The sequence below is a fragment of the Maylandia zebra genome, linkage group LG3 (genome assembly GCF_041146795.1).
Source record: "Maylandia zebra isolate NMK-2024a linkage group LG3, Mzebra_GT3a, whole genome shotgun sequence".
Lineage (NCBI taxonomy): Eukaryota > Metazoa > Chordata > Actinopteri > Cichliformes > Cichlidae > Maylandia > Maylandia zebra.
In genome coordinates this window covers 22,084,601-22,155,704 of record NC_135169.1, presented here as the reverse complement: position 1 = coordinate 22,155,704, position 71,104 = coordinate 22,084,601, and the positions used below count along the sequence as shown (strand labels likewise).

Below are 71,104 nucleotides of genomic sequence, written 5' to 3'. Positions count from 1 at the left end.
CATGAAAACTGATCAGTGATCAGCTGATCGGCTCTCTTGTTTGTTTATCGCTCACTTTGCGCCGAAAGAGGAAACCAGCCGATGTCGCGCTAAACAACAGCAGCACGTTTAAGCTTGATCAGCTGTTGTTAGAATTTATTTAATATAAATTTCTAGTATCAGCTGATGTTTGCTGGAGCCACAGCTGCAAAAAAGCTGCTGGTCATGATATGGTTTGGTTAACTGGTGAGAGGGAAACATGAAGATGATACCAGGAGATGTCCTTACTGGATCATCAGAGCTGAACAGGTGATGGAGAAACAGGTTTACCTTTTAGGTGACATGAATGAGTTGAAGGGAAGTTATGAACTGTTTCTGAGAGACAAATAACCCCAGGATCCTTTTCTAAGTAGCTGACAGCTGGTAACTGTGCAGGGGCGGGTCTAGCAAAGTGTTGCCAGGGGTCCATGTAGGGCATTAACAGGGAAAGGGGGGCACAAAGAAATACTTTTCTTTCTTATTCTCATTTAAAATGTCTAGCTTTTAAAAAATAATTATCTGAATCTTACAACAAACGATTGATAGATTGATACATATATACCATCAAGACAGTGTACATCACTGTCACAACAGCGTTTGTTTTCATTCAAAGGCTTTATGATTTTTCCTATAATAGTGGGCGGTCTCTAGTCAAAATGCCCGGGACGATTTATTTGTCCCAGTCCAGCCCTGTATGCAGCTCATCTGCAGTCTGGTGTTACCTACATCTTCCTATTCAGAAGGCAGAATTTCAGAGTTCTGAGTACAATCGAAAGCACCACGACTGCAGTTTTTGTGTTGGATGTAAAAGGCGCACATGACGCTGTGACGTAGGCTAGAATCATGGCAGCAGTCAATGACGGTCCAGGCGTGGGATTTCTCTCGTGGAAATATGCACATTATCTTTTCCTTTCTATTGGTAGGTGCCACAGTGCTCTTGTGGCAAGTAAGCAAGCTAGAAGACTGGCAAAGTTATGGAAGCAACACATTAACAAGAGAATTCTGAGTAAAACCAAAGTTACTTTCCTTAGTAACTAGTTACTTTGAAAGTAATGAGTAACTTGAAGTAACTGAGTTACTTTTGAGAGAAGTAACTAGTAATGTAACTATCAATCAATCAATCAATCAAAGCTTTATTCGTCACATGCAGGTTGCCCTGCAGTGAAATAGGACCCCCCCCGACCTTACACATATAGCACAAACATTACATGGGGATACAGGTCAGAGATTGGTAGAATCAGAAAAAAACATTGAAATGTACACTACACTGGGGAAAGTACAAGAGGAAAAAAAGAGACCCCTACTCATGCTATGCTTCCATGGTAGGACAGCATGAGAACAGGAAACAAAAACAAAAAACAAAAAAAAAAAAAAACTCCTCTGCACAAGAAGCACATAAATGTCCACAGCACAACATTGTGAAGACATGACAAGCCACAGGGGTGGGTGGGGGTTGAGGAGTAATCCGAAGCGAACACAGCAGCCACCCTGCACAGCGCTACCATTCCAGCGCGGCACACAGACCGTGCTGCCCCTTCAGGAAACAAGCATCGAAGGCGTTTGGAAGGGAGGGGGGATGAGTGTGTGCTTATCAGTGTAAGTGTATGTGTGTGCGTGTCCAGAGTTCAGCGGAGACAGTGTCCTTCGCTCTATCAGGCTAAGTAAACAGTCTGCCAGCCAACCCAGGTGGCCTTCATGGGACGGGAAGAATAGTCATCACACAGTCGTTATCAGGGAGTTGTTTTGGTGGGCTCCAGCCTTGGGCCTGCAGCTGGCGCCGTGGTGTCCGAATGTTGAATATTGTTAATTTCTGTTTTGTGAGCAGCTCGAATTTTAGCACTCTGAGACAGGTCCCTCAACTTCGCGTTGAAGAGCTGCGAGCCTCCCCATGATGGTATCAAACTTCTGTTCCGTGGTGTTGTCAGTCTTTTGATTCTGAGACTTCACAACTGCAGTGATCCGTTCCGCGATGTTTTCCAACTGTCACTCAAGGGTGTCATTTTGAGCAGGCCTTTCTCTGATGTTTCCCCTCATACGCTCAATGGTGTTGTTTTGAGCCTTCACAGCAGCAGTAAGCGTCTCCAAGGTGTTGACCATATTACGTTCGTTGTGAGAGGTCGCACCTCGTCCCCGCGCTTCGAATCCAGCGGGCAGCCATGTGGGGGTTTGAACAGCCGGTTCCGCTCTCTTATTTCTCCGATAAAGCAGGGCTAGGCCAACGCCGATCAGCATGAACCCTGTTATCATGGTTCCGAATAGGTAGATATCTTCAGCGTCCTCGATCGACAGTCCCGCCAGGCACACGGTCCTCCAGTTCTGCCACCCGTCCATCGTGTAACCGGCAGGGAAAGTCCCTCCAGGGCACTCAGGCTCTCCCGAGCCCCGACTTCTCGTTGAGAAAAGGGTGTCAATAGCACTCAGGGACCAGTTGATCAAATCCATAATTCTCTTTTAGGTTTAGAGAACGACAGTGAGAGGCTGTTCCAGGGAAAGTAATGCACGCAAGACAGGACAAGGACATAGAGGCTAAGCAGGGAAGATAAGGGTGAGGAGGAGAGGAGAAAGTGCGACCGCCTTCGCTGAGAGCTGAGAGAGTTACTAAGAGAGTTGGGTAAGTTACTATTTTAAAGTAACTTACCCAACACTGCAGATAACACAGATCATGAACGGTGACAAACTGAAGCGTTCATCTTTTACTACTGGAGGATGTTGCGTTAGACTGCTATATTTTTGTGTTCTTTATGCTGTAGATTTTCACGTCTTTGGCAGTAATAAGGATGATTTTCTGTTAAATAATATTGATATGACCTGTGAATTAGATTTGTAGATGACCTTTATTAGTTTGATGCTGCCGACACTTTCATGTGACCCAGCTGGGAAACTCTGTGTTAACTCTGTGTTAACTCGGAGAGCTGAAGATGTCGTGGATATGCTGACCTCGCTCCATGGTGTACAGGACCGTTTACCCTCATGATTAATATTCATGATAAAAATATTAGCTGAACATCATGAAGACTGTATTTTTTTTTTCATAGTGTATAACAAGCTTGGTACAGTTAAACCTAACAGGTACTACATGATAGAAGCACCAACATTATCTATTTTAATAAAGTTTATGGGTTTATGCACAGGTCACGCTTATTATTGAACAAAAACCCCAAATATCAGATGTTAATTGGTATTATTTGCGCTCTCTCCTCAAACATGTTTTTAATATTAGTAATAATTCAGAATTGGCGACTAAAACATGTATGACACATACAAACATCAAGAAATAAAGACCTGATAGATATAACCTCATAAAGTCAGTGTACAGTCAGCGGGGGTTATGACAGTTCTGTACCCGGATGTGAGTTTTGTCTGCGGTTTAACTGCTCGATTGCTTGCGAGGCAAGTGGGTCTATCACACGCTTTGCCGTGAGACTGGGCTGGGCAGACATCTCCAAAATCATCGAAGCACTTTTGCAAAGATGCTCTATCTTGACAAACCGACCAGATATCTGAAGATTAAACCACTACATTCTCAAGTAAAAAATATTAAGTGTATTTGGTGACACACAAACAGGGTTTTTTAAAGTACAGTTCAGTTAGCTTCCACATGCCGGTTGTTGGTGTGCAGAAACGCCTTCTAAAAACAATGGCCACAAGGCCAAAGCAATGGTTTTGACTCGATCAGCGTTAACCCCGCCCCCTGAGTTTGATGGGTGAGGCTGACAGATTAAATTATTTCAGGACGAGAGCTGAAGGAGTAAACTCTGCCAAAATGAATTAATTAAATAGACCATTAAATAATTAAATGTGTCAAAAATGAATTAAGATGTGAAATAAATAATCAATTAATTAAATGTGTCATAAATATCTATTTAATTATTTCCAATTTTTAATTAATTACTTTTTAATTAGTACTTTTAATTAATTACTGCCACATTTTAATTTATTATTTAATGGTGTATTTAACTCAATATGTCAGTTCTTGCATTCCATAGAAGTTACCAATCCATCCAAAAGTGCAATTACAAACTGTGGAGGCCAATGACTGAGACTGTGTAACGTTGGAAGCCACCTGGGGGGACCGAGGAATTATGGTGGCATGGCTAAAGTCTGACATTGGTGGTGATGACTTACTGGCTCGGATGGAGCAGGACCGGGTAGTTCAGAAAACTCTGGCTGCTGAGTCACACCATAGAGTGTGACTCGCACTACTCCACGGTCTGCCGCCGCAGACCCTGAAACATAGTATTCCTGGGAACTTTCGGAAAGATCAGGTGGTGGAGTTTTAGCAGATGAAGGTTCAAAGGATCCTGTGTGGAAAGTTGAAGTGAAATAGTTGGCGAAAAAGAATAAGCTCCAGCTCGTGATTTTGTGCCCTGACCAGTCAATAATTGATTGATGTGTTTGTCTTCTAGAGTAAATTACAACTCTATGTTCAGAAATGCTGATGAAAAGTGTGGTTTAAACACTCTGGCTAAGTGAGTTTATGTAATGATTGAATTAATGTTTTCTATGCCACTGCTTCCGTTTATTGCAAGCAGATACACGGGCATCCCTTTTTTTTTTTTTTTTTTTTTTTTTTTTTTTTTTTGGATGAATTGTGCTATCACTTCCTTTCTTGATAAAGCTGTTCCACTGTTGCTGGTTAAAGAATTGATTAAATGGTTAAACGTAGACATTCTACACCTGCTGCCTGCACAAGCTCTCAAAATTGAACATTACTGATGTTCATCAGATTTTCAGGGTGATGACAACTCCAGCAAGGAAATTGGATAAAGGATTTAAATTATATGCTGCATAATTTAGCAGGTAAAGTAAGTACTGCCAATAGAACAAGTCCTATTGGCATGTAATTCAAATTCTCACCAGATGTTGGTAATAACTCATCCAATCCACATACAAAAAATCCAATCATAAATGATGTATAATAAAATGGAATGATACAGGGCAAGTTTTCAACACCCTTACTGAAATTTATTTAATACTTTTTTTTTCTCTCTCATTAGAGTTCAAGCATCACTGTGATCTGTCAATATCCAAATATTTTAAACCTTTTAGATAAACTCATTCAAATGAGTGTTCTGAGGAACTCTTCATACTCTCTGTGAGTTAGCATGAAGACAGGAAGTGACGTAAAGGATTTTTTAAATTTTTTTTTTATGTGAAAATTGAAACTTGTTTTTATCGTGAACATGAACTAGCCTTGTTGTTTTAGTTACACTGCATTCTTTTAGTTTCATAACAAAGTCGACTATTATGGCAACAAACTGTCATGGTCCCTGTGTCTGCCCAGCCGGCCCTGCAAGGCTACGTGTGTGTGTGTGTGTGTGTTTTGATTTTGATTTTGATTTTTTTTTTTTTTTTTTTTTTTTCCCTCTCTCTCATCGCTTTGCCTGTGCGGAGCTCACTGCGAACTTCCGCTTTTGGCCCATGCACCTATTTCCAATCACACATCATGTTCCTATGCCACTTCTTAAGGCCGGGGTTCTGAGTTTCTCATCACTGGATGATTGTGCCACACACATTCCCCAGACCCGTCCTCAAACCCTGAGCATGAGTTGTTTGCCATGGCTGTGTGAGGATTACCCCCCCGAGAGCAGCGGGCGAGTGTGGAAGAAGCGTGTGTGGAAGAGAAGTACTCCATCGTCATCGTCAGACTTGCAATTCTCTCTAGGTGACGCTCCGTCTGGACCCGCAGCTCGCCCAGCTGGCAGTACACCTCCGCCACCTGCTACCGCTGGATGGGCGCCATGTTGGCCGCAATCTGGGCCAGCTCCTTCCTTTCATGGCCCTGTTGTGGACCCACCAGGCCGCGTCCTGGTATTCGGCACCAGTGTGGTGCGAATGAGACACGGCAAGTCCACGGATCAAGGTTGTTTATTTTATGTTGTGGTTTTTGTTTTTTATTCTTCATTTTATTGTTCTTCATTTTGTCATTGTTCTATTATGCATTTTATTCTATTTTAGTGACCAGATAGACCAGACTAGTGTCTTTAGGTGTCTTGAAAGGTGCTTTTAAATAAAATTTATTATTATTATTATTAGTTATGTTGTTGTATCATCGCCACCATCATCACCATCTTCATCACACACATCGCATGGACTGGAGATTTCCAACTGCTGTGTTTGTCTTCATTTCAAAAGAGTGTCCCCTCTTGGCAGGGCCACAAAACAACAACACAGAATATTACTTAAACCAAAAACAACCAGTGCAAAACCATAAACAGTGGGTCACATAGCCCAGACCTTGACATCATTTAAAATGAATAAAAAGGCCTATCTCCCCTCACCACACTCCCTGCCAGTAACTGATGCCCTCAGGGGTCGGTGAGTTTGTGGTTCTTGGTGTCCGGGGCTGGGCGCTCAGGTATGTCCCAGCTCACTCCCGGTGACTACTTGGCGGGGCCTGGTGCCTGTTGCTCGGTCAGGCCTCTTCCAGGATGAGCCGGCAGCCACGCCACTGCAGCCCCCTCTGGTTTCTGCTCCGTGGCTACTGGGTGACCCCTCATGTGGGGCTCTCCTCAGCTCTTCCCGGGAGGGTGGCACGGATGCCCCTCCGGTGGTCCTCCTTGGGCTCTCGCACTCTGAGGCCTCTGGATGTCTGGGGCCTGGATCTCCTCCATGCCGGCTTCATGCCCTGGGGGACAGGGATATGGCTCTCTACACCCTCTAGCAGACCATTACATGGGAAAACCTTTTGAATACAAGCGGGCTGATCCACACAGGTGTTCACTGTTCATAGACATAAACTACACCTCTATCGGCTGCTATTTCCAAACACATTCCTATCCCAGTCATGTCTGTCCCGTCTGTAACAACTGAAAATAAAATAAAATAAATGATAACAACAAAGGTCGATCAAATGGACCAATATGGCAAGGACGTGATGATCCATTTGGCAAAGTAAATCCATTGGGTATCCTTGTTGGTCTTCAGACAACAATTCTGACGGCTAAAGAACCAAATGGGACAGGCAAAAAAAAAAGAATAAAATCACGTTTTCAATTTTAGAGTAGAATACAAATGATTATAAGCTTAAAATAAATTGTAAGTAAAAATGAAAATGAAATTATTTCCAGCAATTTTGAAATGTGATAACACATCCAAAGCTTTCAAATTACATGAAAACATTTCCTATTGCTTCTTATAACAAAATTTAACACCACGTTGATTTAATATAGCTGAACTGATGACACTGAAAACATTCTGCAGTTTTTTTTTCACTTGCAGTAGAGAAGAGAAGCAAACTTGTCTTTCTGACACTCAGTGAGATATCTTTAAACTGACACATGGGAATGAACCATGTACATCTACAGGTCGGACAGTTTGGTCGATCTGCTGTGTGCAGCAGGCAGTAACAGCACTTGGTGCCTGCTTACTAGTGATGGGCAAAGTGAGGCTTCGTGAAACACTGAAGCATTTGTGCAGGAATTATATTGAAGTGTCAAAACAATCTGAAACCATCTCCACAGTGACACCTGCTGGCCTCTGGCTATGAATACATCTTGATGACACTTTTCTGTGATACAATGACAAAGACAAGTCCTGCACAACTCCAAACAAAACTACTTTTTATACCAGACTGTCAGTAATCATGATCATCGCATGATTTGGGGAAATTCGCACACAGACAAGAAAAGAAAAACACTGAGACTGTTAAAGACAACAAGCTGTGACTGTAATGATCAGTGTGCCAAAACAAAATTTGCCCCCTGTTCACATTTGTGTTGCTCACAATAAATCACTTTATGAAAAAATAAATAAATAAAGAGAAAAGACCGCTGTGTTTACTGTAATAACTACACAGGGTTGCAGCTGATTTTGGGCTCAGTTGGATTCGTGTTTTTTACTCCCAGCCTCAAAATTTGGATGTGTTTGGCTGACTTTAACTTTTCATCAGGTTTGTACACACTGTCAAACTAAGCTAGAAGCTGGCACAGCAATAGGTTTTATTTTTTATTAATTTTAAATATATCTACATACAAATGAAAACAATTAATCAAATGTAATCTTTATAAAAGATCAAATTTTCCACTGGTGTGGGGTTTGTATCCTGTAACACTGACATGATGTTTTACTGCGTCTGGAGTTTGGGTGAACCTGCTGCCTGTTGTTTATGAGATATTCACACCTGAAGCATCAGTGAGAATAAAAAAGGGAAAAGAAAAAAACTCATCAAAACCCAGATGTGTTTTTCTATCATTTCTTTTAATAGCGGTGCAGTATTAGAGCAGCAGGTTACAGAGATGTTAATATCACCTGATGCTGCAAATCACATTTTCGTTTGAAAGTAGAAAAATTACAAAACAGAGGAACTCTGAGCTAAAAAACTCCTCGAGGTTTACTTCCTCCTTGCTTGCCAAAGTGTGTTAAAATATCTTGATGCATCATTTAAAATGACCACCTTATCATGACCGGATGCCATATCTCTATATCACTATCATAGTTAACCGTACACTGAATGTCCCTTATACATTTTATTTTTATATTTGTTTGTTGTTGTTTGTTTGTTTTTTGTTGTTTTGTAGGGGTTTCTTTGGTTTGTTTGTTTGTTTTCCTTCTCTATTTTTGTTATGTTTTGGGGTATTGTAAATACTGAACAGCAAACTACTGTATGTTCAATGTTTTGTTGTTAACATGCTGCTGTGACTGAAAATAAAATTTTTATATAAAAAAATTGTCTTGATGCATGCTCAATCATCCAGGTATTAAATCTTCAAAAGTTGATTCTGTTCATCTTTATGTAGCGATTAACTCTCTGTGAATGGTACTCATGGCCATTGATCAATGGGTTTTGATCAGTGGTCCTGAGAATTTGAATAATCATGATGGAGTAATTAACCTCCCAGCCCATTGTTCTTTCAGTCGGCTGGTTTCAGTCATTATGCAAATGTACTGTTTATAAGACTGGGGAAACCTGCAGTCAGCTGAGACTGAAGAAGTCACCTGGATGAGTGAAGAAACCTTTCTCCCACAAAACGCTACGTCCAGATGAACAGAATCAACTTTTGGAGGTTCCTTGGGGGTTTTTATTGAGACATTTTAAGGAGGTCACAGCTCAGTGTGCAGCTCTAACTCTACTGATATGAGTGAAAGGAGCGCATCCACCAGCCTGTGTCTCTCCCTTTCTCTCATTAGATATTAATATATGATTTACATATTTATATCACATTTATTTAATTACACTTTAGGTTCCTGTCATGGTCCTGAGTCTGCCGACTAAGTGTTTTGTGTTTCTTTATGCTTTTGTTTATTCTGAGTATGTATTCTGTTATGATTTGCCATTTGTTAGGTTTCTGTTCTGTGCCTGCCCTGCTCCCACTTCTGTGTTCTGTCTGTCTATGGTGTCACACTGTCTGTTTGTGAATATGTCTGTTTAGTTCAGTGTCTTGTGTGGTTCTCTGTGTCTGAGTTTCCTGTTTTATTCTGAAGGTCCCCGTCTCATGTGAGACGTTTACATTTCCCCTGTCCCGTCAGCTCTGATTTCTCCCAGCTGTGTTGCCCTCCTGTCTCTCATCCCCTGATTACTGCTGTGTGTATTTAAGCCCTGTGTGTTCTCCTGCCTGTTGCTAGCTTGTCTGTGTTCCAGGCTGCTGTTTGCATCTCTCACGCACCCCGCTTCTTATTATTTTAGGTTTGTCATTTAGTTTTCCCACTTTAGGTTTTCCTGTCATTTCCTCACTGCCTCTTCTGTAAATAAATGTCACTCTCATCACCAGTCAGCTGCCTGCATTTTGGGTCCTTTTCCTCCTTCACCACACGGCTCGCCCCGGCAGCCTTGACAGTTCCAGTGTTTAAGTGACTGGATAGTGTAGAGTGGTCTACATCATGATGATGATGCTGATAATACTGAGTGAGGTTTTCGTAAATAGAAACGGTATAAGCTAAAATGATTTCTCCTTTATCGCACAAACATGTGGTCATAAGTATAAGGATGTTGAGTAGATGATGCAGAAAGCTGCATCTGGTATGACAGAAAAATACATCAGCTTAGAAGAGTGGATTTGCAGCACTTTAAGAGGTTTTTACGTCCTCTTTCTGCAACTTAAATCACTGAACTGCATTATGTGGTTTTTTTTGTTTGTTTTGTTTTTAAAAAAAAAAAAGCAATGAAGGGTTAAAGGAAACACACATATATCCAGTAAATGTATAAATCCATGAAGCCTATACAAACACACAGTTACAGGGAGCTTTGAAGTCTCCAGTTCTGTTAAATAATGGAGATCTAGACTGTCAACTTCTGCTTCAAAGATTCAGAGCAGCATGAATATAAAGCTGCAGACATCCAATCTGTCACGGCTGCGGCAGCAGTCGTGTGGTGTTGTGAAGAAGGGCCCAAAATGCTGGCACTGGCTGTGATGTGAGTGAGTTTTATTGCAGAATTTGAACACAACATAAGCGAGGGCAGAGCTAAAACATAACCCAAACTTGGGAAACACTAAAGAACAAACCTGAAACCATACAAACACGGGATGAAGAGCAGATATGGCACAGCTGAACTCAATTAGACACAAGAGACACAGACCTTCAAAGTAAAACAGGAAATTCACAAACACAAACTCAGGGACATGAACAGAGCACTGGGGGAGGACACAGGTAGGTATAACAACATTAAGTTTATCAGGAGTTTATCACTGATGAAGAGTTCACAGAGGATGTTGAGAGTTTTGTTGGATCTGTCAGCTTTGGTGGTGAACGTCCACTCCAGTGTGATGTTGTGGTTCTCCTCTGCCTGATAGGAGGTCTGTGTCACATTGACTACAAATGATCCTGTTGAGGAGACAGAGAGGGAAAGAGAGGAGCAGACACACTGAGAACTGCAACAAATCTGTTGTTGAGCTTTATTTGGAGTTCATAAAGTGAAGCTGTAAACTAACCAGAGACACATGAGGTGAGGATGATGAGCAGCAGGATCCTGCAGATCATCTTCTCCCTGTGAGAGGAGACAGAGGTGAAGAGTCATCAACACATGAGGTCAAAGGTCAGTCCGTACAGCTAGAAGAAGGAAAATCTACAGTCTGACTTCATTCACTCATTACAGCATCTGATCCTGTTTGTGATCCCCACCACAACTACATGAACTACAACCACTACAAGGGAAGCAACCAGAAGAAAAGCCTGCACTTTGATTTACTCTGAAAATATTTTAGATTTTTCAAATTTTTCAAATTTTCAGACAAATTGAAATGTTTTTAATTTGACACAAGGTGGCGCCATGTGTCAAATGATAAGGAAATTATGAATACTTAATTATGAATACTTATGAATACTTAAACATTTTTTTACTGAACTTCTCCTACGAAAAGTAACATGTGTTAATGTTCATGTAAAGAGCATTAGTCCAGGGAAAAGTGAAGTCTGTAATTTGTAAATTTCACTCTCATATAATTTTCACATCTTCAGCAACATTTCAAATGAAGCAGCGTCTCTGACAGATCACTGACAGTAAAACAGAATGAACAGACTGAAAAAGTGCCATTAACTGCTGTCCTTCCCAAAAAGGTGACCTCATGCCTGACATACATGCTGAAGATGTAACACAATTTTTACATTATTTATCACAAAGTCTAAATTTTTATATTCTAAAATTTACAATTGTCTCCCTGTCTGTTTGTTCGTAGTCCAGTGTCCACTGGTATCATTTTCAAATGTTGTGTGATGGCAGAAACCAAGAACAGCTCAGCTGATTTAATTTTGGTGCAAATCAGGTCAAGGTCACCTCAAATATGTAAATCAATAAAACTTTATATTACCCATAATTTTTCAAGAAACTTTAAAACTTTGTTTTAAAGTTTAGAGTAAAATGTCAGTCATAAATATTTCATCTTCTGGGTATTTAAACTGAGCTATTTCTTATATTTTGTAAACTTTGTAACATATTGTGTTACTTAATTTATTTCAGTCTGTTACTGTTTGTATTTCATAACAGCTGTGTGAGGCAGGCACGAATGGACCCAAAATGCAGAATTCAAAGACACTAAAACTAAACCACAAAAGTAGCTTTTTTTTGCTACAATTAAAGATTACAAAATAAAACTGGGAGACACCAGAAACTAAACAGACTGGAAGAACACACAGAAGTGAGGGAGATGCAGACATTAAATACACACAAGAGCAAACGAGGGAACAGACCTCAGGTGGGAACACAGCAGAGCATGATCTAACTAATGAGACGAGCAAACAAAACACAACATGCTGCACACAAGACAAGTGACTATCAAAGTAAAACAGGAAGTACGCAATATGCACACAGAGACGCAGATGGACTCAGTACAGGTAACAGAGGGAGCGAGACAGGTGATAACACAACATGACCGACTAATTCAAAGGACTAATTAACACGGAGACAAGACTGAGGTCAAAGACAGGTCCTACCACAGGAACTAGACACAAGAGGACAGGCAACGAGAAGAGAAAACCTGAGGCTAGATAAAACAAAAGAGACACCAGGAGACAAACAGATCAAAACTATAATGAAATTCCTCAGGCATTAATAAAGTATTGTGATTATAAAAACAGCAGTAATATGGATGAACCTGCTTTTATCAAAGATGTTTTTAACAAACGTGACATAAAAATAAAGAAGACATAAATAAAGCAGCAGGAAGTAGAAATAGAGTCAAATATATGACAAAGCACATACATGATGCTGTTGTCTCCTCTTCTTTAGTTGATGGTTTGTTTTCTTCAGCCAGCTGTTTCATCAGGCCTCTCTCTCTCTCTCTCCTTTGACGTGACATCGGCAGTTTTTTTGTTTTAATAATAAAATATTTTGGAAGAGTTGATCATTCACGATCAGCTCAGCAGACAAAAACCAACACGTTCTCACTCCCAACTCGTCAAATGTGTGAAGCATGGTCAGGCTCCCTCTGCTCCACTTATCGACGCGCAGGGTACCCCTCTCGCTTCGAGAATTGATGTGCAGGGTCCTCTCATTGAATACTATAGAGCTCCCTAAACGTTACTTATTGACGACAAGAGATTGCCGCGGAAGAGCCTGTTGTCCATATATTTATACATTTCTGAAATCACATTGTAGTGACGTATATAGAATACAATAAATTATATAATGTAAACAACTACCCGAGAAACAGCATATACAGCAGATAAATTAATTATAGGCTATTACTTTTGTATCGTTTATTGCATTTATGGAGGGAGTGATGTATGCTGGGTAATGGCACAGCTAGCGACTGGGTGACTTTATTCACCCGCTTCGGATGACTGATAACAGACTCCAGAATCCACTCTGGCTGGAATCCGGTGGATATGCAGTGTGTACAGGTAAGACCATTTAATATAACAGCTTTAAGATGCATTTGTAGATATTATTACGTGTTTTACCGTCTTTATGGTGCTAGCTAAAAGTTGCGGTGTAAAATTATTGAGAAATTTAAAGCAGGCTTAGGCTACAAAAAGATTTCCCAAGCCTTGAACATCCCACGGAGCACTGTTTAAGCAATTATTCAGAAATGGAAGGAGTATGGTACAACTGTAAACCTACCAAGACAAGGCCGTCCACCTAAACTCACAGGCCGAACAAGGAGAGCGCTGACCAGAAATGCAGCTGAGAGGCCCATGGTGACTCAGGACGAGCTGCAGAGATCTACAGCTCAGGTGGGGGAATCTGTCCATAGGACAACTATTAGTCGTGCACTGCACTTAGTTGGCCTTTATGGAAGAGTGGCAAGAAGAAAGTTGTTAACAGAAAACCAAAAGAAGTCCCGTTTGCAGTTTGCCACAAGCCATGTGGGGGACACAGCAAACATGTGGAAGAAGGTGCTCTGGTCAGATGAGACCAACATGGAACTTTTTGGCTGAAATGCAAAAGACTGTGTGGCAGAAAACTAACACTGCACATCACTCTGAACACACCATCCCCACTGTCAAATATGGTGGTAGCAGCATCATTCTCTGGGGGTGCTTCTCTTCAGCAGGGACAGGGAAGCTGGTCAGAGTTGATGGGAAGATGGATGGAGCCAAATACAGGGCAATCTTGGAAGAAAACCTCTTGGAGTCTGCAAAAGATTTGAGGCGGAGGTTCACCTTCCAGCAGGACAATGACCCTAAACATAAAGCCAGGGCAACAGTGGAATGGTTTAAAACAAAACATATCCATGTGTTAGAATGGCCCAGTCAAAGTCCAGATCTAAATCCAATCGAGAATCTGTGGCAAGATCTGAAAACTGCTGTTCACAGACGCTGTCCATCTAATCTGACTGAGCTGGAGCTGTTTTGCAAAGAAGAAGGCAAGGATTTCAGTCTGTAGATGTGCAAAGCTGGTAGAGACATACCCTAAAAGACTGGCAGCTGTAATTGCAGAAAAAGGTGGTTCTACAAAGTATTGACTCAGGGGGCTGAATAATTATGCACACCCCACTTTGCAGTTATTTATTTGTAAAAAATGTTTGGAATCATGTATGATTTTGGTTCCACTTCTCACGTGTACACCACTTTGTATTGGTCTTTCACGTGGAATTCCACTAAAATTGATTCATGTTTGTGGCTGTAATGTGAAAAAATGTGGGAAAATTCAAGGGGGGCGAATACTTTTGCAAGCCACTGTACGTTTCTCTGGTGTTTCTATTATATCATATATCATAATGTTCTGCATGATATTTGAAAACTTAACACTTGCTAAATTTGATAACATGATACAATCTTGCAAAAGTGGTTAGTTGCATGGAAAAAATTTGCAAGATCACATGAGATTTTACATCTGGGGTTATAAGAGAAAGAAAAGCATATACACACCACATGTATGCTATCACTTTTTATTGTGGTGTAACACATCAAGGACAAAAAGTAAAAAAAATTGTGTATTAAGCCTTGCAATCTTGGCTTTCCTACTATTTTAAAAGATAAGCCTTGACAGCTCAGTGGTGCGGTGGTTGGTGCTGTTGCCTCACAGCAAGAAGTTCCTGAGTTTGATTCCATCACATGGCTGGGTCCTTGTTTTGTGGAGTTTTCATGTTCATGTTTGCATGGGTTCTCTTTGGTCCAACCAAAGTTGGAATAACAGAATTGTATAATGATTAATCACCTGGAAATTCTTTCCATCATGTTTTTTTCAGTGCTCATTCAAATGGTTAGGTTTTATAGCGTATATTTGGAGTCTTTCAATTTAAGAGAAAACTGGGTGAACCAAGTACATAAATATTGCTTCACCCTCTTTTGTCATTCAGAATCTGACATGTTTTTTTATGGTGAGTTTCCAAACTTCAAGTGACATAAATGTGTCCTCGAGTCAACAGAAATAGCCAAATAATGGATTTGTGAATAAATTTAGACTGAATTGACTCTTGAATCTCTCCAACACATTTTTATTTGTATTTGAATAGTATTTGAATATATATGTATGTATGTACTCTCATAGTCTGAGAAATTCTGTAAATCACATGATGAATGAAATTAAGATGCTCCTAATCTATAATGAGAAAAAAATGTTAACAGTTTTATTCATTAAAAACCTGAAAAAATGACAGTTTATAAAATCTATACATGATTAATAAGCTGAAGCTGAACAACCCCAACAACATGATGTCCAGCCTGATGTAAGATAGTATATCCATAAGATGGTTATTCCCTGAAATCATGTTGTCCATTCATTTAACCATTTAGTGTTAATAATGGACCTCAGCCTATGACCCTAAACAGTTAAAGTATGAATTAATAATGTAAATGTAAAACAAGCCTAAAGTTCAAACAGACATATGACACAGGTCTGAAGTATGCATTCTACATGTATGGATTTCTATGATATCAAATATTAATATCAAAGGTACTGATAAAATGTTGTAACACATTCCTACTGCCGCACCACTCTAAATATTCCCAGTCCCAGTAGACTTACAAGAACACCAATGGTGAAACCGACCATAACATTTCCCAGATCGGGCTCTCTTTGCATCTCATCAGTGTAGTATTGTCCTCCATTTCTCTGAACCAGCATGTGTATCTTCCTCTGCAACTCTAAGACCTGAGTGAGATCCCCATCATTGTTATTTAAAACATGATATCCTCCATGACACTGATGAATGATAGAACGGAGAGATGGATTTTCACGGATTATTTCTTCAATGGAGCGCTCCTGAGCTTCCAGAACGTCTCCATGGGTGAACAAGAGCAGAGCGTAACGTGCTAGGTTTTCTCCAAATATCTGCCGAATGGTTCTCATCATTCTTCTATCATCTACTGTGAATCTGTTTGGATTGATCACAACCAAGAACACGTGTGGACCCGGAGCAGCAAATGTGATGCAGTTGGTGATGTGCCTCTTCACCTCATCTTGATCTTGATTGGGATGGAGCAGGCCTGGAGTATCAACTAAAGCCAGTGTTTGTCCATAAAACTCTCCTGTTCTCCTCAGAGTTACTGGTGCCGCTACAGCAGGAAGCCTCATAGTTTCAAAAGCTCTTCTCCTTAAGATGGTGTTTCCTGCTGCACTCTTCCCAACTCTCGTTTTCCCAACAAGCACCATCCTGAGCTCAGCTTCATCTGTTGGAGAACATCACAGAGACATTATTCATGTCTGGTCTCATTAAAAAAAAAATAATTCATAACACTGACACTGTGCCCTCTGATTGTAAATTGGATATTAAGAAGATATAGATTTATCCTTCACCAAGAAGAAAATGTAATATGTCTACACTCCTGTATGCTAGATGTAGTAATAAAAGGTACATTCAGGGAATTAAATATAAGAACAACATTTAAAAAACAAAGTAAAACTGGGTTAGGTTCATATTAAAATCGGATTTATCACAGGGAAATGCGTCTGAACATTAAATGAATATAAAAGATGAAAATACTTACTGGCCATGTCTGTCAACAATGAATAAGTTGAAAAGTCGTTACTTATTTGATGCTGCAGAATAATTCCCTTCCCTTATCAGCTTTTTTGTCTCCTCTTTTTCAACACATCACGGTCAGAAAGACATTACATTTATTTGCTGTTGAAAAAGGTGGTGCAGCAGCTTGACGTAGTTTCTGGTTGAATGTTTACAGCCTGACTGAAAGCAGGAAGTATTCCAGTAGGCCTAGAACACCAGAAATGAATTATTTGTAGAGCTCAAGCTCACAGTGACTCCATCAAAGTGACTTCCTCAAACCAACATAAGCCTCTAAATGATGATCATCTAAACAGTGTTGCCAACTCCTCAGTAAGGAAAATCGCTATTGGTTCGTCCTAAAAGTTGCTAGAAGTCAACAAATGACGCAATCGCCTAAATTGCATAATTGATAATGCAAATTAAATGTATTTTAGCAATTTTTCTTTTTTAATGTCACAATTCCAACCCTGCTTCTTTACCGGCTTGGACCGGCAAAAGTGACCCGAAATAGACACTCTGGTGGAGTTACTTTGTGCGTGTGTTTATAAGTAGTTTTAAACTTTGTTATCTACAAAACAGCATAACAGTAAAAAGAATTGAGTAACAGTCAGTGCGGGAGCAGCGGCTTCGCTCATGCGCGATTTATTTGCAGTTTGGACGCATAGGTGTGAACATCTTCTGCCCTGATAGCAGCTGGGGGAGGACTATCCTCCACCCGTGAGCACTTTGGAACGGGCGAGGTGCCCAAGGCAGCACCGCTGCTTATTGAGAGTAAGAGCGATACGCGCTTTCACGTCTAAAAGTCGTCATAAATAAGTCTCCAGTAACACCAAAAAGAGTCGTCAGATTTGTCGCTAGTCGCTTTTTAGAAAAAACGTCGCTAAGGGGGTCTGAAAACTCGCTACATATAGCGACAAAGTCGCTAAGTTGGCCAAATTGCATCTAAACAGCAGCAAAGATAATTTTAAAGGAATGTTACATTTGGTACTGATTGTGCTCATTCAGTCTTGATTGCAACAATATTTCAGGCGGAGAATATGAATTTGTCCCAGACCAATTTAGCTGACAAGTTATCAGACAAATCGTAAGCAAGGTTTTTGTAGGAGACAAAGATTTTGCTTATTACAGAAATCACTCAAAGATATGTAGGAAATCTTTAGGAAAATCTGTTAAAAGTCTTTAACTCTGTGTGTTTTGTCTTTTCTTTTGGCAAATTAATCAGTTAGACTGTAAAAACCCCTCCTTACATAATCCACAACAAGACAATTACTAAGGTCTGTATTTGCTTACATTTCATTTTTAATTTTTGTATTTTTTATTTTAATTATTAATTATATTTTATTTTTGTATTTTTATCACCTGTATTTTGTATGGATTTTGTAGAACTTGTTTCATTGTGCTTGTGTCTTTCTTGTCCTGATGTTTGCTCCTTCAAACATGTCTGTACGGCCCTGGAATCTAATCTCCTTCTACATGTTACTCTCAGACTTTACAGCAGAACCTCTGACTGATAGGTCTGTGTAACCTTCACTGTATGCACTTTGATTTGCTCTTAAAATATTTTACTTTTTAAAGTGAGCTATGTTAAGAAATAAAGAAAATAAAAAATGTTTATGTTAGATTTATATTTCAGGCCCTTAGCTATAACTTCAGTATTCATCAATATTTTGTATAATTTGTTCATATGTTTTTTAAATGAAGGGAAAAGAAAAAAAATATTCGAATAAAAAGAAAATACACACTAATATAAAGGAGCTGTGGACACAAAAATGCCAGTAAAGACTAGTGTATGTAGTGCTGTTTTATCCTCTTCTTTCACTATGTACCTCTGTTCTTTTACACAGGGTTCATCACTGCGACACTATAGTGAGTGCTATAGGACACTGTGGTTTCATTTATTTAATGGTTCATATTCAAATACCATCTTGACTGTGTCTCGATGGGGATGACGCGCACGGATTATTATTAATAAATGTTGCCCGTTTAGCGTCAAGACCCAAACACTTCGAAGGCTGGCGATTGGTTGGAAGAGGCAGTTACTTTAGTAAGACCCGGTGCGCTGATCTCGGCTTCGGAACCAGTGTTACGAGTGATCCGTGGACGGAACCAGGATGAAAGAATGAACAAAGCTGGATAACACTTACGGCACTGAGACGAACAGCGGCTGCAGGTGTCAAGGTGTTGGAGCTCCTGACATGAGGGAAACGATGTCTGGAGGAGAACAGGTTTGTGGGTGGGATGTAAACCCAGTCCTCGTGGTCACATGACCAATACCTGACAGACTGGTTCTCTGCCAAAAGCTTTTGTTTTTTAATTAGCCAGTTTCACTTTCTTTATCCGTTCACCCATTCAGTTCACTTATATGTTTGCTTTTGTTTTCAAAGATCAGATCATGTTCACTTTGTATTTTGCTTATTTTGTTCTGTGGTGTTTGATTCAATGTCTTAAGATAAGTAAAACAGATTCTTATCAGGTAAAAAAAACACAAACTACAGACTATTAAATAAAAATTTCGTTCTCTGTAGAAATACTTTTGTTTTGTCTTTCCAGATCATAAAAAATAACCAAACATTGCAAACATTTACAAATATCTTCCTTTATTGAATGGTCTTTTCTCATTTACTTCCACCTTGACCAGTGTCTGATCTAGAGGTGAATGTACTGTCTTTATGTATTTTAAACTTGTGTTTCAGAGTTAGCTTTCAGAAGTAGTCTATGGTGTCAAAATTCAGATTTACTATTCACCTTTTTTAGATGAAAACTAATTTGATTATAAACCATTTGTTTTATGCTGTGATAAATAAATATGGACTCATCGTGCCTATAGAGTTAGACAGCATCACATTTTCTGCTCCTGCAGCTCAAATTAAATGAATCAAAAGAAGAAAAAAACTATCAAAAACATTTGCTAATCTAAAAGTACCTACTACTAAATAAGTGATGCCAAACTCACTAAAAAACAGAAACAACAGGATAAATGAAGTGAAACCAAAGTAAACACAGAGACACATTGGCTGATGTAAGCTCGCTCCATTCTTAACAGGAAGCCAGGTGGGATAGTTGAGTTTGTTAATGCAACATAAAGAGTTAAACCACACTTAGCTGAGTATAAAAAATTATGAAACCAGAGAGTGAAGGACAGGTATTTTATTTGGTGGTGAAATCGGATAAAGATTTTAGTTAGTGGACATTATCAAGTGAAACTAAAACCAAACTAGCTGATTATAAACTTACCGTAAGTAATAACAGTGACACTCGAAACTCATTTAACCAGTCCAACAACGTAGGTGTGTCACCCAAAGTCACGAGTATGACTATAGTCAAATTATAGTTGTCCAAAAGAAAAACAAGGCAATGAGCTGCAAAGTGAAACACATTCATGGTAGACATTTGGCAAGCTTTAAATTGGTTTCATTATAGAGAATGAATACAATGAATAAGAAGAAGGAACTTTACATGTAGTTGTTCAGTCTTGTCACTTTGTATATTTCAACTCAGTGGTCGCATTTTCCTATTTTACACCCATTTTGCATTTTTTGTGCAAACACTTAAGGTGAGGCTTGGTTTCAAAAATTGTTTTGTTTTGACTGAGAACACCTTTTACCATTTTTAAATCTGAGTATACTTTGATTACTGAGACAGGTAGCAGTATCTGGTTCAGGAGGAAGTACAATAAGATTCTAGAATCATTTTTTTGTCTAAACTTGATGCTATAGAGGAAAAACTGCACCAAGTTGTTTTAGAGCAACATTTATATATTTGATTTTAAGAGCAAGTCTTGCTTATTTTTAAAATGTCAGAACACACTGAGCATATATTAAAACAGTTATAGTATCATGATCCCTGCGTCTTGAGTTTCACTGTGGGTTTGTGATTCCTTTTGTTATGAGAATAATTTGTGTTTAGATTGTGCTCAAAACTGAGTACACTGAACACAGGACAAGATAAAATAAAACAGGAAACATGAGACACATGCTGAGACACAGGGACTGTGTACGAATAGAAATGAGAACATATGACTGGGGAGAAAGAAAGAGAACATAGAAAACGGACACAGCCAATAAACGAACATAAAGAGAAGGATGACTAGAGGTGACACATGGAACACAATGACCCAGAGAGAGAGAGGCAACTGGGAAACAGATGAATAAACATTAAGACAGAACTTAACATGACTACACATGGAATGTGAAAAAAATGGTAGGCAAGGAAACACAAGCATGGAAAGTACTAAATCAAATGATATAAATTAACCCAGAAGACACAAACACTGGCTCACAGACAAAGGAACATGACACAGAAGAGTTTTTATTGAGCTATTTTAATGAATTCGAAGCGCATATGCCGCTCTCTCTGCTGATCTGAGTAAATGGAACTCACCATCCAGCCTCTTTTTCTCACTTTCTATCTGTGTAACAGGTATTATATGTTGAGATGACTATATATTATTGTTACGGCCCTGAGCCTTGGAAGTGAGAAATGCCTTTTAATTTTTATGCAAATCCAAGTGTGCTAGGACTCGTGGCTGATTGGTTAGATCACAATCAGAATTTTTCACTGGACAGCTGGACAGGTATGTTTATACAAAATTAGATTAGGCCAATTGTCCTATAGGGGAGAGTGAGGTAAGATGAGCCAGTGGGTAAGTTGAACCACCCCTTGTATCTAGGTAACTGTGTACATGTTTTGTCATGTGACCATAAATCCAGGAAGTACTCATCATTTCCATCCTGCTATATTAAAGAGGAGCACATTGGAGAAGGGGTAAGTCTGTATTACACAAAAAAATGTTTTTTGCTTGTCAAAGTAAAATTTCTGCATATCAGGTAAATTGACTGTAATATTAAAACAAACGTATCTGTGTCTAAAATGATATATTATACATGTTGGTGGGTTTCTAAAATATAATATCATCTGAAGAAGTTTTCTAAAGATTAGCCTAAATTGCTAAGCTAGCCCGTTTTTTTCAAAATGGTGGCTATGGGGCAAAGTGAGCCAAAGGCTATGGGGTAAATTGATCCAATGGTTCAACCTACCCCACCATAAGGCACTGAAATTTATTTAAGGCTCTGACTTATTAAATAGTATTTTAGTTCAGTATACTGAACCCTTTTGTTGTATTTGTCATATGTTAACTATTATAGAAAAGATATCATGCCAAGGACCTACAGACGGAAGACCAGCTGGGGCTCAACACCCCTGGAGGAGATTGAAAGGGCAGCGAGTGAAGTCAAGGGAGGAAAGTCCATAAGATCAGTGGCTAAAGAAAGACAAATTGACAGGTCAACCCTCAGGAGATATATTAAAAAGAGGGACACATAGGAGGTCAAATCGGTTGGCTATAGTGGAACAGCTTCAGCAAAGAGAGTCTTCTCTGAGGAGGTGGAGAAGGAGCTAGCAGAGCATATCAAGAAGCTTGCAGAGCAGTTCCAGATTTTTACCAGACCCTGTACATGCATGTGGTTCACGAAGTGACCCCAACCATGCTCGATATGTGTCTCCCACTGATATTCTACCCTTACCCAAAAGTCAGCAGCCCAGGAAACAAACAAATCGAAAGCGTGTGAAGACACGAATCCTGACTGATACACCTGAAAAGCAGGCAATTGAGAGAGAGAGCCCATGAAGAAAGGACAAATAAACTGAAAGGCAAAAAAGAAATAATCCACAAAAAGCAAGGAATGTGGAAGAGGAAACAAACCCAGACAAAAATTGCAGTGGAAAGCAGCTCTGAGGAGAGTGATGTTCCCATCCCATTTGAAGACACTTCTGAGTACACTTCTGACACGCTGAGTTCCAGCGATGAAAGAAGTGAACCAGATGTCTCAGACCTGGTAGTTGGTGACTTTGTCATCGTAAGATTTGCATCCAAATCCAGGAGCCACCATTACATTGGCCTGGTTGACAGCTTTGCAGACAATGAAGTGAGTGCCAGATTTCTCAGAAGAATCCGAGGGATCACTAGCAGTAAGAAACCCACGTTTGTGTTCAAGGAAAATGATGAGGCATCTTTCCCACGCAAGGATGTGCTGAAGAAGCTACCTCAACCTCAACAGGCTGGAGGAACTGCAAGGAGGGAGCAACAGTTCATATTCCCCTGCAACCTTGATCATTGGAATATTGAATAGTTCTTTTGAATAAATGGTTTTGAACTGGTGGTTTGTTTAGAAACCACCAGTTTCCAGGTTTGTTCTCACAGGTTTACAACTGTTAAAATGGTTTGTTTTCACAATATGATCAGTTTTACATTTTAAAAACTACATGGTCAGTTTGCCCCAAGATGGCTCAGTTTACCCACTGACTAGGTTCAATTTACCCCTAATCTGGGGCAAGTTGAGCCAAAGGAGCATTTTTTTTTAATAGGTCATTATTTTGGGCAGCGTCATCAGACATAGATTCTGATCATTACATTTGAAAGGAGACATCCTGAAATAAAGGAATATGTTATCATTCTATTTCTGTGTCATTTTTTCTCACATCCAGGGCAACATGAGTAAAAAGTGGCTCATCTTACCTCACTCTCCCCTACATATTTTTGACCTAGGGGTAGGATTGATTGTGAACTAGAAAGGGAAAATGCTTAGGGGGCTGAGTACGGCTGGGTATCGTCACTGATTTGTAGAATCATTTTGATTCGATACAGGATCCGATTCAATTCGATTGGAATCTGGAAAGTTTTGCCTCAGACAGTCAGAATTATTAGTATATATCCATATTTTTGTATCTATTGAAAGAAAGCTGACACTTGTGAGACTTAATCAGAGATGTAAACAGAGAGATAAGAAACCTGCAGCTGCAGAAGCTAGCGAAAAAAAAAAAAGGTAAACACAGCGCGGACCCGCCGACACATCAAAATCTGATTCTTACGCGTCGGGTCCGCGCTACGTGTTTACATTTGTATGCAGAATCCGTAAACCTGCTCCCATTTACTGTTTTAGCTGTTTGGTGTTTGACGAAATTTTGTGAGGTTTAACCTGAGATGCTGGCGTTTCAGGCAAAATAACGTTTTATTTACAAATCGACTCAAGATTTTAATGAATCAATATCACTTTATTCAATTTAGAATCGATTGTAATCAGAAAATCGATAATCAAAACTCACCCCTAATCATGAACTTGCAAAGTAAAAACATGATCTATGTAAGGTAGCCCTTTTGTTATTTTTATTTAAAAAGAGGATTAGTTTTACTGGTCTGTTTCTTTTCCTAGAAATAATTCCTCCTGCCCTAAGAAAATCCTCTTGCATGGAACAGAAGAGGCTGGAGTGCAGAAACTGCACTGCAAGTTGGTAGATATGCAGTATTCCTGCATATCTACCAGGAATACTGGGTCCTGCAGACTATCACCTAAAAACAATAAACAAAATGATTTTCTAAAATGTGCAGCAATGTAATTTACGTATAGTGTCAAATACTTTTTTTTTAGTCTTTATTAGCTTTAATTCACATGGAAGTGTTTCAAAAGTCATATACTGTAATGATATTTACATTATGAAAAGATGATTTTGGACATTTCAAGTTTTTCACTTCTGCAGATAAAATGAATTGAGCAAAATCAACTCAAAGTATTCCCACACGCCAGAACGTCTCTTCCTCGCTGGCTCCATATCTGTCAGTGGAATGATCACCTCTTCGCTATCTGTCACCATCAACACACTCCACAAATCCCGTGAATGATTCACTTCCTTATATCCATTTGAATCAGGTACCGAAGCAGTTACGTGCGTAATGAAGCTTCGGACGTCGCTGGTCACGTGACTTTTGCCAAACGAAGCAAGCCTCGACGCAGTGCTTCTGAACCAGTGTGTTGTTTTTTTCGACACACGCTCCAGAGCGTCAGCTTCAAGCGGGCCATCACTAGCTAAACCTGTTCGCAGTGTTGCACTTTGTTTGTTAAACCTGGTATAAATCTGAACTTAGTTGTATTAGAGTCTTGTGTTGCTGGCTTGCTATAGGTAACCCTTAGTTTTTATTTTCTGACAATAGCTTACCTTAGTTTACCCTTCGCTTTTACTCTTGACTGTTTTTTTTTTTTTTCTTTATCAATTGGTTGCCCGGTGGTCTGTTGAACAGCCCAGTCGGTTTTCTGTTTAAAGTTTGCAATAAAACCTTTTATTTTACTCAGTTTTCGTGTAGTGGGCTTGTGTATGTTACTCTCCTCCTGTCGCCTAGCAGAGGGGGTCGTAGCATTATTCATAATATATAGGCAGCACAGTGGGGCAGCACTGTTGCCTCACAGCAAGAAGGTCCTGATCAGAGTACCTGATTTCGTGTTTTAGTAGACATAATCACTGCTGCAGATACTGACTCTGGATTTAAGGAAGGAAATGTGAGAAATAACTGACAATGATTCAGACTCTGAATATCCTGACAGCTGCACCTGATCAGAACCTGTTTGTTTAAACATCACGGATCATCGGGCAGTCTATCACTGATTAATGATGATGATGGTGATGACGTCAAAATAATTTGTTTTAAAATGAAACAAACTGTTCACCTCAAGTTCATGTCCTCAGTTTCATTTTTGAGGATTTAAAATTCAAATTCCAAATGTACCTTCTAAAACTAAATAGCTGATGGAACTCTCTACCCCCTGATATAAGAAACATTGCTTTTCTCTCCCAGTTTAAATCTTAACTCAAAACCCATCTGTTCATATTTCCATATTCACTGTGAACCCACTGTTTGTTTATTTTATGTTGTGCTTTTTATTTATTTTTATTGTTCTTTATTTTGTCATTGTCCTATTATGCATTTTATTCTATTGTTAATTGTCTTTAGGTGTCTTGAAAGGTGCTTCTAAATAAAATGTATTATTAAAATTATTAATTATGTTGCTGTATCATCGCCACCACCACTATCATCTTCATCATCATCATCACCATCTTCATCATACACATCACATGAACTGGAGATTTCCAACTGCTGTGTTTGTCTTCATTTCAAAAGAGTATCTCCTCTTGGCAGGGCCACAAAACAACAACAACATTGAATACTACTCAAACCAGAAACAACCAGTGCAAACACATGAACAGTGTGTCACATACCCCAGACCTTGACATAATTTAAAATTAATAAACTCGAGTTTTCAAGTTTAGAGTAAAATACAAATAATTATAAGCTTAGAATAAATTGTGAGTAAAAAAAGATAATTAGATTATTTCCAGAAATTCAGAAGTTTGATAACACATCCAAAGCTTTCAAATTACATGAAAACATTTCCTATTGCTTCTTATAACAAAATTTAACACCACATTGATTTAATATAGCTGAACTGATGACACTGAAAACATTCTGCAGTTTTTTTTTTCACTTGCAGTAGAGAAGAGAAGCAAACTTGTCTTTCTGACACTTAGTGAGATATCTTTAAACTGACACATTGGAATGAACCATGTACATCTACAGGTCGGACAGTTTGGTCGATCTGCTGTGTGCAGCAGGCAGTAACAGCACTTGGTGCCTGCTTACTAGTGATGGGCAAAGTGAGGCTTCGTGAAACACTGAAGCATTTGTGCAGGAATTATATTGAAGTGTCAAAACAATCTGAAACCATCTCCACAGTGACACCTGCTGGCCTCTGGCTATGAATACATCTTGATGACACTTTTCTGTGATACAATGACAAAGACAAGTCCTGCACAACTCCAAACAAAACTACTTTTTATACCAGACTGTCAGTAATCATGATCATCGCATGATTTGGGGAAATTCGCACACAAATAAGAAAAGAAAAACACTGAGACTGTTAAAGACAACAAGCTGTGACTGTAATGATCAGTGTGCCAAAACAAAATTTGCCCCCTCTTCAAATTTGTGTTGCTCACAATAAATCACTTTATGAAAAAATAAATAAATAAAGAGAAAAGACCGCTGTGTTTACTGTAATAACTACACAGGGTTGCAGCTGATTTTGGGCTCAGTTGGATTTGTTTTTTTTACTCCCAGCCTCAAAATTTGGATGTGTTTGGCTGACTTTAAGTTTTCATCAGGTTTGTTCTACACACTGTCAAACTAAGCTAGAAGCTGGCACAGCAAAAGGTTTTATTTTTTTTATTAATTTTAAATATATCTATATATAAACAAAAAAACAATTTGATCAAATGTAATCTTTATAAAAAGTTCAAGCTTCTTGTTTTAATTCTGACCAATGATAACATTTAAATCATCCTCTGCAGAGCGACCTTTGAACTATGAATGGACTTTCTTTAACTTTCCACTGCTGTGGAGTTTGTATCCTGTAAGACTGACATGATGTTTTACTGAGTCTGGAGTTTGGGTCATAGTGAACCTGCTGCCTGTTGTTTATGAGATATTCACACCTGAAGCATCAGTGACAATAAAAAAGGGAAAAGAAAAAACTCATCACAACCTGGATGAACATTTCTTTTGACAGTATAACTGTCCGAAAGTCTCCTTATATTTCAGTCGCATAGTTATAACTGCACTGGTAATGTCTGCCGATAAGTTCCACTTTGTTCTTACTGTTTGCTGCGGTGATGACGTCACATGCTTTTACGACGGTCCTGCCGGGGAGCGGCATGTTTTAGTGCAGGGGAATAGCGATCTCCAGCCGTGTGCGTTCCTGCGCAAATGTGAGTCAAAATCCCTCCAGTTCTACGGGTCCATTTCCACTTATAGCACGGGTTGTACTTGTTGACGATAATTACAGGGGTTTAGGCCAGGAGATTTATCGAGATTGGTAGAAACATGTGACTTACCACCGTAGCCTTTGTTGCGGGTTGGATCTGTGCACCGCAGTTGGGTTATTTAGCCACTAGAGGGCACTGAAGACCATGTAATTGTCGACTTTTCCTAATTTTGGGGCATTAGCTTTTCTGTTGCCTGAGATATGCAGGTATTCTTGTTTCCTGCCTGTTCAAATGGGATTGTGGGACTTTCTTATGTCAGAGCATTCACCTCTGAGCATTATCTGTGTTACAGTTCATTATATTGGTGTGATGTTGGGAAGTGATGATTGTTATATTTACATGTGATAATTGTTTCTCCTTGTTTCTTGTTATTCAGAACCACACGTCTGCCCACACTTGTTAAGTATGCCTACTGCTGTACTGTTGAGCTGCTGTTAACTTCCATTAAAGTATATCCGGACATCACTCTCTGTGCCCCACTCTCTGACTGGAGTTTAAGTCCTGAGGGAGCTATCATCCCAGCATCCCAGAGATAACTCTCTAACAATAACTATTTTCTTTATGGCGGTGCAGTATTAGAGCAGCAGGTTACAGATATGTTGACGTCACCTGATGCTGCAAATGACATTTTCCTTTGAAAGTAGAAAAACTACAAAACAGAGGAACTCTGAGCTAAAAACTCCTTGAGGTTTACTTCCTCCTTGAGTTTTTTTTATTGAGACTTTTAAGGAGTTCACAGCTCAGTGTGCCGCTCTCTCTCTCTCTGCTGATATGAGTGAAAGGAGCTCGCTCACCAGTGTGTGTCTCTCCCTTTCTCTCATTAGATATTAATATATTATTTATATCACATTTATTTAATTGCACTTAAGGGTCCAGTGTTCAAGTGACTGGAGAGTCTAGATTGGTCTAGATAATAATAATAATGAGAGAGAAGATTATTTTCTTAAATAGAAGTAGTATAAGCTGAAATGATTTCTCCTTTATCGCACAAACATGTTGTGGTCATATGTATAAGAATGTTGAATAGATGATGCAGAGAGCTGCATCTGGTGTGACAAAAAAAGACATCAGCTTAGAAGAGTGGATTTGTAGCACTTTTTCTTTGAGAGATTTTTACGTCCTCTTTCTGTGACTTAAATTACTGAACTGCACTCCAGTGTCTACATTTGATCCTCCATGTTCAATTCTGTCACCTACTGTGTGTGAAAAAACAAACAAACAATGAAGGGTTAAAGAAAACACACATACTGTATCACAGTAATATGCTGACTTATGAGTGTTTCAGAGGAGCATCACAGCACCAACAGTTTCACCAAATGTACAAAGTAACATTCAAAGAATCTCACAGAAATGCTGCAGTTTGAACATCAACACTCAGCTACAGTTAGAGCTGAAATGAGCCTGTCTGTCCAGATGGTGGCGCTATAAACTCACTTTTTCCTGCTCTGTCACAGACACGATCTTATATTCAGAACGGATTATCTGCAGCTGCGACAGTAAGTGAGAATGGATGCGGAAGAAGCTGCTTGTTAGAAATGAATGACTGATCAGAAACACACCAGGTTAAACCAAAAGATGAACGGCTTTGAGTCACACCTAGTAAAGAGTCAATTCATCTCAAACTTTTTTTTTAGTCTGGAAAAGAAAAAAAATGTTAATAAATGACCGAATCGAGTTTTAAGCGAAAGACTGAAGCGTGCTTGTGAACAGAGGTTGAGAGGAGAAAACTCAACTGAACGAAAGTGTTAGATTTTCAGCGCTGTCTTCAGTGACTGTGCTGCAGATAACTGCGATGTTCTGCTTTATCATTGCAACAACTGCACCCTCGCCTGTCAACATTTTTTTTTCATGTTGGAGACAAAGCAATTCGTTCTCAATTGCTGTTGATTTCAGGAGACTTTCCAAACTGTTTTGGTTCAAAAGAGCTAAAGGAAAATCATCATCAATGTTGGCATAAAAACTAGATGCTTTTATTGTATGTGCACTGATAATGCTTACTGTCCTGTCATTGTCAACCAGTCAACATACGTAAATAACACATTGTGATCATGCTGAAGACCACAGACAGCATTCCAGGCGTCCGGTGGGATAAAGGAGCTGGAAACATCACCTGATTAAGAAAAAACAGACAACAGACTGAATAAATGAAAGAGGGCTTCTTCATTGCACATTTTTCACCAATCACAGGCCTCCTCTTTCACTCTAGACTTTGACCAATCACCGATCAGGATGAATTGCACTACTGTACTGTGCATTAGTGATGGTAAATTTGATTATTTTTACTGAATCGGGTGTTAATGAGTCACTCACCAAAGTGAATCGGATTTTTGAGTCATTTGATTCACTGAGTCAGTTGACCAGAGAGTGCAAAAATTTTACATTTTCACTCAAACTTAATTTGTTTCCCTTTTCATGTGAATCCCACTGCTAAGATGAATGATTAAAAAAACAACAACTATTTTATAGAGGAAAAAAAGAGCAAAAACATTTCTAAAATTAAGCAACTTCCTATCAAAATTGCTTAATAAACATTTATTTTGTTTATTTGTATTTTATTAGTATTTTCCTTAAGTGTGTCAAATATATATTTTCTCATCTAAATGTCCACTGCGCTGTGAGCCAGGGGGCGGTAATGCGCCTTAACATTGGTTGCCAACCAAGAAGAAGAAGAAGCTGCGAGCCAGGAGGGAGGGGGTGAGTGAGTGAGTGAGTGAGTGATTCGTTCGCTCGCTCTTTGATTCAGCACAGGAGGGAGGGGGTGAGTAGCTCAAATGTTAGCATGTTAGCAGCGCGATGCTACTCTGAACCGAGGAGCTATTTTCTTGATGTGAGCTTCTACTCAGGGTTTTTTCTTCCAGTTCAGAGCAGAAATGCTTTTGTTACGAAACTGGCTGTTGTTCCCCCCCCACAATTTTAATTATAAGCTACATATATTTCTACTAATGGAATTAGTTTGCTAACAGCAACAGGGATGAGTCAGTGAGTCAGTTGGGCTTGTGAATCATGATTCACGAGTCAGTAAAGTGATTCTCGAGTATTGAACGATTCGTTCACGAATCGAACATCACTACTGTGCATCCCCCAGGTGCGTGATTTTCTGTCAGACAGGTTTATCTTAGTGATGGGCAGATGAAGCCCCATGAAGCACTGAAGCTTTTCATCCAATTGGTTCACCCCAACGCGAAGCTTCATGAAGCTTCATTTGCTCTAGCAGGACACCTACTGGACGTAAAAATAATAGCTGGCATGAATTTGAAGAGTGTGGCCTTTTGCACACAGCCTGTAAATGTCAACAACAAAAGGAGTGTGTAAAACATCTATATTGTAGTGATGGCAGTATACTGTGTATATTTATAGTGGCAGTATGGGAAATGATTATTTGGAAATGCTTGAAATGGAAATGATCATTTACTGTGAGGTGAGGTGTGGTTGGGGTGTGGACAGTGGTTGTGCTTTTGTAACGTTGAGGTATGGACAGCTACACACTGAGGCTTTGAGCCTCAGTCCTGCCTGTTCACATTTTATTCTGTAAAAACTAAATTTTCACTGCTTTTATGACCTTTTTAGTGGGGAGAACATAGCTAGGATTTAATGATTTAACAAATCTTTTGAATCCTTTGTCCTCCACAATGCTAAATGGCTGGGAGTCCTCAATCACCATGCTGACCAGGTCTTCATCTATTTGAGATTGTTCTCCTGAGGAAAGACAATAAAGATAAAGCACAAATATAAATATCACACACGTAACTTATTACAGTTGTATAATATTGTTATATCATTTAGTAACATTACTGCATCCTATATTATCATGGCATTTGATGGCTCACCTGGTCTTGCTCCACAATCGGTATCCCCCTTATTCTCATGCAAAGCTCTGTAGTGCCTAAGCATGGATGAGGTGTTGTTGTTATATCCCAGCTCCCTGGCACAGAGCAAACACTTCACCTTGTACAAAAGTCAAGACAGCTCAACATAAATTGTATTGCACCATCAGTATTATGAAAATACATCTTCTGTAGAAATTTACATACCTTGTTGGGATGAATAAGATCAAAATGTTCCCACACAGGGGAGGACATCCTCCTCTTCTTAGCTGGCTCCATTCTCTCCTGACTTTCCTCACTCTCATAAACCTCCAAACTGTCTCCAAACTCTCACTAACCGCAACTCTCCATCAAACACCCACATTTTGAATGAAGTCTGAGGGGTTTATATCGCTGTCATATCTCGCGGCAAAGTTCGAACCACTTCATGAACCAGTCACGTGGTACAGCCGGGCAGCGAGGCTTCGGACGTCATCATTTTCAGCTCCTCCCATAAATGAAGCAAGCCTCGATACGCGCTTCGCGGAAACGCCCCCTCCATTACTCGACACACGCTCCGAAGCCTCGATACAGAACGTCCCATCACTAGTTTATCTCCTTGTTCCACTTTTCCCTCTTTCTATCGCTCTCTCTTTCTGCGTCTGTTGTATAAGGACACGCGGGGTTCATTTCCTCATTGATTGCTCCTTCAGCATTTCTGATCGTGGGAATCGGGCGTCAGTGCATTTTTGGGATGAACCAAGCGGTTTTGATCCGACTCTACAAAGTCACAGGTGTGCTTGCCATCCTTTATCCACTTAATTTGTTTAGTAAGTGTTTTAGTGGCTTGTTTGCGGCACTGTTTGCAGACTGCCCGATTCCTTATTTCCAGCTGTTGTGCAGAGGGCAGTTGTATTCCTTCAGGTGGATATAGCTTTCTTTCAATTCTGGGCTAAGCAGCATTTGCGCCATTTTGCCACCAACGGCAAATTACAAAACTAGGAGCTAAAGCTATTTTGTTATTTCTATGACTAGATGGCTGCCATGCAGAACTTCCATTCAGCGGTGAATGTTCAAGTGTATCGGCCCAGCCAGTGGAGGAAAACTGCTGCCTCCGTTTTTGCTCGTCCTTTGAGGATTTGCTCCAGTTGCCACAGAGTGCCGTATGGGCATCTTGTTTTGGAGTGTTTGCTCTATGATAAGTTGTTATAAGGACCATCACCGGCGCATTCACCCGTGCAGTGTATGCATTATGGTTTTATCGTGTCCTTTTAATCTTCTCATGATCCTCAGCCACTGAAGTCCAGCTCAGTATTTCTGTTTACCTAATTTATGGCACTACTACAGCAGGGGCGGAACTAAAGACATCCGATGAAGTGGCAAAGTCAAAGCCATTTCTTTACAAATATGCAGGCTTTATATTTTCTAATATGAATTATTTATAGTTAAAATACAACTAATGCACTAAGTATACACATGTTTTATATAAATATAGTTTATAACTTATTTTGTTAATGGACACATAATTAAACTTTTCAATTACAGAAAACATGTGAATGGCCCTGCAGCATTTAGGAATGTAAAGATAAGCTGGTGGACTTGTTGGGCTTAAAATGGTTAACACTATGAAATGTATTCAGTTTTAGAATTTATATTTAATATAATCTGCGGTTAGCTTCGAAGTGTAAATGCTAGCATATGTTAAACAACTCTTCACCTTTCATCATAACCCCCCTCCCCTCACTGAACTGCTGTTCTCTCAGCTCAGCTCAGTCATGTGTTTGTTAGAGTGTGCAGAATGTGAGTGGGAAGACGAGCAGACACCAGCTGCTGTACTTTATCTCCTCCTTTTCTTCTCTCTCTCTTTAACCCATCGATCATCATTTTTTACAAAGCTAACCACGTGATGATGTGACTTCTAATTTCACTGTAATGTAAGAACTCACACAGGCACATTTTATGAATTACACTCTCAGGGGTGGACAACTCCAGGCCTCATGTTTTAGATGTGTACTTGATCCAACCCATCTGATTTAAATGGCTAAATGACCTCCTCCACATGTCCTGAACTTCTCCAGAGGCCTAACGAACTAATCATGTGATTTAGGTGTGTTGACCCAGAGTGAGATCTAAAACCTGCAGGACGCCGGCCTCCAAAGCCTGGAGTTGCCCACCCCTGCATCCCCAATAAACGGCTTACTCAGCAGAGAAGCAGCATAAAAAAAAAACTTAGAGCCCAGAACTAATCATGAAACTTAACCCAAGTTAATGTCCAACTTTGGAATCTGTCCAGTCTGACTTATAAATATAGAAATCAGATCAAACCAAGAGAAGTCAAATGATTTTGTTTTAATCCGCTTTTATTTGTTCACTCAGCGCACACATTTATTTATAACATGAACACATAAAAATCTACTTTTTTCTCCTGGTGGACAAACTCTGTAACTGCATCACTGCTTCTGACCTTTGACCTCATGTGTTGATGACTCTTCACCTCTGTCTCCTCTTACAGGGAGAAGATGATCTGCAGGATCCTGCTGCTCATCATCCTCACCTCATGTGTCTCTGGTTAGTTTACAGCTTCACTTTATGAACTCCAAATAAAGCTCAACAACAGATTTGTTCCAGTTCTCAGTGTGTCTGCTCCTCTCTTTCCCTCTCTGTCTCCTCAACAGGATCATTTGTAGTCAATGTGACACAGACCTCCTATCAGGCAGAGGAGAACCACAACATCACACTGGAGTGGACGTTCACCACCAAACCTGACAGCTTCATCACTTCACTGAAGATCCGCTGCAGTCGTCCAGAACTCTCAGTCCTGTATCAGGTTCATGAAGGTGTTGAGGTGTCAGAGTCTCAGGATGCAAAGTTTTCAGGACGAGTCCAGAGTGACAAAGACGCCCTCAGAGAAGGACGAATCAGACTTCAACTGTCCGGACTCAGGACTGATGACTCGGGTCTGTACAGATGTGAAGTGAAGACAAATAGTGGCAGCAGCTTTCAAGATTGTAAACTCAGCGTCACTGGTAAGTTGATTGAGTAGAACTTTAAAAATGAGTGTCATATTTTAGTTGAACTTTAGGATAATAAACTTTGATGAATTGATTGAACTTTCAGGATAAAATAATATTTTCTGTCCTTCCAGCAGCTGCTGATGAGCCCAAACATCAAACTCCAACAATGAACCCACAGACAGAGAGTCGAGGAAGGATCGGCCTCTATGCTGCACTCATACTGACAGCAGCTGCTGCAGCTCTGCTCATCACACTGAGTTTAAAAGCAGAGAAAAGAAAATGTAAACATGTAAACAGTCACAGTCTGAGTAGTGTGGTCACCTCGACTTCTTCTTCTTCTGAGTCTCTTCCTGCTTCTTCATCAGAAGCTCCACCCATTAGCTTAATCTGACTGAGGACCTCACCTCCCTGAACTCTTAGAAGCTTACGTTAAAATGGAAGAAAACATTTCCCAAACTGTTAAAATTATTCAATAAGTCATCCAAAGCTTTCAGATTAAATTCATACATTTCCGGTTCCCTCTTATAGCATTCATATAGCAGAACTGATGACACTGGCAACATCCTGCAGGGTGTTGTTCAGTTTGCAGTATTGAACTTTTGTACCTTAACAGTATGGACTCGACTCAGGGAGAGGAATTGGGCAATGCAGTTTGATCGGTGGTCTGAGCCTGATGACTTTGTAGCCACTGCTGTTTCTCTGGCCTACGTTTAATCTGTGGGCTGTTGCTTTGCCTCGTTGTGTCCTCGTTGCTTTTTGACTTGTTTTCTTGTTTGATCCATCTGCAGAACTTAAAAGTATTTTTTTTAATTTAATAAAGTATTCAGAATAAAAATTGTTAGTCTTATTCAGAGGAAGGCCTAAAGAGGAGGTGATTAGGGGCCCCTGGTGGTGGGTATTTATGTGTGCTGTGATTATTTATGAACTATGGTGTGTGCTTGGGACATCATCATTAGTTCCTTGCTCTTTTCCTCATTATTCCTGAGCACCTCATCCTGCCACACAGTCATAGTGGAGAACTTTCAAAGGGTTTATCCGTTAGTCCCTAATACTTCATTTGTAACTGGATCTGAATTTTCGCTGTTATATTATCAATTTACATTTTAACTAGTTAGGAATGAAGATGTGTCATTACAATGATACTCATTGTAGATTTCATTAGTGTCACAACAGTTAGGACCACATGGTTACAGGGTCATGTACTGCTGTTTTCAGTGTGAGTCACCTGTTAGTTAAAAAGTTACTGTTCAACTCCAGCTTTTAGGCAACAGTCAGTGAATAGATTGTTTATAAAAGGTTTATACACATATTCAATGACAGAAATGCAACATTTTAATAGACACGTTTAAAACACAAAACTGTAAATCGCCCTTTGATCAAAACAATAAAATCAGTCTCACATACTTCGAGTTGAGTTTTGGAGCTGATTCTATTTCTTGTTTTATACTTAGGTTATTCAACATTGTTGACTCACGTGAGAAAAATTCAGCTTTCTGTGTGATTTATTGCCTCATAATTTAAGACAGCTGAAAGCCAGAGCCAAGAGTTCTGCAAAATAGTGTTGGGTTCAGTCTGACTGAAATTATCCATTTACAGATAAGTGTTTAAAAACCTCTTCATACATCCATGAATGCATCCTTCACCGTTGTGTCCTGATATGTCTGGGTAGATAAGAAAGCTGCTGTATTGTTGTTATATCAGTTTCTCGTTGGTTCATGCTGCATTCCTTCTAAATTGTTTTTTACTACCTGTTCAACAGGTAGTAAAGCGAGAAGTGCTTTTGATTTAAGAGAAGCACTTTCACGATGTAAACAAATTTCTTTGAGTTTCTTCCTCATTCACAAGCAGATAAAAGAACTCCAAGAACTTACACAGTTTTCTCCATTGCTGACACAAGCAGCTGTCCATCCATCCATCCACTCTCCTCTGCTTATATCGTAGGGTAAGGCCTGTAAAACTGCTCACTCATTCACTCTTAAACTGGAACAAATCTGTTGTTGAGCTTTGGAGTTCATAAAGTGAAGCTGTAAACTAACCAGAGACACATGAGGTGAGGATGATGAGCAGCAGGATCCTGCAGATCATCTTCTCCTTGTGAGAGGAGACAGAGGTGAAGAGTCATCAACACATGAGGTCAAAGGTCAGTCAGTACAGCTAGAAGAAGGACAATCTACAGTCTGACTTCATTCACTCATTAAAATATCTAAAGACAAAATGAAAGACTGCAGAAATATCAAAGCAAAGTTGTATCCAGACAAACAATAGCATCATTATATTTAAGAATAATTAGACTATTAATGTGTGTTTAAGACACTGATATGTTTTACAGTTTACAGTTCAAGAGTATTAATGCAGGAATCCACTAAGTGGAGTCAAAAATAAACTATTTAGTGCTGCTGGCTGTTTTTCACTGACATTCTGCAGCCATGAAGTAACAGTGTACTGTCACGTACCAACTGGCTATGCTCAGCTTTTTAAAGCTCTTCCTTAGTGTGATTGTCATCTTAAACAACCTGCTCATCGACATGCCTGAGGCGTTTATGATTCATACTGGTTGTACTCGTCCCAATAGCCCCTTGGGATATTCCAACAATCAAAGGCATGTGCTGCCTTTGATTTCCTTTCTTCTCTTAAAGAATTTACAACACTTTTTTAATGCAGTTGTTATTAAAATAACTGAGAATAGATTTCACATTTATGAATGTATTTTTAACTGATATCATTAATAAAGGCCAGAGGTTCCCTACATCTTTTAAAAGACAAAGTCATTTTGTGCAAGAGTTTCCAGCAGGTCAACAGATTGCGCTGTTGACCTGCTGGAAAGCAGTGTAAGCAGTGTAAACTTGTGGAAACAGAAAGGAACTACATCGATATCTATTTTAATAATGGAAATCAACGGCTAAAAAAAACATATGAACACCAGATAATAAAAAAGTGAATGGTTCAGTGTCATGTGTGCAGTAGTGAGACATTGAACTTAACTAAAACTATGCAGATACAAAGCGATGTGCTTAGTTGGAAATACATTTACTGCTCATTTAGAACAAATGACTGTCTCAGCAAACGAGGACACAATCACACAGCCCACTGTCTTTGTTAGATGCGCGCCTGTTTCAGCACAGTTCACAAACTCCCTCCAACACAACGTCCGGCCCACTGTGCGGCTCCACCAATGAGATCCGAGGGCCCGCGCAGTGGTATTAGCATACAGCCTGTATAAAAAGCGCTGCTCTCAGCCACGGAGCTCATTCGTTGCTGTAGAGTATCGAGGAGAGAAAATGCCTGAACCCGCCAAGTCGGCGCCCAAGAAGGGCTCCAAGAAAGCCGTGACCAAGACCGCCGGCAAGGGCGGCAAGAAGAAGAGAAAGACCAGGAAGGAGAGCTACGCCATCTACGTGTACAAGGTGCTGAAGCAGGTCCACCCCGACACCGGGATCTCCTCAAAGGCCATGAGCATCATGAACTCGTTTGTCAACGACATCTTCGAGCGCATCGCAGCCGAGGCATCTCGCCTGGCCCATTACAACAAACGCTCCACCATCACCTCCAGGGAGATCCAGACCGCAGTGCGCCTGCTCCTCCCCGGTGAGCTGGCCAAGCACGCAGTGTCTGAGGGCACCAAGGCTGTGACAAAGTACACGAGCTCCAAATAAACTGGCATCAGACGCCAACACAACGGCTCTTTTCAGAGCCACACACTTTAAACTGACGAGCATACGTCCTATTATTCAACGTACAATTACTTTGTTGCCAACTACTGCACTTGAATCGCAGATGTTCGCCTGTGTCACTGCGTTGTCTCAATCCGCTGCAGTGACAGAGATGACCGAAATGGATTCCCGATTTTTTTTTTTTTTTTTTTTTTTTTTTTTTAAATTGTAGAGGGATAAACGCAGAGTTACAGCAACTTAGTATCTGACCGTTCAAGCATACTTTTTATTTTATTCCTGATATGCGAAGTTGCGTCTTTTATTGCACTGTCTATATTAGTTAGGTCTAATAGATGACGCTTTATGAAGCTGTGAAGCTTTTCACCCCAGCACAAAGCGTCTTGAAGCTTCATTTGCTCTAGCAGGACACCTACTGGACATAAAAATATTAGTTGGCATGAATTTGAAAAGTGTGGCCTTTTGCACACAGCCTGTAAATGTCAACAACAAAAGGAGTGTGTAAAACATGTATATTGTAGTGATGGCAGCATACTGTGTATATTTATACTGGCAGAATGGAAAATGATTATTTGGAAATGCTTAAAATGGAAATGATCATTTACTGTGAGGTGTGGTTAGGGTGTGGACAGTGGTTGTGCTTTTGTAGCGTTGAGGTGTGGACCGTGATTAGTGTTCAGGGAACACGTCATTGGTTTTTATTTAAAAACAGTTTCTCCACTGTGGCAGGTCGTAGGAGATTTTTTTTTTTTTTTGGACAATAATTCCCCTGCTTTTGAAAATAGTCGGCTCACAGGGCACAGATGAGGCAGGGGTACACAGGTATGTCAGTGTTACCTTATATAAGTGAGGAAAGACATATTTTTGTCTCCCCCAGTATTTAAGGGGGTCCTCCAGCCTTCCAATATTTGGCTCCATCATGTACCGTTGGACCTCAATATCTGTTTATTTTATTAATAAAATATTATTTATTTTTAATATTCAGTAATCATGTCTCACCTCTAGTCTTCTGTCTTAATTTCAGGTTTTCACCATGTGTTGTAGATAGTTCAGGAGGTTGACTCAACCAAGCAGTCTACTTTCGGGTACAGTTTAGAATGCCAGAATAGGGAGGATGGTGTAGGTTTAAGTTTATTAGATTGATACACATATACCAACAAGACAGTGTACATCACTTGTGACAACAGCATTTGTTTTCATTCAAAGGCTTTATGGTTTTTCCTATAATACCTGGTGGGCCAGTCTCTAGTCAAAATGCCCAGGCCGATTTTTTTTTTTTGTCCCAGTCCAGCCCATGGTCGTTCCTGTATCACTGAAAGCCTCTCCTTACAAAATACAATTTAAAAAAAGCATACATTAGATTGTCAAGGGAGCAGAACTATAATTAATAATTAATGTAATTAAGCCACTTAAGAAGTTAGTTTTGCAGGGGTACTGCTCCTGAAATATCCCGTGATCTTCCTGGACTTGGCTCGGATGTCAGAGAGCTCAGGATGTGAGAGCTCAGGGGTCTGGTCAAGGGCCTTCTTCACTAAGTTCAGGGTGTGAGCTATGCATATGGCATGTTTGAGTCGTAGTTCCCTTGCACAAGCCCTCATATTAGCAGCCCCATCTGTTACTAGGCATGTGACTTTGTCAGTAATTGCCCATTCTGTCATGAGTGAGCCTTTCACTTGTGTTTTCTTCAGTGTGTGCATTAGGAAAATACTGCACTCCTAAAACAACAGTATTTAATGTGCTGGACTCATCAACAAAATGGCAGGTGACTGAAAGATAGGCCTCTGTGTTGGAGGTCCATATATCTGATGTCAGACTCACAGCTGCTGCCTTCTCAATGCTGGCCTTAGCTTTCTCCTTCATCTTCTGGTACCTGGCCTCCACCATGACTTTCAGGGCCTAAAGGAAAGAAAAAAACATTTTGTTTAAAAGTACGACGTGGCTGTGAAGCAGTGTGTAGTGTATACACACTTAGGCTTTGAGGTTCAGTCCTGCCTGTTCACATTTTATTCTGTAAAAACTAAATTTTCACTGCTGTTATGACCTTTTTAGTGGGGAGAACATAGCTAGGATTTAATGATTCAACAAATCTTTTAAATCCTTTGTCCTCCACAATGCTAAATGGCTGGGAGTCCTCAATCACCATGCTAACCAGGTCTTCATCTATTTGAGATTGTTCTCCTGAGGAAAGACAATAAAAACAAAGCACAAATATAAATATCACACACGTAACTTATTGCACTTGTATAATATTGTTATATCATTTAGTAACATTACTGCATGCTAGTGATGGCCAAATGAAGCTTTCTGAAGCACTGACGCTTGTATTGAAAAACGGTTCATTACTCGAAGCTTTTTAACACAGTCCTCTCTGGTGACATTTGGTGGCCAAAAATATGAAGAGCAGCTTGAATCCACAAAATAAAACCAACTGCTTCATTATGATTGCACACTCTACAGAGTGGAATCCTGTCTGATATTGGGCCGCCATTGTGTTGCTTTGAACGTGTATTTTTTGGTGGTTAAAAAAATGTGTTTTATTTGTTTAATAAATAGTTTTGATCAGTAAACTCTCCTTGTTTAAATATGCATCATGGTGTGGTCTGTCTTTGCTTGTGACTTCTTGATGTTGGTAAAATACAATAATTGAAAAATACCACGTTACATATAATATATACATATAATAATGTACAACACATTATGGAGTATGCTTCTGCTCTGAGGTCCTGCCTCCATGCACGTATGCATTTAATCGCCGGAGGGGTATATTTATAAATAATATTATATTAGGGAAATTTTCCCAGACATATTTTTGACCTGGGGGTAGAATTGATTGTGAAATGGAAAAGGAAAATGCTTATGAACTTGCAAATTAAAAACATGATGCATTGACGGTAACCCTTTTCCATTTTTATTTAAAAAGAGAATTTGTTCTAGTGTGCGATGGCGGAAACTGTTCCTTTTCGTGGAGACAATTTCTCCTGCCTTAAGGAAAATCCCTTCACATGGCACAGAGGAGGCTGGAGTGCAGAGAAACTGGTAGAGATGCAGTTATACAGTCTACCTGGGCCCCACAAACTATCAGCTAAAGAGAATAAATACATTAAATTGCTGCACATTTGGCAGACTAACATTTTCAGATTAATTAAACAATAAAATATATATTTTTACAACATTACATGTAAAGAATCAAGTGGAAATTTTTCTAAAGTTATTTAATGATATTTATATTATGGAAGCAGATGTTTGACATTTTACCTTTTTCCCGTTTTCAGATATAATAAACACGCACAAAACAAAATTTAAATTCAATTCAATTCAATTTTATTTATATAGCGCCAAATCACAACAAAAGTCGCCTCAAGGCGCTTCATAGATACAGAGAAAAACCCAACAATCATATGACCCCCTATGAGCAAGCACTTTGGCGACAGTGGGAAGGAAAAACTCCCTTTTAACAGGAAGAAACCTCCGGCAAACAACAAGAACACAAAGCTGGAAAACCCACCCGATTGACAAAAATCTACTCAAAATTCTCCCGCACAACAGAACCTCCTCTATTCCTCACTGGCTCCAAATCTCTCAGTAGAATGATCAGTGGTTCGCTATCTGTCACCATCAAAACACTCCACAAATCCCGCGAATGATTCGCCTGCTTATAAACCATTGAATCAGACACCGAAGCAGTCACACTCTAAATGAAGCTTCGGACGTCACTGATCATGTGACTCTGGCCAAACGAATCAAGCTTCGACACAGTGCTTCTGAAGCAGTGTGTTGATTTTTTTGACACATGCACCGGAGCTTCAGCTTCAAGCGGGCCATCACTACTGCATGCTATATTATCATTGCATTTGATGGCTCACCTGGTCTTGCTCCACAATTGGTGTTCCTATTCTCATGCAAAGCTCTGTAGTGCCTAAGCATGGATGATGTGTTGTTGTTATATCCCAGCTCCCTGGCACAGAGCAAACACTTCACCTTGTACAAAAGTAAAGACAGCTTAACATAAATTGTATTGCACCATCAGTATTATAAAAATACATCTTCTGTAGAAATTTACATACCTTGTTGGGAGGAATAGGATCAAAATGTTCCCACACAGGGGAGGACATCCTCCTCTTCTTAGCTGGCTCCATTCTCTCCTGACTTTCTCTCCTCACTCTCATAAACCTCCAAACTGTCTCCAAACTCTCACTAACCGCAACTCTCCATCAAACATCCACATTTTGAATGAAGTCTGAGGGGTTTATATCTCAGTCATAGCTCACGGCAAAGTTCGAACCACTTCCTGAAACAGTCACGTGGTACAGCCGGGCAGCGAGGCTTCAGACGTCATCATTTTCAGCTCCTCCCATGAATGAAGCAAGCCTTGTTATGCGCATCGCGGAAACGCCCCCTCCATTACTCGACAGAAGCTTCGAAGCCTCGATACAGAACGTCACATCACTACGTATATCTATTCGTTTTGTTGTAGTTTCTCCATATATGCAATTTTTGTGATCCTGTGTCTGTTATATGCAGCACTATGGTCTTACTTCACTGTGTACTGTACTGCACATGGTGGAAATGACAAACCCACCTGACTTGATGATGTGCACTTTAACTTTATAAACACACAACTAGACTAACTATAATACAAAAGGCTCATTTGTTGAACTATTATAGGGCAGAAAGTTGGCGACTAGATGCCAAAATTACGGTGGCCCCTAGAGACAAAGCACATACAAACTCCAAAACACTTGCAAACCCCAAAACACATGCAAATTCCAAAACACAACGGAAGTGCTCCAGGACGCTAGGGGCAGTGTTGGGCTTTTGTTACCTAGTAACTACACAAGCCAGGAAGTACCAATGACCAGATTTGGGGTCTGCAGCCTTACCTGCAGCATCACCTCATCCCCCATCACACTGAACACTGGTGCTCCACAGGGGTGTGTACTGAGCCCTCTCCTGTACTCACTCTACACCTACGACTGCACAGCCGCTAACAATTCCAACATCAAAGTCAAAAAGTCAAAGTCAAAGTCAACTTTATTTGTCAATTCTGCCTTGTGAAGTTTGCGGACGACACTACAGTGGTGGGTCTTATCACCAACGGCGATGAGACGGCCTACAGGGAGGAGGTCAGCGCCCTGACCCACTGGTGTCAAGACAACCATCTCACCCTCAACGTCGCAAAGACAAAGGAGTTGATAGTGGACTTCCGGAGGTGCAGAGAAGTACACACCCCCATCACCATCAACGGCGCTGCTGTGGAGAGAGTGAGCAGCTTCCAGTTCCTTGGAGTACATCTGGCTGAGGATCTTACGTGGTCAGTACACACAAACAAAACAGTGAAGAAGGCGCAGCAGCGCCTCTTCTTTCTCAGGAGACTGAAAAGATTCGGCATGAGCCCCCGCATCCTCAGGACCTTCTATCACTGTGCCATTGAGAGCATCCTCACTGGATGCATCACCACCTGGTATGGCAACAGCACCGCCTACAACTGCAAAGCTCTCCAGCGAGTAGTGCGGTGCTCTGAACGGATAATTGGAGGTGAGCTTCCCTCCCTCCAAGACATCTACAGGAAGCGGTGCCTGAGGAAAGCGGGGAGGATCATCAAGGACTCCAGTCACCCCAGCCATAAACTGTTCAGACTGCTTCCATCAGGAAGGAGGTTCTGCAGCATCCGGTCCCGTACCAGCAGACTGAGAGACAGCTTCTTCCATCAGGCCATCAGACTGCTGAACACGTCATAGACACCTCACCTTCACTACTGGAACTTCAACATTATGCACTACACACTGTACAGTAATGCCACTGTTCTGCACATGTCTCAACTCTGTATATTTTTATATATTTTATTTTATTGTTTACTCTATTTAATTTGTAAAAATGTGTATACACACACGTAGAAAAACATTTAGTATACACATCCAGAAATGCATATACTATTATATATTGTACATATATTTATTAGTTTCAGATGTAGCCATTCTTGTATTTTGCTTGTTTACATTATTGTATTTTGCACAACTCTGTTGCTTGTGAAGCTCGCACACAAGAATTTCACTCACATGTGCTGTACCAGTGTACCTGCACATGTGATGTGACAATAAAAGTGATTTGATTTGATTTGATTAAAGGCCGCATTTTAAGGCCGATTACGTCACAGCGACACGACGAAGGCTGTCCCAATTCAAAGGCTGCTCGAAATGCGGCCCTCAAATGCGTCCTTAATTTCCCTGAATTTTAAGGATGGGTTGGTGTAGCCTTCATAAGTACTGAATATTATGTCACTTATTTATGCGCAAATGTTTTTATAATGAAGAACATTAAAACATTACTGTTGGCCACATGTCGGGTAAGTTATGTGACATTAGCGATGTTTGTACTAACTTGGTTTAAAAGCCTTTACTTCAAAATATACGCCGTTCAATAGTTGACTTTAATCTTACAGAGATTGTGATGATTTTATGGATAATTAAAGTCAGTCATATATCCACAAACACAACAAGCTGAAAGTCAGTGATGCTGCTCGGTTTAAATATCACGGCACAAGCCGATGTTTTACCTGATGGGTAAAATGTTGCTGTTGAGGGGTTCCTGCTGCTCCTGCTGCTGATAGTACTGGAGGGCAGGGCTGTGTTGATCTGAGACTGTAGACATTAAAAAGTCCATAGAGATGGTAGCTGATTAAACAAGTATCATGAGATAGTAACAAAATGCAAAGATTGGTGACAGCGCTTGGAACCATAAGGCAACAAAAACTGTGAGAAATAAATTAGGCTCTGCCTGTGAATCACTCTTTGCTTCTCTTCTTAATATAAATATAAATATGAAATAATGTCATTATGATGATTCCATTTGTTTCACTATCCACTCTGTGCAGGGGCAAAGCTTATTACATGTTTAAACTGTAGAGATACAATAATTTTACTGCTGTAAAATGCAAATTTTGTCTTATTTAAAATATAAATCTAATATAATCTGCTTCTTAATGTATGTTCTTTAAAATACAGCGTGTGTTTTTTTTTTTAAAAATATTATAATAATGCATAATTATGTGGACATGCATATTAGATCGTTTTTTAGTGAAATATAATCCCTCCAGAAAGGCAGGAAAAGCCCGGAAACTTGCTTTAAAACTAAATATGTTCTAAATACTTTAAAACTAAATATGTTCCCTAAAACGGTGACAGAGCTACAGACCCATGACAGCCTTACACAGGTAGCCAGCAGCTATGACCAGCACTACCTGTGCAGTTAATAAAAGGACAGGTAATGTTTGTCGCGCTGTTGCACACACAGCACGCTCGTTTGTTTCAGTTCGTCAGTTGCAACAAGACATCTTACCAACGTGTACGTAATAAGCTAATACTCCTGTGTGCTACACACTACAGTGTACGCTGTACACCTACTTACTGGTTTTGTCGCATCAGTCTGTGTCTCTGAGTTAACTTGTGTTTCTCTATGGAAGAAATATAGTATCATCAGAATTCAGGTATTTTTAGACATTGAATTTATGACACTGAATTTTTATCCTCCAAATTTTCCTGCAAAAATATTCACCTGCAAAAATTCATCTGCAAAAATTCACCTGAAAAAAATTCACCTGCAAAATTTGCAAGCCAGAGCCTTTTATTTAGCAAAACTGTGATTAATAGTTAAATATTATTGTTGAGGGGCACAGACAGGACTCTGCACACACACATAAAAAATAAATAAATAAATAATTCTTTTTTTAAAAGTTGCCTCAACAAAAGGGCACTTTGGGCACCCATCAGGAAAGGTGCTCAAGCCCCTGCCCCTTTGATACCTGATTTATATGGAATATGGCTGAAGTAAACTAAAGTCTAAATTTCTTAGTCAGTCATTTGTTTAATGGTAATTTGACATTATATAATTTACATATAAAACTATGGATTGTAATTTTGAATGTGGTGTGCTGCCCAACATCCAGGCCAAGAAGCATGAGAAAGCTAAATAAAATCCTGCGACTGTCTTAGAGCAACTAACGGCTCTTGTAAGAGCCACTCACCTCTGAGAGTACACTTGGTTAAAGTAATGAAACTAAATCTTTAATCCATAGGTGTCAAACTCATGTTCACACTAGAACTGAAGTGGGACAGCCCTGTTAGTCTATCAGTATGTGCAACACATTTAGTTGTTTTAGTACATGAATAAAAATCTGACTGACTTGAATTGTAAAGTTATTACCCAGACTTTTCTTTTTTATAAACTTAATGTAAAAACAGAAATCTGTGTAGTATGAACATAAACATTGTCTCATTGTTTGTTCCTTAAAGTACTTGCACTAAAACTTAAAAAAAGACAGCTGAGTAGATTAAAGAGGTTCAGACTTATAATTGTAAATCACTACAAACTCTCATTTAGGTCTAAGATTCATTTAGACCGACAGCGAACCACAGCTGTGAGCTACATGCAAACACTAGTGGTGTGGTGTATTTTCTGTAATTCTGATCCACTCCTTCAAAGGAGCTTTTTTTTTTTTTTTTTTTACCTGGAAGCACGTCAATGTAGACAATCTGGCAAAACTTCTTGTTTGCGATGTGGGTCGTTTCATCACAGAGCATTTACAGTTGCCTTTGATACTTATGTTTTAGTAGCCAGATTTTATGCACTTGAAATGCAACATGTCTGTTTAAACTGCAAACAATCTTGCTTGTATGAAGGTTATGTCAGGATTTTGAGAGTTGAAGAAGATATTTCAGGCACACATCAGGAAGAGGTTTAAGAGGCTTCATTGGGGGTGGAGTGGCACTGGTTGTCTCCATCGCAGTTTACTGTACACAAGTAAATACACTTGTAGATTTCGAAAAACATTGACATGACATTGTGGGTGCGATTTGTTGTGAGCCTCCATTCGGTTAGATTTGATTTGTCATTAACAAAAGACAACATTTCCACATTTAGAGAAGAGAGGAGTGGGCGGAGCCACTGAGCTTCGAGTCGTCCAGCGAGCCTCGCACCGTCTGTTTCCTTTTACGTCCGCTGAGCACACATAATAAGACGGCTCCGTGGGATTGAACTTCATTCGACTTTGTTTGTTCAAAGAAGAAACTGTAACCATGAGTGGACGGGGCAAGGGTGGCAAAGGACTCGGCAAGGGAGGCGCCAAGCGTCACCGTAAAGTTCTCCGTGATAACATCCAGGGTATCACCAAACCCGCTATCCGTCGTCTGGCTCGCCGTGGCGGAGTGAAGCGTATCTCCGGCCTGATCTACGAGGAGACTCGTGGTGTGCTCAAGGTCTTCCTGGAGAACGTCATCCGTGATGCCGTCACCTACACTGAGCACGCCAAGAGGAAGACTGTGACCGCCATGGATGTGGTGTACGCTCTGAAGAGGCAGGGCCGCACTCTGTACGGCTTTGGCGGTTAAACTCATTCTCTCCTAATCCATCAAACGGCTCTTTTAAGAGCCACACACTTTCACTTTGAGAGTTTTGTTCCCTTATGACCGACTGACATTGCCTACATATTGTAACGGACTGGGTTACAAGTCAGTTGACTGTTGTGTTATCAGTGTATTGTGTTCAGAATTGCCAATTACTTACGGCATAGTTAGACCACATCCGCAGCATGGTGATTTACCGAGTGTCCTTGAATGTGCAGTAGTCGAGAGGCCGGTTAGTCTGTCAATCACATCAGCTACCAATGACAGTCTGGAGGAGAGCAGGTGTGTGGTTGGCTGACAGTGTTCGGGGGCGGGGATTAGAGTAGTTTGTGTGTGGCGGAAGACAGAAGAGTGTCGGGGGTTGTGCTGTTGCTGTAGAGGGCACTTTCCCCCCGTTGTTTTGGCGTTGGCTACGGCCCACAGTAGCCCGTGTTACTATTCTGAATAAACACCGGTAACCGGAACGCTGGTCGTCTGTCGAGGGACGCTACAAGATTATATTGACTCTCCGTTTTGCTATAAGATTCAGCTGTAATGCGTGCTTTTCTCCACAACGTTACAATAACTGTCATGACCACAAACTGAACTTCACAGGTTACAGGCCTATTCAATACCACTGTTTATTAATACTCACTGAACAGTCATAGACCAAACAAAAGAAAAATAATAAATTTCACTTATTCATCAGTTTATTTGTAAATGTCTTCCTGCCATAAATCTGCTTGATGCAGAAGTGCTTGCTTAGTAGATTCTTTTTTTTTTTTTTAATTTATTTTTTTTTTTTAGGTAACTAACCCACCTTTGATCTAGTAAAAGGTGGACATGAGTGGCTGAAACCCAATGAAGCTTCTTAAACCTCTTCCTGATGTGTGCCTGAAATATCATCTTCACCAATCATATCAATATAACAGTTTTGATGTGATCTTCCTTTCTGAAAGGCTTACTCACTCTCACAATCCTGACATAACCTTCATACAAGCAACATTGTCTAACATATGTTTTAGTACGCAGATTTTATGCACTTGAAATGCAACGTCTGTTTAAACTGCAAACAAAGTATCAAAGGCAACTGTAAATGATCTGTGATGAAACGACCCACATCGCAAACAAGAAGTTTTGCCAGGTTGTCTACATTTAGTTGACGTGCGTCCAGGTATAAATAATAATAATAATTTAAAAAAAGCTCCTTTGAAGGAGTGGATCAGAATGACAGAAAATACACCACACCACTAGTGTTTGCATGTAGCTCACAGCTGTGGTTCGCTTTCGGTCTAAATGAATCTTAGACCTAAATGAGAGTTTGTAGTGATTTACAATTATAAGTCTGAACCTCTTTAATCTGTTCAGCTGTCTTGTTTTTAAGTTTTAATGCAAGTACTTTACGGAACAAACAATGAGACAATGTTTATGCTTCTGACAGCATAAACTCTGACAGCACTGAGCAGCTCCTTTAGTGGCAGGCTGCAGCACCCACGATGTGGGACAGAGAGATTACTCAGGTCTTTCCTCCCCACTGCTGTCAGACTCTACAACAAAGACTTGCAGCTGATCAAACACACACATCCACACAAGTGCAATAAGACTGCTATATGTGCAATTCTTTTTTCTGACAAAGTTGTACTTTTCTATTTTCTTACTCAGTTGTATATAGCATTTGTATTCTATTGCATACCAGTGTTTTCTAATTTCTGCTACATAACTTTGCACTTTTGCTGTAACGAAACAAATTTCCCACCTGTGGGACTAATCAAGGTCATCTTATCTTATGCACTTACGACACAGATCTCTGGTTTCAAAGCAAGTTTTTAAAAAGAAAAGTCTGGGTAATAACTTCACAGATTTCAGATTTTTATTCATGTACTAAAACAACTAAATGTGTTGCACATACTGATAGACTAACAGGGCTGTCCCACTTCAGTTCTAGTGTGAACATGAGTTTGACACCTATGGATTAAAGATTTAGTGTCATTACTTTAACCAAGTGTACTCTCAGAGGTGAGTGGCTCTTACAAGAGCTGTTAGTTGGTTGAGGAAAGTGGCTGGATTTTATTCAGCTTTCTCATTCTTCTTGGCCTGGATGTTGTCGGCCCAGCAGCTTGTTCAGCTCTTCGTCGTTGTGGACGGCCAGCTGCAGGTGGTGGGGGATGATCCTGACAAGGGCGTAGATTTGGTTTTGGCATTGGTGGGGATGGATGATTCAACCTCCAAACCCTGCCCTGCTTTTGTCTTTGTTTCTTGATTATTATTATTTATTTTATTTTTTTTAAAGAGGAGAAATATACTTGCCTACATATGCTATTCTTCATGCTTTTAAACCATTTAAAATTACAATTCATAGTTTTATATGTGAATTATATAATGTTAAATTACTATTAAACAAATGACTGAGTAAGTATTTTAGACTTTTGTTTACTTCAGCCATATTCCATATCAATCAGGTATCATACCAAAAAAAAGGAAGCTTGAAATACAGTCATGATAATAAAAGAATATGACTTTAAGGACTTAACATTACTTCAGTTATAGTACACCAACATCTCTTATATGCATTAGCACTAAGGGAACACTGAATGACCTGGTGGTTTTTGTCCATCTAAGATGACCACAAAGTAAAAGATCTCTCGGCAAAATGATGCAAGATTTTAGGCACTATTGCCCCGATCAAGTTAGTGAGCTGGGATGTTTTATTCTCAACATGAACTACTGTTACAGCAAAAGACATGGACTACATGCCCCACACAACAACTCAATGTCCACTATGTGAAGGGGCCACACACACATGCCTGCTCCTCTCGTTAAGTGAGATAAACTGCTGGCATATTTGTTTTACATCTATGAACAGAATCAACTTTTTGGAGATTTACTTTCCTGGATGACTGAGAATGCATGAAGACGTAAACAGGTCCGTGAAAGGCCCAGCCAATGACATTGGCCATAGTGAGGCAATTGTGAAAATAAAGTCAGTGAATTCCACGTTGATGCAAACTGTAATTTCTGGTATAGAAACAGCATTAAGATTGAAGTGAGCATAAAACTTGTGTTATAAAAAGAATACTAATAAAAAGAATAAAGGAGCGAGCTCTTGGTGTGAGTGAGTGAGGTGGCTCTGAAAAGAGCCGTTGTTGGTAGGAGAGCGTGCAGCTTAAGCTCTCTCTCCGCGGATGCGGCGAGCCAGCTGGATGTCTTTGGGCATGATGGTGACCCTTTTGGCGTGGATGGCGCACAGGTTGGTGTCCTCGAAGAGTCCGACCAGATAAGCCTCGCTGGCCTCCTGCAGAGCCATGACAGCAGAGCTCTGGAAGCGCAGGTCGGTCTTGAAGTCCTGAGCGATCTCGCGGACCAGACGCTGGAAGGGCAACTTGCGGATCAGCAACTCGGTGGATTTCTGGTAACGGCGGATCTCGCGCAGAGCTACGGTACCAGGCCTATAACGGTGAGGCTTCTTGACGCCTCCGGTGGCCGGGGCGCTCTTACGAGCGGCCTTGGTGGCCAGCTGCTTCCTGGGGGCTTTGCCGCCAGTAGACTTGCGAGCGGTCTGCTTGGTTCTTGCCATTCTTCCTCACTTTTCTTTTCTTGTGATACGAGCAGAAAATGTAGCGAACGGAGGAGACTCGCTGCTCTTAAAGTGTGTGACTGGCTGTGACGCGGTGCCGCTCCGGCTCGTGATTGGTGACGGGCTCCACGTGTAGCATCGCCCCGCCTCGGTGTGTGCTGCTCATTGGAGAAAAGTGCATTGATGTTGCGCGCTGCCGCAAGCCTCTCTGCGATTGGTGCGTGACGAAGCTGCGCGCGCTCTGCGGAAATATAAGCGAGGCTTTGAGCTGATCGGGTCACATTTTCTCTCAGTCTCGATACTACGAAGAAAAGAACCTGTCAAAATGAGTGGGCGCGGCAAGACCGGAGGCAAAGCCAGAGCTAAGGCCAAGACCCGCTCATCCCGTGCCGGGCTTCAGTTCCCCGTGGGTCGTGTCCACAGACTGCTGCGCAAAGGCAACTATGCCGAGCGTGTAGGAGCCGGCGCCCCCGTTTACCTGGCAGCTGTGCTCGAGTACCTGACCGCTGAGATCCTGGAGCTGGCTGGCAACGCAGCCCGCGACAACAAGAAGACTCGTATCATCCCACGTCACCTGCAGCTGGCTGTGCGCAACGACGAGGAGCTCAACAAGCTCCTGGGGGGAGTCACCATCGCTCAGGGTGGTGTGCTGCCCAACATCCAGGCTGTGCTGCTGCCCAAGAAGACCGAGAAGCCCGCCAAGGCCAAGTAAACGCAAAGCGCTCGGCTTCACCAACAACAAAGGCTCTTTTAAGAGCCACACACTTCTCTCTGAGCAAACATCCTTCTTGCTGTTATGGTGTTTGTAACAAGCTGTGTACTGGGAAATGTAGATTATGCATCTTGATTTACTTTGAAATGTACATTTATTCATGTCATCTTACAGAATCGGGGACTGAAATCCACCTTCAAATAAAAACTACTTTCATTAACTCCAAAGCTCTGTGTGTTTTTGTCAATGAAACTTACTTTAGGTCTTGATATAAAGCTAAAGCAAAAAGCTGTCTCCTGCGTTGTGGTGTGGGGTCATATTCACCTCATTGCTCATCTTACTAATTAAGAGTGTAAATGCTGTTAAAATGTTCTGTGTGGATTTCATGATGTAGATGACTGATTTATAATAAGTTACATAATTTCATGTATATATAGTTTGCGTTGAAATGTCTTTATTTGAAATGTACATGTGTAAGGTGAGAGCTAGTGTCTCGTGAGAATACCCTTAACGAGAGCACACGAGACCTTTCATGGACTGCGAGGGAGCAGATGTCTCTCATGAAGCGATTTAAGCTAAAGGTTTACTAAAAGAAAGGGCAATACAAGGACTTAAGGACCTCTTTTCTGGACAAGCAGCCAACGAGGTATTTGTCATTTGAGAAATGTTTTTTTTTATTTGTGTTTGGACTTAATATGTGTACTGTAAAGTTGCTAATTGGTTTGTACTGTTCGCTCGTGACCAGTTCTCACGGCGTATCGGCGTACTGGTGATGGTGAAGCTGAGGAGAGAAGGCCCAAGTAATAAACGCCCGTTTCAAAGAACCAATCTGTGTCTGTGTTGTCGTGAAGAGAGCTACAAAGAGTAAATTGGATGTCACTAATTATTAGCTTCATAACTGACTGTGGACACTCATCATGGTTCGCTTTATAATTAAAACAGTTTCTAAGCTCATGGAAACAGACAACACGCAGTTCAAACCTTGTTAAACACAATAGGAAAATATAACAACGTGAGGTGGAGAGGGACAGGTGGACTTCTTTGCTACAGAGGGAGGAAAATGTGCAGCTGTTTGCGACGTGTTCAGCACTGCTGCTGAATTTGGGACATTTTGTCAAGTCACTTACATCTACGCTTAGGTTTTTGTGTCTATTGTGAGTAGAATAAAACTATTACAATAGAGTTTGCTTGGATAATAGGGGGCAGCTGGTGATCAGAAGAACAGGAAATGATTCCTAAGTGTGGCTTTTGTTAGAATGTCTTTGTCAACCCCTGTTTTAAGGACAATAGTGGATTTGTGTTCTCAAAGCATTTCATGCGACCTTAAAGCTCCCAAGAATGACATTAAGTTGCTGACCTCTGACGTGCCAAATCAGTTGGTTCAGCGATAAACTTTGGTGTGTAACTGTATAGTGTGAAAAATGCATTGACAGTGGGGGTCTGCCTGTTATAAAGTGAGTGAAAGCTGCCTCAGCCAAGAACAAGAAGCCACAGTTACTAGTCTGGTTAGAGGACAGCCCCCCCAGACTGAACAATAGAATTAGTGGAAAACTGCTGTGGAGGGGGACACAGGGCAGCCCCGGACTCTTCTTCAGCTGGGATATCCAAAGAATGGGTGAGGTAAAGAAGTAAACCTCAAGGCTATATTTTAAAATAACGGATTTTCCTGCACCCTTAATGCTACAGAATTCCATTAGTTCAAATGTACATGAATCAAAATGGTTATAAAATGAGTAATGAAATTAATACATGGTAAAATAAATAGCTGTATGAGTTCAGCTTGGAATTATGTGTCCTTGAAATGACCGAATGTCAGTTCAACTGGCCTAGATTTAGCGAGGTAAGGTTGTAGATTAGAGCATTTTGCCTGGATAATATTATATTATTAGTTATCATTAAAATATACAGTACAACAGCCAGTGTAGGCTTTCAAAAAACAAAAGTAGAAGTGACACATATCTCATATATATATATATATATATATATATATATATATATATATATATATATATATATAGATAGATAGATAGATCTATATATATAATAACATGCATCTATAAATGTAATATTTTCAGTCACAATTGATGTTTTTTTAATAAAATACTCTAAAAATGTAGGTGAAACTTTTAAAGGTGTATTTCTTGCATGATAGTGTCTCATAGAAAAATGGCAAGTGTCTGTACTATGAAGGTGTGATTGTAAATGTTGAGTTGTTAATATTTGTATTCTTGTAGTTGTAGACTTGCTTAGACAGCACTAATGTGCACCATGATGGTAATCCAAGTTGTAATTGTAATGAGGACAAATGAGGGGGAAAAAAGTGTTTTAATAACATGGACGTTATTGTGAATGACAGAGTGGTGAGTGAGTGAGAGGAAGGAGCTCTTGTGTGTTGCTGTGGTGGCTCTGAGAAGAGCCGTTGTTGAGTGTGAGAGCGGTGTCAGCTCACTTCTTCTTGGCTGCTGTGGCCGCCTTCTTGACTTTGGGCTTGGCGGCCTTCTTGGCGGGGGATTTCTTTGGTGCAGGAGCCTTCTTGAGCACCTTCTTGGGGCTCTTTGCCACCTTCTTGGGGCTTTTGGGCGCTTTCTTGGCCGCCGCTGCGGGCTTCTTGGCCTTCTTGGGCGACTTCTTAGCGGCTGCGGGCTTCTTAGCTGCTGCCTTCTTGGGCGACTTCTTGGCAGCTGCTGCTGCCGGTTTCTTGGCTTTGGCTGCGGCGGGCTTCTTGGCTTTAGGAGCGGCTTTCTTCGCGGGCTTCTTAGCTTTGCTCTCAGTAACCTTCTTGTTCATCTTGAAGGATCCGGAGGCCCCGGTGCCCTTGGTCTGCACCAGAGTGCCCTTCGCTACCAGGCTCTTGATGGCGGTCTTGACGCGGGCCTTGTTCTTGTCCACATCGTAGCCTCCGGCAGCCAGAGCCTTCTTGAGCGCGGCTGCGGACACGCCGCTGCGCTCCTTGGAAGCGGCCACGGCTTTCACAATCAGCTCGCCCACGCTGGGGCCGACCTTCTTGGGCTTAGAAGCCGTCGTCTTCTTCTTCTTGGCCGCCTTGGCCGGGACGACAGCAGGTGCGGGAGCTTCCTCGGACATTTTCCTCTTTCGCGTCTGATCGAGATTCACGGTACAGTGATGGCAAGTCGGAAGCGCCACGCTGCACTTAAACGCATCATGAGAACCGTTGAGAGTGAAGGCAGCGCGCGCAGCTCTCGCGCGTGCCTCGCAATGCTTCATTTTGTGTTTCGTGTCTCGGGATCAAAGAGCTTAAAGTGAGTGTGTGAGCAGCACTGCAGGTCGACAGTGGAGCCGTCCACAGCGGGCTTGTGTCTCCTCGTACAGGCCTCGTGTCGGACTCTCGTGCTCTCTGCTCTCGGTTCGTGGAGCTCCCAAAGCTCAGTGACTCGGTGCGGAGCTCAGCGCTGCTCGGCGGCTTCTTGGGACTCTTCTCTCTGCTAAAACCGGTGGAGCCGCAGCAGAGCTCCGTAAAAAGCCTTTTCCAGCTGATACACATGTTTGTTCACGCACTCAGAGTTAAAAGCAGCATCTGGTGAGCGCAGCTTTGGGACAAAGTGACGCTGCGAGCTCCCAGCAAACACACCGATGCTGCTGGAGGCCCACGGAACAACGAGACTTGTGTGACAGCTGCTCGCTTCTAACCAAAGCACAGTTTCACTCACATTGTTGTACATCAGAAGCTTCATTAGTGACCTTACAGCAGCTCGCTTCCACACTTTGGCTCTGATCTCTTAGTCTGCATTGACTCAGTTTCCTTCTACAGTTACTGACTCTACAATAAACAACAGCAGTGAATGAACACGTGACTACACACATCCACAAACTGATCACTGCGTATCTCAATGTGTAATACTCAATACCTGCTAAAAACATCCATCTTATCTCCCAGTTAAACCTCGTCTTGTTGACTCTACTAGTCAAACATATTTAATCATTTTATTCATAGTAATATTGTTGTAATTGTTTATTTTATCCTGCTCTGCCCATGTTGGTGAATTTCCCAGCTGTGGGACTAATAAAGCTCATCTCATGTCCTGGATAGCGACCTCAGTTTAATCTAGTGTCTTTAGTTATGCCCAGTATATCTCTGCTCTTCTTTCTGGAGGATTCTGTGATTCTTCCACCTACTGAAAAATGTGTAACCACAATTTTCTGTCCAAGACAAGTAACATGCTTAACAGCAGTTAGATTGAAGATTGCTTTGATGGAAATTCCTCTTCGGTCATATCTAGGAAAGCTTGAAGGACACAGCAGAGCCTGCCTGTGGCATAGGAAGTACAGGCAAATGCTAAAGATGTCATCCATCCATCCAACAAAACCCCACACACCACAAAAAGTGTATTAAGTAACGATACTAATTCATGCCTTTTTTAGTATACATTTTGGCACCAAATTAGCCAATTTTGGCGTTCCAATAGTCCAAACCACCCTTTATGTATCATAGTCTAGTTGTGTGTTTATAAAGTTAAAGTGCACATCATCAAGTCAGGTGGGTTTGTCATTTCCACCACGTGCAGTACAGTACACAGTGAAGCGAGAGCATGATGCTGCATGTAACTGAAACAGGACCACAAAAATTGCACGTATGGAGAAACTGCAACAAAACAAATACAGACGATTAAAACGATAGACCGTGCAATAGAAAGCTGCAACATCAATGTTAAGTTTTCTGTGCCACAGCATTTCAGTGTAATTAAGATAAGATAGAACTTTATTAATCTCTCGGGTGGGTTCCTCTGGGAAATTCGATTTCCAAAAAAAGCACAGCAACGACCGAAGTTACAGTTACAGAATTGTTTATATATACACACACATACACATATATACATACACATATATATACATACACACATACACACACACACACACATATATATATATATACATACACACACACACACACACACACACACACACACACAAATACAGAAACAAATATACAAAGGGGATAAATAGAATAAATAGGAATAAAAAATAAAAATACAAGTGAATTGCACATTTCAAGTATTGAGTCTATTGCACTGTTGACTATTTACAAAAGTATTGCACAAGGTATTGCACAGTGAGGTGCAGAGGCACTACAGCTTAGTTGTTCCCCCCTCCTTTGTCATCCTGTTTCCCCTCCCTCTCACCACCAGAGAGGAGTTAAACAGTCTGATGGCGTGTGGGACAAAGGAGTTTTTAAGTCTGTTGGTTCTTGTCTTGGGGAGAAGCAACCTGTCACTGAACAGACTCTCCTGGTTGTTTATGGCCGGGTGCAGAGGATGCCTGGCATGGCATTGTCCATCAGTTTCTTTAATGTCCTTTTCTCTGCCACTGTCATTACTCAATTTTGCATATCAGGAACAATAGAGAAAGTGTGCTTGGAACTGTAACACAAGTGTCAAATACAAAGTCGCATTAATTCTGTTTGTAGCTAGTTTGTCTTTCCACAATCTGAAAGCTGCAAAACATTTTAGTCGTCACGGTCAATGCAACAGATTAATACCACCCAGTGACACAAAGGTCCATATCCGCGATTCAAGCATTTGGCGACATATTAACAGACATATTAACTAGCGAGTGTGACAGGGAATTATGCTCGTCAGTTTAAAGTGTGTGGCTCTGAAAAGAGCCGTTGTGTTTAGGTCTGATAGCCAGTTTATTTGGAGCTCGTGTACTTTGTCACAGCCTTGGTGCCCTCAGACACTGCGTGCTTGGCCAGCTCACCGGGGAGGAGCAGGCGCACTGCGGTCTGGATCTCCCTGGAGGTGATGGTGGAGCGTTTGTTGTAATGGGCCAGGCGAGATGCCTCGGCTGCGATGCGCTCGAAGATGTCGTTGACAAACGAGTTCATGATGCTCATGGCCTTTGAGGAGATCCCGGTGTCGGGGTGGACCTGCTTCAGCACCTTGTACACGTAGATGGCGTAGCTCTCCTTCCTGGTCTTTCTCTTCTTCTTGCCGCCCTTGCCGGCGGTCTTGGTCACGGCTTTCTTGGAGCCCTTCTTGGGCGCCGACTTGGCGGGTTCAGGCATTTTCTCTCTTCAATACTCTACAGCAACGAATGAGCTCCCTTGGCTGAGAGCAGCGCTTTTTATATAGGCTGTATGCTAATACCACTGCGCGGGCCCTCGGATCTCATTGGTGGAGCCGCACAGTGGGCCGGACGTTGTGTTGGAGGGAGTTTGTGAACTGTGCTGAAACAGGCGCGCATCTAACAAAGACAGTGGGCTGTGTGATTGTGTCCTCGTTTGCTGAGACAGTCATTTGTTCTAAATGAGCAGTAAATGTATTTCCAACTAAGCACATCGCTTTGGCTCTGCACAGTTTTAGTTAAGTTCAATGTCTCACTACTGCACACATGACACTGAACCATTCACTTTTTTTATTATCTGGTGTTCATATATTTTTTTAGCCGTTGATTTTGAATTTAAATTAACATTAAAAATCTTAAAAAGGAGGAAAAAGAAGGTGCACTTCCACCGGGAGGATCAGTGTCTGAAGCAGCATGTTGTTCGTGTAGGATCATTTTCTGTGGGAGAACACAGACATGACCCTTGAATTAGATTGGTAGATGACCGTTAGATTAGTTAATGCTGGCAACACTTTCACAACAACGAAATAGTTATGGTGTGACAACACATTCATTTAGTAGCCGAGTGTGTGTAAGTGTTACCGAAATGGTTTATGTATAAAAAAGATTAATATTTGCTTCCAGCAGTTAAAATATTTTTTTCGTTGTAATTTGATGTGGTTCATATTGTGATGCAGGGCTGAGCTGGCCATCGGGCATTTGCCCAGTGGGCCGCTCGTGATTTTTTGTTTTTATGGGCTTTTCTTCCTCATACTCTCAGGGTCTCTGGATTTTCCCATTTCTCTGGATTCTGCCCGATCACTTCTGTGATAAATACAGTATTGTGTGTGTATAGTTTCATTCAGTTTATTCAGTCTGCTTTTGGGTCCTGCCTTCATGCGAACTCTGGCTAATGGAGTTGTCAACGTCATCCTGATGTTTGTCAAGCCTAGAAGTCCATCTGATTTAGAAACTGAGGTAACTTGCACAATCCTTTGTCGTGGAATTTTCAGATAAAATAAAGTCTGCAACACAAAAAGTGCTGTGGTCAAGCTATTTATTACTGCATGCATATTGGAGAGGGAATTCATTGTTGTTCTTATTGTGATGGTGTAGTTTTTGTTGTGTATGAGATGCAATTATCTTGGCACAAAGAACCATTTTTTGTTGCATCGCTATTTTCATGATGTTTAGGTGTGATTATCAGCAGCTGTGAGGCCTGCTTTTGAAAACCACGCTGCTTAAGTCATAGACTGACTGTTATTAAAAATTTTCCCAAATTATATTCAGACAGATTCAGATTCAGCCTCACTGTCTGAAGAAACATCCCTTCCCGTTATCAGACCCTTACATACTGAGCTGGACTAAAGTGAACTACGCCATTGCACTCCATCACCTTCTTTATGCCACAATGCATATTTGCACACCTGTCAATTAGCTTTCTTAACAGTGTGACAAAACATTACCTGTCCTTTTATTAACTGCACAAGTAGTGCTGGTCTGTAAGGACAAGAAGAGGATACAGTGACAAAAGGAGCTGTGTGAGGCTGCTAAAGGCAGCGGATCCCTCACCAGCTGGATTAAAAAGACCACAGGCAACAATAACACACATACCAGTTGTTGCATTGCAGAGGTATTCAAGTATAAAAACAATAATAAACACAATTGTAATGTTTTATTTTAATAACGTATTTTTATCATTGCTTTATTATGGGTCAGGTGCAAGAGTTTTCAAGTGTGGATAGTTAAATACTAAATTAACGCAACAGCAAATTGTGCCTTTTTCGGACAGACGGACAGGAGATGAGGAGATGGAAGAGACGCAAAGACTGATTCACTGGCAGAGCCTAGTTTATTTCCCACAGTTTTTTTTAATTTTTTTTATCTGCTGCCTTATAAACACTGTCACCAATCTTTGCATTTTATTATTACCTCGGCACATCATTTTCAACCCCCTGCCTTCAAGGGTGCAGACCCTGAATTGGGATACAGCCAAAGTCTAATGAGTCAACAATGGAAGAAATAATTTCAGAATTGTAACATGGTGCCACCTTGTGACAAAAATAGAACATTTCTTCACCCGTGTACATTTTAAAACATGACATATGTTTTGAGCAAACTACAGTGCAGAGTTTTCTTTGTTTCCATTGCAGTGATTGTAGCTAATTACATTTTTCGGTTGGTTTGTAGTTTTTCAGCCGTCAGTGAGGTGTGAGTTGCATTCCTGGCAGTCAGGTCGAGCCTGCCCTGAGTGCTGGAACAAAAGAGTTTAAATAGAAGATAAATGCTCACAGTTTGAGTTGAACTGTTGATCAATGACATGTCTTTGCTTACAGGTGAGGGTCACCATCGGCCTGCAGGATGCACTGTGAGAGCAGATACAGACATGCACACATGCATGCGCTAAAATTAAAAATATATTCTTTGTAAGATTTTTCTTCTGTATTTCCTCAGTATCTGCCATGGCCTCATTACTGTGTGCGCAGATGTTTACAGAGGTGGAAGTACAAATACTTTGTGACTGTGCTTAAGTACAATTTTCAATTGAGGTATGTCTACTCTTATTGAGTAGTTTTTTAATGAGTAATTTTTTACTTTCCCTCTCTACATTTAAAAAGAATATATATCTATTATTTCTACTTCTTACATTTACATAACAAAACAGACTCATTACTTTTGCTTTAAAACATTCGAGGGGACCTTTTTCGTGTCACACTAAACCGATTTTAGCTTAAACAGAAACACATAAAAAGGAAATCCTGTTCCTGTATTAATCACTAGCGGATGCCATATAAAAAGAGATGATGTGTGGTAAAGTCAGGGCCTAAAAGTGGAACTTCTTTTTTCTTTTTGCGACAACATCGGAACAACTGCGGGTCTCCGTAACCAAACACAAACTGTTTCTGTGCAGTTTGTCTCACAGTGTATTGTGGCTGAAGGTCGAGCTGCTTGGTGGCGTCTCCACACACCTACTGTTGTTCATTTCTAATTTTAAAGCTCCACATTAGATCTCTTAAGCTTTAAAATGCATATGTTTAAACGTTACAGGTTACTCCGTGTATTCAGCTATGACGCTCAACCACAGCCTGAAAAGGAGACAAGGAAATCACTTTAGTTTGTTGTTAGATCATAGTGGAAATATTTTTACTGGTTTAATAGAAATTCTTGGTGCTAAATAGCCTGTAAATGCTGCTCCTGCTTTTCCTGCATAAGGTTCCAGCATTACTAGATTTCAAACTACCACACCTACCTTCTTGGGTCTTCCCACACATTTATTCTGTTTTGTTGGAACCATCATACATCTATATACTCTATCTCAGATTTAAACTGGGGGTGGGTGTAGTGTAGCATAACTTAAGCAGCAAGTAAGGTGATAAGTAAATAACATTAGCAGATGATTGAAGACTCTACCATTGAAACAAATAGGTTGATTGAAGACTCTACCATTGAAACAAATAGGTCAGACCAAACAATACAATTCTAAACAAAGAACAGGAATAAGATTATGCATGAAATGGACAAACTCACTTACTCAGCTAAATGGTTTGTAAAGTAAAACACATACAATATAACTCAAAAGGCTACTTTAAAGAAAATAAACAATACTATACAAAATGAAAAACCCTCCATTTGGTTACACCCAATGATGCAATCATTGACCTCATGACCCTATATAAACAGGAAGTACTGGGCGGCCCTTCTCATATACCTGTCTTAAATATAGGACCTGAATAAACAACATGGACACCATGGTAAGTATAACCAAAGCAACGTGAAGAAACACAATTTACCAGACATTTGCCTGTGAACAGAAGAAAATTCAAATGACCTTATGGTTAGTAGTAGTGATGGCCAAATGAAGCTTTCTGAAGCTTGTATTGAAAAACGGTTCATTACTCGAAGCTTTTTAACACAGTCCTCTCTGGTGACATTTGGTGGCCAGAAATATGAAGAGCAGCTTGAATCCACAAAATAAAACCAACTGCTTCATTATGACTGCTCACTCTACAGAGTGGAATCCTGTCTGATATTGGGCCGCCGTTGTGTTGCTTTGAACGTGTATTTTGGGGGGTTAAAAAATGTGGTTTATTTGTTTAATAAATAATTATGACCAGCAAATTTTCCTTGTTTAAACATCCACCATGGCGTGGTCTTTCTTTGCTTTTCACTTCTTGATGTTGGTAAATACAATAATTGAAAAATACCACGTTACATATAATATATACATATAATAATGTACAACACATTATGGAGTATGCTTCTGCTGTGAGGTCTTGCCTCCATGCACTTATGAAATTAATCGCAAGATGGGTGTATTTATCAATAATATTATATTAGGGAAACTTTCCTATACATATTTCTGACCTGGGGGTAGAATTGATTGTGAAAGGGAAAATGCTTATGAACTTGCAAATTAAAAACATGATGCATGTAAGGTAGCCCTTTTCCATTTTTATTTAAGAAGAAAATTCGTTCCACTGTGCGATGGCCGAAACTGTTCCTTTTCGTTGAGATAATTTCTTCTGCATTAAGGAAAATCCCTTCACATGGCACAGAGGAGGCTGGAGTGCAGAGAAACTGGTAGAGATGCAGTTATACAGTCTACCTGGGCCCCACAAACTATCAGCTAAAGAGAATAAATACATTAAATTGCTGCACATTTGGCAGACTAACATTTTCAGATTAATTAAACAATAAAATATATATTTTTACAACATTACATGTAAAGAATCAAGTGGAAATTTTTCTAAAGTTATTTGATGATATTTATATTATGAAAAACAGATTTTTGACATTTTGATTTTTTCCCGTTGTCAAATAAAATAAACACGCACAAAACAAAAGCAAACAACAAGAACACAAAGCTGGAAAACCCACCCGATTGACCAAAATCTACTCAAAATACTCCCGCACAACAGAACCTCCTCTATTCCTCGCTGGCTCCAAATCTCTCAGTAGAATGATCAGTGGTTCGCTATCTGTCACCATCAAAACACTCCACAAATCCCGCGAATGATTCGCTTCCTTATAAACCATTGAATCAGACACCGAAGCAGTCACACTCTAAATGAAGCTTCGGACGTCACTGATCACGTGACTCTGGTCAAACGAATCAAGCTTCGACACAGTGCTTCTGAAGCAGTGTGTTGATTTTTTTGACACACGCACCGGAGCGTCAGCTTCAAGCGGACCATCAGTAGTTAGTAGCGTTTGCTTTAAAACACATGCATGTATGTAATGGATGTAACTACTGCTACCACAAACAAAACCCGGGATAGTGTGAAAAGTTACACCAGCAATGTCTAAATTAAAGCATTATGGCTGACTGTAAAATAACAAAGAAATAAATTATCAATATGGTTAAGGGACAAGTGGTAAATGAGTTTCCACTTTTTTTTTTGTCTTTTTTTTTTGTCCCGTTTGGATCTTTAGCCATCAGAATTGTTGTCTTAAGGCCAAGAAAGATGTCAAGCGGATTTATTTTACCAAGTGGATCATCATGGCCTTGCCATATTGGTCCATTTGATTGACCTTTATTATAATTATGAATTTATTTTATTTTCAGTTCCTACAAACGGGACAGACATGACTGTGGGATAGGACAGGGGGAAAGAATGAAAGAAAGGGAGGGAGAGAAAGAAAGAAAACCAAAGGGGAGAAGAGACGGTGAGAAGGGGGGGAAGAAAGAAAAAAACAAACAAAAAAACAAAACAAAACTCCAGGGTCACCTGTATGGAGAAAAAAAAAACAGAGGAGAAAGCAAACAACAAAGAGCAACATAATAAGAAAAAAAAAAAGCACCATCACAATAAACTAGCTAGCAGTAGATATCAATAGTTACGAAATAATAAACGATATTGTGCAGCACGCAAGATAGACAGCGCACAATGTGCTTTGAGGCAGCAGCCAAGAAAGCTGTAGTCCGCGTCTGTGAATACCCGTGTGTACACCTGTGTGCATACCTGTGTGGATCAGCATGCTTGCATTCCAAAGGTTCCTTCATGTAATGATCTGCTAGGGAGTGTGGGGAGCCACAGCCCCGTCCTCCAGGGTATGAAGCAGGTATGGAGGAGATCAAAACTCCAGACATCCAGAGGCCCCCAGAACACAAGAGACCAAGGAAGACCAACAGAGGGGCAGCCACGCCACTGTCCCAGTAAGAGCTGAGGAGAGTCCCAGATGAGGGCTCATTCAGCAGCCGCGGAGCAGAAGCCAGGGGGAGTTGCAGTGACGCGCCCGTGAGCTCCGCCGGCAGCCAGCTGTGCCTGAGTGACCGAGCCCCAGGCCGAGAGGCCGGGGGCACCCCAAAGTGGCCCAAGCGAGCCCCAATAAGCGGCCGCCAAGGAGTGAGCCGGTGTGTACCCGGACGCCCATCCCCAGATACAAAGAACCACCAATGCACCGACACCTGAGGGAGTCCGCCACCGGCAGAGGAAGTGGTGATGGGTGGAGATAGGCCTCCAAACCTTGGAGGGCCCGAGATGTCCCCAGAGAGGTGGCGTCTGATACCCAACCTGACATATAGACACAGACATACAGGCACACACAGATACAAACATCCATTCCCACCCTCATGCTCTCATATGCACTTCACACTCAACCGACGTGGAGACAGACATAAAGAGACGCTGTACACACGATCACACTCCCCAAGCGTACTCTACAGGTGGTGTTACCCTTTTCCCTGCGGTGGGGAGAGGCAGACCGCCCCGACTCCGCAGGAGCAAGGAGGCCCCACACTCCAGACCGCAGTCGGACGGCCAACTCCTCCTAGCCCCCCCGCTCCAGCAGGCCGCAGAGAATGGGGGTGAGAGAAGACTCCAAACCTCCCTCCACCCGCTCATTGTAGTGTTGATGCATGTGTGTTCTAAGGTGCAATTAAAACCCAGGAGGGCATGGAGCTACCTGCCAGAGAGCAGCAGGTAAGCGCATAGTCCCTCCTGCTAGCCCACAATGAGTTTCCACTTTGTCACAGTGGGAACACAGCAAATAGATGGCTCTAGCTGCATGGGTTCTTATGGGTCCTGGGTCTGTGACCCAGCATTTTGAGTTTATTTTGTATTTTTGATTTCTTATGTTAAATTGGAATTCTATTAAGTTCTTCTGTTGTTATCATTAGTTAGGATTTAGTTGATTGAGTCTCCTCGTTTATGAGTTTCTTCTGTTTGTTGTGTTATTTCCTCGTCTATGTAGGTTCTCCTTGTGTCTCTCTCCTCTGTGTCCGTCTCCCTCTCTATGTCTCTTGTGTCGAGTTGCCTGTCTTAGTTCATGTCCCTCCGTGTTTTATTTTGAAGAGTCTCATGTTTCCATCTTCAGTGTGTTTAGTTTTATTTCTCCTTGTGGTGTCATGATCATTTGTGTCAGCTGTGTCTCCCTAGGTGATCCACCTCTGTGTCTTACTGTTCTTTGCCAGGTTCTCTGTTTGGTTTCATGTCTAGTCACAGCAAGTCTCAGAGTTCTTCCTTCTGTTCAGGTTCATGGTTGTTTTAGTTCAGTTCATAGTTCCATAGTTGCATGTTCCTGTTCATTTTCATGTTCTTGTCCATCGTCATTGTTTAGTTAGTTTAGTTCTGTCCCAGTTTAGGTTTCAGTTTAGTTTCACCCTTGTTTCATCTTGCATTATTCTCCTATTTTGTATCAGCTGCAATAAAGGCTTGCTTTTTGTTAAACTTTAGTTCGTTTCTCCCGTGTCTGTGTTCTGGGTCAGTTTCCTAAATACACTCGCGTATGATATTTTATTAATCAAGCTGGCAGTGATTTTTGAACATGTGGTGATTTTTTGTGTTTTAGATAGCAGAGTGCAGACAGTAGACAGGAGTTTGGGGAGAGTGTAAGGGGAAATGACACACAAGCAGTCAAGGCAGATTCAAAACCAGGCCCTGCAGCAAGGACTCTAGCCTAACATACATGTGTAACCTGCTCAACCAGGTTAAACATAACAACACTGTAAATTAAGTCTGGCAGTGAGTTAGTGAGAGTTAGTGACAGTGAGTCAAACCCACTCCTTCCTCCTCCAACTAGAGAAAGGCTTTGTGTACGCTTCTTTAGAGTTCTTAGACATTCTAAAGGTTCTGGTGAGTCGTTCCTACTTTATTAACCGGTAAATTTCACTGAAGTCCAAAACAACTCTCAAGCCACTGGGAAGGAGACAACAGATGTATTTTATTTAATACTGTATTGGAATAATCTCAAAATGCACATCAAAATTACAATTAATATTAATGAATTCATTTACAAATAAATAAATGAATTCATTAATATTCCTCTTAATTTCTAAGAAAACAGTCAGCTTTGGCATGTGGTGTTTTTTGTGGGTTTTAGATAGCACAGTGCAGAAAGTAGACAGAAGGGTGGGGAAAGTGTGAGTGGAAATGATGCAGGAAATGTGTCATTTCCTTTTTGTTCCTTCTCTCAAGCTCAGGAAATGGTCTGAGGCATATTCAAACCCAAGACCTGCAGTAAGGACTCTAATTTTTTTCCATCTCCTAAGTCGCTGAGAGGTTGTTGCTGCTTATAAATTCAGTTTGTAAGATTTCTACGTGGTTTTATATCAACTGTGCCATTTCTTTCTGTATTTAGTATTGCATAATTTCAAAATGCAACAACACAATAATGAAGGTGATTTATAAATAAATAACTAAATAAATATTTCGTTATTTTTATTTTAATATTTTTAAAAATTTTCAGATGAGATGAAAATGCCAGGAATATTTTCAGTCAAATTTGGTCTGAAACTCTTTTCAAACAGGCAGATTCATAATTTTAGATATGCAATGTTTTGCACACATATATCTTTCATTATCACGCCATCAACCTTATTAGGGTGTGATGAATGCATCTAAAACATGTTGAAGGAAGTGATAAAACGGAAACAACTGATTAAGTAACAGCTGTTTTCTGATGATCTGACAGATGGAGTGAAGTGTCAGACGCTGTTCTTCTCAAGTTTAACAATTTTTCTGCATCAAGATCAAAGTCAGAATGAAAATTCTTCATTTTCTTTTCTTCTGCTTCTTGTCAGGTGAGGACTGATGATGTGATTTTTTTCCTTAATGCTGCTTTTTAATTTTGAAAACGTACCTTTGTAAAACACATATATTTACATAGAATAGATAATGTTGTGATTGTCTATCTTTATTTTACTTCACTTTTTTTCATCTGATAGACACAGCTGTGCTTGTCAAAGCAATACACAATATTTGGTCTGCAGCTGAAGGAGCAAATGGCACACTTAACTGCAACTTACCTTTGTCTGGAAGCACAAAGTTCTTCTGTAGGGAAAAATGTGAGCGAGCAGAAGATATCCTCATTAAAACAGATGGAAGCTCAGCTCAGAATGGGAGATTCAGCACGAAGTATAAAGAAAGATTTTCAGGAAAAGGAACTCTATTTTTGTTCTTCACACACATGATCAAGTCTGACTCAGGAATGTACAGGTGTGGTTTGGGAAGCTCTTCTGTTCCAGATTCATACTATGACTTTGAGGTCAGAGTTTCAAATGGTGAGTTTGTAGTGAAGGTGACTGAAATTCAAAATGTGGAGATTTTCATAGTATGAAGGTAAAATTTTGCATGGCTTAATTTGTTATACAACAAAAAACTGTTGATTCTGAGAGGATCAGATCTTTTTCTACATTTGACTTATTTAATATGAAATGATAACTCTGTTTATATCTGATCTAGGAAATAAAAACATAATATCACAGCTTACAGGTTCAGTTCAGACTAATTAATGTTCTTCTATTTCACAGGTCTGAGTAAAATGGTTGGTTTTTATCACACAGAAACTGAAGGAAAAGAAATCACATTGGCATGTTCCAATAACACATATGGACACAGGAAGTTCTTTTGTAAGAATCAGTGTAAGAATGAAGGGGAGATTCTCATTGACACAACTAATAACAAATCTGAGAGTGGCAGATACAGCATTGAATACAGACCAGGATCTACATTTGGACTGTATGCAACCATCACACAGCTGACCAAGTCAGACACAGGAGAGTACATCTGTGGGTATGGAAACCCTCTGTCTCCAGATTCATACGGCGGTGATGATATTCTTGTCAATGATGGCAAGTATTTTTTTCAAAATGGCAAAAACATTTTTCAGATTTCATGTGCCTTAAATACTACTACTAATATTAATAGACGATTACAACTCGGAAAGTAAAATAAACGCAATAAATAAACAACACGACAACAATACATAAAATCATGAAACTTTTGGTGAGTTTGACAATATGAGTGTTTGACAACTACTCTTTCAAGGATTTTTGATATGAAAGGAAGGTTGGAGATTGGCCTATAATTAGCTAAGACTGCTGGGTCTAGAGATGGCTTTTTGAGTAAAGGTTTAACTACAGCCAGCTTGAAGGCCTGTGGTACATAGCCGATTATTAGAGATTGGTTGATCATATTTAAGATCGAAGAATTAATTAATGGCCGGACTTCTTTGAGCAGTTTTGTAGGAATGGGGTCTAAAAGACACGTTGATGTTTTGGAGGAAGTAATTATTGAAGTTAACTCAGAAAGATCAATTGGAGAAAAAGAGTCTAACTTAACATCAATGGTACTAAGAGTAGCTGTAGATAATATTACATCTGTGGGATGATTACTGGTAATTTTTTCTCTAATGATAAAAATTTTATTTGTGAAGAAGTTCATGAAGTCATTACTAGTTAGTGTTAAAGGGATTGTTGGCTCAAAAGAGCTCTGACTGTTTGTCAGCCTGGCTACAGTGCTGAAGAGAAACCTGGGGTTGTTCTTATTTACTTCAATCAGTGATGAATAGTAAGATGTTCTGGCTTTGCGGAGGGCTTTCTTATAAAGCAGCAAACTATTTCTCCAGGCTAAATGATGATCCTCTAGATTTGTGACACGCCATTTCCTCTCCAGATTACAAGTCATTTGCTTTAGGGTACGTGTTTGAGAATTATACCATGGAGTCAGGTACTTCTGATTTGAGGCCTTAGTTTTCACAGGAGCTACAGTATCCAGAGTCGTACATAGTGAGGAGGTGAAATTATTAACAAGATAATCGACCTCTGTTGGGGTAGCGTTCAGATAGCTGCTCTGCTCTATGTTGGTACAGGGCATTGGAGATGATAACAGTGGGTGGATTATATTCTTAAACTTAGTTACAGCGCTTTCAGAAAGACATCTACTTTGATAAAGTCTACTCTCCACCACTGTGTAATCAATTATTGTAAATGTAAATGTTATCAGGAAATGATCAGACAGGAGGGTTTTCAGAAAATACTGTTAAATGTTCAGTTTCTATGCCATATGTTAAAACAAGATCTAGAGTGTGATTAAAGTGGTGGGTGGGTTCTTTTACATTTTGAGAGAAACCAATTGAGTCTAATAACAGATTAAATGCCATGTTGAGGCTGTCATTTTTAGCATCTACATGGATGTTAAAATCACCCACAATAATTATTTTATCTGAGCTCAGAACTAAATTAGATATAAAGTTTAAGAAATCAGACAGAAACTCTGTGTAAGGCCCAGGTGGACGATAGATGATAACAAGTAAGACTGGTTTCTGAGTTTTACAGCTGGGGTGGACAATGTTAAGCATCAGGCTTTCAAATGAATTAAAAGTCTGTCTTGGTCTTTCATTAATTAATAGGCTGGTGTGAAAAATTGCTGCCACACCGCCCCCTCGGCCTGTGCTTCGAGATTTCTGGTAGTTAGAATGACTCGGGGGTGTTGATTCATTTAAACTAACATAATCATCCTGCTAAAACCAGGTTTCTGTAAGGCAGAGTAAATCGATTTGTTGATCAATTATTAAGTCATGTACTAACAGAGACTTGGAGGAGAGAGACCTAATATTTAATAATCCACATTTCACTGTTTTACTCTTTGGTTCAGATGTGGATACTGTATTGTTCTTTCTTTGTGATTGTTTATGTTTAAGTTGTTTGTTGCTGGTTTTTAGTTTGTTTTTTGTCTTTTTGGAAGCTGTGGAGATGGGTTTTTGGGGGGGTAGCAGGAGGAGAGAAGCTGCAGAGAGGCGTGTAACACTGCAACTCTGCTTCCTGGTCCCAACTCTGGATAGTCATATTTTGGGGGATTTAATAAATTTGTCCATATTTCTAGAAATGAGAGCTGCTCCATCCAAAGCGGGATGGATGCCGTCTCTCCTAACAAGACCAGGTTTCCTCCAGAAGGTTTGCCAATTATCTATGAAGCCCACATCGTTTCTGGGACACCACTCAGACAGCCAGCAATTTAAGGAGAACATGCGGCTAAACATGTCACTACTGGTCTGATTGGGGAGGGGACCAGAGAAAACTACATAGTCCGACATTGTTTTCGCAAAGTTGCACACCGATTCAATATTGATTTTAGTGACCTCCGATTGGCGTAACCGGGTGTCATTACTGCCGACGTGAATTATGATTTTACTGAATTTACGTTTACCCTTAGCCAGCAGTTTTAAATTTCCTTCAATGTCGCCTGCTCTGGCCCCTGGAAGACAATTGACTATGGTTGCCGGTGTCTCTAGCTTCACATGTCTGAGAACAGAATCGCCAATTACCAGAGTTTGACCCCCGGCGGGTGTGTCACCGAGTGGGAAAAAAACGGTTACACACATAAACAGGTTGGTGGTGTACCTTGGGATTCTGTTTAAGACTATGCTTCCTCCTCACCGTCACCCAGCTGCCCTCTTTCCCCAGCTGCTTGGGGTCTGCCGGGGAACAGCTAGAGGGGCCTGCGGTATCTTCGGCTGCACCAGCTACAGGGTCCTGGCTAGCTACGGGTGAATGAAGGGTGCGAAGCCGAGTCTCCAATTCAGCAATCCAGAGCTGCAAATATGCTACATTTGTTACAGATATCATTACTGCTAAAGGAGGCCGAGGAGTAACTAAACATCTAACACAATGAGCAAGAAAGTGCAGGACGGACAGGTGAAGTAGCCATGGTGCTAATGAGTCGGCTACGAGCTAAGCTAAGCTAGCAAGACAGTACAGAGACAGTGAGTGAATACTTTAGCTATAAATTAGGTAGTGAGTACACAGAAAGTGTGCTTCGGATGAAGCACGTGAAGATTATACTATGAAAGAAGAATGTATTTAAAAGTTGTTATTTAAATTGCTAAGCAAATAAGCTACTCAGAAACACCACTGTGTTTGAGCAGGAAAAGGAAGTGATACTCTACCACAGAGCGAGCAAACACTAAGTGACAGCGCCACCAAGAGCGCCACCAAGTATTTGACAGTATGAGAGTATTTTAAATTATCATACTGTATTTGTCTGTATATTGATAACTTTTGTGTATGTGTTTATTGTTCACAGATTCAAACACACCTGTTTCCACACCACAAACAGCAACCCAAAGTAGAAGTGTCACTGCAGGAGTCTCTATACATTGTCCTGACTGCTCCTGGCTTCTGGTTGTG

General features: G+C 40.5%; 7 protein-coding genes, 1 long non-coding RNA gene and 1 pseudogene across 8 annotated transcripts; 4 read left to right on the top strand and 5 right to left on the bottom strand.

Annotated features, from left to right (window-relative positions):
* Window positions 1-15,394: 15,394 nt before the first annotated feature.
* Window positions 15,395-19,036, bottom strand: LOC101480585 (uncharacterized). The gene is made up of 3 exons (XR_013097066.1): window positions 18,986-19,036; window positions 16,825-17,048; window positions 15,395-16,506 (listed from the first exon to the last, which is right to left on the bottom strand). It is a non-coding gene; the product is annotated as an uncharacterized LOC101480585 (long non-coding RNA).
* A 12,870-nt stretch (window positions 19,037-31,906) lies between these two features.
* Window positions 31,907-36,131, top strand: LOC101480298 (programmed cell death 1 ligand 1). Its single transcript, XM_076882416.1, has 4 exons — window positions 31,907-32,085; window positions 33,804-33,859; window positions 33,967-34,317; window positions 34,440-36,131. The coding sequence occupies exons 2-4, from the start codon at window positions 33,811-33,813 to the stop codon at window positions 34,694-34,696; spliced, it is 657 nt and encodes a 218-aa protein (XP_076738531.1). The 5' UTR covers window positions 31,907-32,085; window positions 33,804-33,810; the 3' UTR covers window positions 34,697-36,131.
* Window positions 36,132-37,568: 1,437 nt separating this feature from the next.
* On the top strand, window positions 37,569-38,001 carry LOC112431381 (histone H2B 1/2). The gene has a single exon (XM_024799987.2). The coding sequence runs from the start codon at window positions 37,584-37,586 to the stop codon at window positions 37,956-37,958; it is 375 nt and encodes a 124-aa protein (XP_024655755.1). The 5' UTR covers window positions 37,569-37,583; the 3' UTR covers window positions 37,959-38,001.
* Window positions 38,002-38,992: 991 nt separating this feature from the next.
* LOC143416797 (uncharacterized) lies at window positions 38,993-43,359 on the bottom strand. Its single transcript, XM_076882418.1, has 4 exons — window positions 42,038-43,359; window positions 41,837-41,951; window positions 40,015-40,151; window positions 38,993-39,869 (listed from the first exon to the last, which is right to left on the bottom strand). The coding sequence occupies exons 1-4, from the start codon at window positions 42,137-42,139 to the stop codon at window positions 39,609-39,611; spliced, it is 615 nt and encodes a 204-aa protein (XP_076738533.1). The 5' UTR covers window positions 42,140-43,359; the 3' UTR covers window positions 38,993-39,608.
* Window positions 43,360-46,924: 3,565 nt separating this feature from the next.
* Window positions 46,925-47,401, top strand: LOC106674721 (histone H4). Its single transcript, XM_014407773.3, has one exon. It carries the CDS (start codon window positions 47,045-47,047, stop codon window positions 47,354-47,356), a length of 312 nt encoding a protein of 103 aa, XP_014263259.1. The 5' UTR covers window positions 46,925-47,044; the 3' UTR covers window positions 47,357-47,401.
* Window positions 47,402-50,471: 3,070 nt separating this feature from the next.
* LOC112433283 (histone H3) lies at window positions 50,472-50,941 on the bottom strand. The gene has a single exon (XM_024801540.2). The coding sequence runs from the start codon at window positions 50,922-50,924 to the stop codon at window positions 50,514-50,516; it is 411 nt and encodes a 136-aa protein (XP_024657308.1). The 5' UTR covers window positions 50,925-50,941; the 3' UTR covers window positions 50,472-50,513.
* Window positions 50,942-51,224: 283 nt separating this feature from the next.
* Window positions 51,225-51,856, top strand: LOC112433297 (histone H2A-like). Its single transcript, XM_024801549.2, has one exon. It carries the CDS (start codon window positions 51,250-51,252, stop codon window positions 51,634-51,636), a length of 387 nt encoding a protein of 128 aa, XP_024657317.1. The 5' UTR covers window positions 51,225-51,249; the 3' UTR covers window positions 51,637-51,856.
* A 2,135-nt stretch (window positions 51,857-53,991) lies between these two features.
* LOC112433258 (histone H1 pseudogene) lies at window positions 53,992-54,745 on the bottom strand (annotated as a pseudogene).
* Window positions 54,746-56,595: 1,850 nt separating this feature from the next.
* LOC112433305 (histone H2B 1/2) lies at window positions 56,596-57,673 on the bottom strand. The gene has a single exon (XM_024801554.2). The coding sequence runs from the start codon at window positions 57,656-57,658 to the stop codon at window positions 57,284-57,286; it is 375 nt and encodes a 124-aa protein (XP_024657322.1). The 5' UTR covers window positions 57,659-57,673; the 3' UTR covers window positions 56,596-57,283.
* Between the last annotated feature and the right edge of the window lie 13,431 nt (window positions 57,674-71,104).

Coding starts and splice junctions, on each gene's coding strand:
- LOC101480298 (XM_076882416.1), top strand. CDS start 33,811: ATGATCTGCAGGATCCTGCTGCTCATCATCCTCACCTCATGTGTCTCT. Junction 33,860..33,966: donor CCTCACCTCATGTGTCTCTG/GTTAGTTTACAG, acceptor TCTCCTCAACAG/GATCATTTGTAGTCAATGTG. Junction 34,318..34,439: donor TTGTAAACTCAGCGTCACTG/GTAAGTTGATTG, acceptor TCCTTCCAGCAG/CTGCTGATGAGCCCAAACAT.
- LOC112431381 (XM_024799987.2), top strand. CDS start 37,584: ATGCCTGAACCCGCCAAGTCGGCGCCCAAGAAGGGCTCCAAGAAAGCC.
- LOC143416797 (XM_076882418.1), bottom strand. CDS start 42,139: ATGAGAGTGAGGAGAGAAAGTCAGGAGAGAATGGAGCCAGCTAAGAAG. Junction 41,952..42,037: donor ATCCTATTCCTCCCAACAAG/GTATGTAAATTT, acceptor CTTTTGTACAAG/GTGAAGTGTTTGCTCTGTGC. Junction 40,152..41,836: donor CAATTGTGGAGCAAGACCAG/GTGAGCCATCAA, acceptor GTCTTTCCTCAG/GAGAACAATCTCAAATAGAT.
- LOC106674721 (XM_014407773.3), top strand. CDS start 47,045: ATGAGTGGACGGGGCAAGGGTGGCAAAGGACTCGGCAAGGGAGGCGCC.
- LOC112433283 (XM_024801540.2), bottom strand. CDS start 50,924: ATGGCAAGAACCAAGCAGACCGCTCGCAAGTCTACTGGCGGCAAAGCC.
- LOC112433297 (XM_024801549.2), top strand. CDS start 51,250: ATGAGTGGGCGCGGCAAGACCGGAGGCAAAGCCAGAGCTAAGGCCAAG.
- LOC112433305 (XM_024801554.2), bottom strand. CDS start 57,658: ATGCCTGAACCCGCCAAGTCGGCGCCCAAGAAGGGCTCCAAGAAAGCC.